Genomic DNA, 72089 nt, shown 5'->3' on the forward strand with positions numbered 1-72089 from the left:
ACTCTGACAGTTCCTGGATACCAGCTCATGGGAGAGTCTTCTCCTCACCTTGTTAACAGTCTTCACTAGTTAAAAAGAGATCTCAACCTATTCTTTAGCCAGTAGCTAAACTTTTGTTTACAGTTGTTGCCATAACAACTGATGTCAAAGTTAGCCATTTGGTTGATTTCTCTGGATATCCCCAGGTAAAGAGAAAATGAATGTGTCTAGACTTAACGCATGTGGACTACCACGTTTATTAACCATTTGAGTCACCAGGATGTCCCATCTCTTAACAGTATAGAGTTTACTGGAGGTTTCCATATCTGAGTTATAGAGCTGAAAAGATGGATGTGTGGTTTTCACTGGCAATTGCTCTGTGCAGAGTTTGATTCATTTCAAGACTTATAAACTGTGCATAATTCAGCTCAACATTTCTGAACAGCTCTTGACTGCAAAAGGGCCTCTCCTCATGTAACAGGTGTTTGTGGCCATGTGTTTCTGATTAATACCGAACTTTGGCAAAACTTTGGGAAAGAGTCTTTTGTGTTTATTCACCAGATTTATGCTAATCTTTACAATCATTGTAGCTTATATCTCTGGGGATGAAAAGACATATCGACAAAACAAGTTGATAAAGAATGGCAGTATGCTTTTTGGTTTTGTTTTGTCTGAGTTAGTTCTACTTTGAAAGCATCAATTTTAGCATCTTGCAGATTTTGAAAAAGACATGCCATGTTGGTAATTTAATTTAGGGGGTTGTAGAGCAATATCTTAAAGTAGGATGGCATAGAATATAATAGATTAAGATATCATGGAATAATGTAACTGAATAGGATGGAATAAAATAGAAAATATAGAGAATATGGTGTCCAATTGGAGAAGGAAATGGCAACCTACTCCAGTATTCTTGCCTGGAGAATCCCATGGACATAGGACACTGGTGGGCAATAGTCCATGGGGCCACAAAAATAGGGCATGACTGAAGCAACTTAGCATGCTTGCATGGCTTCCAATAAGGGTGAGGAAATTTATATGAAAGTATGTGGGCAGTCCATGTTCTAAGTGGCTGAGGACCAGGATGCAGGCTGGAGGGAGCAGCTTTATGTCATCTTCATGTTCCTGCTATATATGGTAACTTGGAGATTTTCTTCCTTCATTCTCTTCTACTTTTATTGTATATTCCAGTCAAAACAACAACAACAACAAAATGATGAAAAGGCTCCAGCGTAGACCACTCAAATGTTAGATACAGACAGGAGAGTAACAATCATATTTGGAATTTTATCTTCCAAATCTAAAGAAGTTATGTAATCTATTAAAAGAAGGGAAGAGTAGCTTTGAGTAAAACTTCTTTCATTTAATTAAAAAGGATACATTTATAAACCTTAAAGTTCTTGTTTACACAGATTTCTACCACCTTTGTAGAAACCTAAGCCTTTTTAAAAAGTCCCCAAATCAATATGACTTCCTTTTCACATCACTAAGAATGAGTGTTTAAATCAAATGTACTGATCCACAAGGTGAACTAGGTTAAGGACTAGATCTGAAAGGCTAAGACAACCCCTCCTCAAACCATCATTAACAAATACATTTCAGCATCTGTGTACCAGGAGGGTGGCAGAGATCAATTAGAATAAAAGGAGGCAAAATTCCTGTCTGTATGGCGCTTACCATGGAGAAGACACTCAGCGGTTGAAGTTCAGGAATTTTTTTTGAAAGAATTCTTTGGCTTCTTTATGGAATACAGAGTGGAGAGAGGCAGAAAGTTTGGCCATGAAGAGAAGGAAAGACCCTGACCATCATGAAGGAGGAGAGACGGGGTGGGCGGGGGGGGGGGGTGTCTCCCTGCAGAGACCCACTGAGTGGGACCCTCACCCTTCCTCTTCTGACTCTGGGTCCTCAGGGAGGGACAGAGATGTTCTCCATCTCAGGTTGCTCATCTGTAAAGTCAGGATGTTGCCCAAGGTGCCTGCTTTGGTTGGCTGTGAAGGATAAATCAGGTAACAGATAAAAAGTGCTTGCATGGTGCATGGCTCCTGGCAAGGGTTCGTGTTGTAAGTCTGACTGTAACATCTTGTTATCTGCCTGTAACATCTTCCACACTGAGTGTTGACTATGCAGGGCTTTCATTCCTCAGTATCCTGAATGAGGAAGGCAACTCAGGAAATAAACACACAGGGAACTTTGCATAAAAATTGCATGAAATTGTGCTCTGAGTTAAAAAAAACCCATTAGAAAAACATCTTAAATGCTGAAAGCCCCTTCAGCAGTTAAGGAGTGGTTCTGCACATTTAACCTGCATTTGGACTCTCTGTAAAACAAATTGGTTTATCATTTCTTCATCTGGTGCTGGTTACTGTAGTCATGGCTGGTGCTGTTGCTCAGAGGATAAAATTAAACATCTTTTTTTGCAGAAAAAGTTTCCCGCTGATTTTTCTCTCAAATAATACAGGGTGAATTTTAAAACACACAAAGCGCTATCTCTTTTTAAGGCTTTAGGAGGGGGAGCTTCTGAACAAATGAACCAAACACACAATAAAAGAATCTTTTCTTTCTCTTTTTCCTTAAAAAAAAATATCGCAAGCACATCGTCTACACATGAACCCCACCAGGCTGGTGGGGTATCTTTCTGATTAGATGACCAACTCCTATTTTTGGATTCCCCCTTTTGCTGGATCCATTTATATTTCTTAAAAGAGAAAAAGTGCTAGCTGCCTGCCAGGCCTTAGCGTTCTGGTTTGAACAGAGACATCTGAAATCTAGGCCAGGCAGGAAGGGCTCCTTTCATCCCTGCGGTCGCTCACCACGGGGAGCGCTCGGTGTCACGTCTGCAGCTCCCCCTGAAGCCTGCTCTGCCCCGAGCCCCCAGCCCCCGCGGGGCTGCGACATCTCATTAGCTGTGCAGCCGTCTCTGAACTGCCCTGAATGTGGTCCCGCATGAGCTTGCCTGCCCCAGCTTTTGAATTCTGACAGGAAGCGAAAGGTGAGGCTTTCACAAATCCTGGAGGGCAAGGGATGGAGTCTGGCAAGATCAAGAAATCCAGGTGGGGAAGAGAGACAGTGAGTCAGATGGGGGAAGGCAAAGCCTCCCGCTTCTCCTTTTACAGACTTTGAAAGTGACTTTCTGCGCTTATATTTTGGGAACTTGGAAACAAAAGGGAGAGGACAAACTTTTACAAACGGAAGGAATGAAAATGCAGCTTTACCATGAAACCCGGCTTTACCATGAACTCCCCACCATCCAACTAACTGTACCCTGTCCCACTCCCACCCCAGCAGGGATTGAAGTTGTTTACTAGAAGATACCTAGAAAAGGGCATGCAGGGGGGCCTTCACTTCTGGTATGTTGAAGCGTTTCAGGATTTTACAAAAATGCTTCTCCAGGCCCTTGTGGCATCTACCTGCTGCTGTCCCAAAGCCAATGCCCATTTTTAGGCATTTGTTAGGGCAGCACTCTGTGGCCAGGTCCCCAGATCTGCCCTGGTTACCTACGACTGAAGAACAAATCACCCTCACACCTAATGGCTCAGATCAGGAACAGGAACTTATTTGGGGAAGTGACCCTGGAGAGCCCACTGTTAAGATGGTGCACCAACATGGCCAGCTGGAGTGCAGTGTTAGCTGGGAGCTTGGCTAGACTGAGGGCTCAGGGCTTTGCTTACCTTTCCGGGGGGCCTCAGGGTTTCTTGGAGGAAGAGATAGTTCCTCCAGGCATGGACAGAGAACCTGCAGTGTCCCCTCCACCACATTCCACCAGGCAGTTGCAGAGTCCACGTTCAAGGGCAGTGGACAGCCCCCTAAGTCTTGATGGAAGCAGAGTTAGAGGCTGGGAGCTCTGTTTAAAACCAACGTCATCTTAGAAAAATGCACACACTTAAAAAAGTTTTGTTTTCTAAATGTGAGAACCTGACACGCTCAAGATGAAGGAAATTGTTAAATGTTTTAAAATAAAAGTGACTTAAGTCATATTAGTCCTTTCAAAGTAAGGAGTATGTATCAAAAACTTGAAAATTAAATCAACTAAACCATCTATTAGCCCCTGTATTTCTGATTCTGAGACAGTGGTTCACTTTATAGACATGTAAATTTGAAAGATTTCATCCCAGTTACGGGCCCACTCCATGACTTTATTGCCTCATATTTAAAGTCAAATTCCAGTAGATCTTCCAACATGACCTTTGACACCTTGACAGTAAGTAACTCACTTTCTTCCCAAGGTTTCCTGTCTTGTCACTTAACCCACTGAGCTTAAATTGTAAAATTTTAAAGTGTACAACCAATAATTTATAAATAACTGTAGCTTTAAAGAAATTTATATACTCTCAAAATGAGTGTGCCCTCCAGGTTCAAATACCCAAGGCACAGATTTTCAGAGGGTCTGGCAGAATGACATTACATTTAATTTTAAATTTGCATGTAATTTGCTGTTTCATTTGCAACCATCTATTCTCTGGCAATGGCCTTTTTCTCTGTAGTCCTTAATCCTCTGATGTACTGCTCCATAAAGACGCCAGTGGGTCTCTTCACCTTTCTACCAGGGGTCTTTCAGTAGTTTTAGAAGCATGCTTTATTTCTGACATTATGAATGCAGAAATGGAGACAAATGCGTCTCATTCGCCTGCTCAAGGACACGTAGAGAAAAGCCTTCCTCCCTGCCGCCTTCCAACCAGAGCTGCCTCATCGCGCTCTGCTTTTAGAAAGCACTTGGTGCCTGAACTGGGACAGACCGAACAATGACCCTGTAATACATGAAACATATTTTCCCAGAGATGTAGTGTCAGATTTCCCCCGAGTTAAAGATATTTCAGACAGTTAATACTACTTTCTTCATTTTTCATGTCCAAACCAGGTGGCTTCATCTTCCCTTAGAAATTAAGTAGTTTTTAGAAACTTTTAGAAACTTCACAGAAATAAAGAGCAGGGTGAACACTTAGTCAGTAGTATTGCACTGGAGCCTAGAATTGCTCAAATTAATGTCACTTTAATATTACAATAGCATTTGTACCACTTCTTTAACTATTTGTCATAACTATCTTTATGAATTTTTTTTCTTCTCAGAAATCCACTTCAGATGCCATTTTCTTTTCAGTTCAGTTCAGTTCAGTCGCTCAGTCGTGTCCAACTCTTTGCCCATGAATCGCAGCACGCCAGGCCTCCCTGTCCATCACCAACTCCCGGAGTTCACTCAGACTCACATCCATCAAGTCAGTGATGCCATCCAGCCATCTCATCCTCTGTCGTCCCCTTCTGCTCCTGCCCCCAATCCCTCCCAGCATCACAGTTTTTTCCAGTGAGTCAACTCTTCGCATGAGGTGGTCAAAGTACTGGAGTTTCAGCTTCAGCATCATTCCCTCCAAAGAAATCCCAGGGCTGATCTCCTTCAGAATGGACTGGTTGGATCTCCTTGCAGTCCAAGGGACTCTCAGAGTCTTCTCCAACACCACAGTTCAAAAGCATCAATTCTTCGGCACTCAGCCTTCTTCACAGTCCAACTCTCACATCCATACATGACCACAGGAAAAACCATAGCCTTGACTAGATGGACCTTTGTTGGCAAAGTAATGTCTCTGCTTTTGAATATGCTATCTAGGTTGGTCATAACTTTCCTTCCAAGGAGTAAGCGTCTTTTAATTTCATGGCTGCAGTCACCATCTGCAGTGATTTTGAAGCCCCAAAAAATAAAGTCTGACACTGTTTCCACTGTTTCCCCATCTATTTCCCATGAAGTGATGGGACCGGATGCCATGATCTTTGTTTTCTGAATGTTGAGCTTTAAGCCAACTTTTTCACTCTCCTCTTTCACTTTCTCATTTTCCTTGTCCAAAAGTTATCAGTGATGTTTTTCAACATGGTGGCACTGTTTCTCCTTTAACATCACCAACAAACAGATAAGTAAGGACTACAGTACATAGTTTTCATGACACATCCTTTAAAAGAATAATCATGTACAAAAGTAATGGGTATACAATTTTTAAAAAGCCCTAGAAATATGAAAACTTGGTTTGCAGAAGGAAAGTGTTTTTGTGGAATTTTAATTGCTTATTGAGTATACTTAATAGGACAGAGGATGAGATGGCTGGATGGCATCACTGACTTGATGGACGTGAGTCTGAGTGAACTCCAGGAGTTGGTAATGGACAGGGAGGCCTGACGTGCTGCGATTCATGGGGTCGCAAAGAGTCGGACACGACTGAGCAACTGAACTGAACTGAACTGAACTGAATAGGAAAAACCATGAGGAAGATTGTAAGAGTGAGTGGTTCTGTTTGTCCCCCTCGAAACTATGAAAATAAACAAGAGTGAGAACATTCATCAAACTGTCACACTGTAGTCAAGTGGGAACTCTGTTGAGCCCAGGAGGTTCTCAGGTGAGGAAGCTCGGTTCTCAGGGCTGCATTTCAGGAGTTGGACAGAGGTCCCTGGTGGAGAGAAACATATAATCCCCTCAGAGATCCTGCAAGAACAAGAGGAGGGAGTCATCACCACCTGCCATCAAAGTAATCAAAAGTGTGGGTGATGATCAGATCAGATCAGTAAGTGATGATGCAGTACATCAAATTCCCCTTCTGTGCAGACCACCTCCTATTGCAGTTCACAACATGAAGAACTACAGGAGTCTTAGGGGTGCTCTGGCTTATTGTGACTCTGGAGTTCAGAAAGCAGAGGTAAGAGAGAGGACGACCCCTCACAGTCTGCTGGTCAATGGCCTTGGTGACAGCGTCACCGGGAGCGTGATGGTGACAGCCTCTCTCCTGCCTCCAGGAAAAGGCAGACCCCACCCCATCCCCTGGAAATATATGTTCATCTTCCCCAAAAGTAAACATGATGCTTTATAATTGACATGAGGCTGGAAGGAAATGGCAATTCACTCCATTGTCCTTGCCTGGAAAATCCCATGGGCAGAGGAGCCTGGTAGGCTACAGCCCATGAGGTCACAGAGAGTTGGACACAACTGTGTCCACTAAAGTTGTCATTTAGTGACTAAACGACAAGCCGGTACTGCTCAAATTCTAGGACCACACCATTTTATTGCCACATATACTTTCTGCTGAGACAGATTAAGAAAACACACACTGAGGCATGTTTTTTTTGTGGGGCTGATCTCTACATGTTTAGTTAATAGACTGCTTCTGCAAAAGATTTGTGGTGTATAATTAAGCCATAGGGAAGAAACCAAAACAGCAAGATAATTTGACTATAGTCTAATCGTTTATGAAATCATAGTCCTTTTCAGCTTCAGGGGCTATCTTCGGGAAGTTGTTGATATTTTACTTGTAAGAAAAAAACACATGTAATGCAGACTAAAATGTAAATAAGTTGAGAACAGAGAGCTTGTCTATGATGCTCTTTCCTAAGCCAATGATGCCAGAGCTAAAAATCTCACTGCCGTCTAAATCTGATGAGCAAAGCTGCTGATCTTTGTCCTAATTAAAAAACCATAAATAACACTCACAGTCCAAATTCTTGAACCCAAAACAATTAGCAAGTTCATTGTTACTGGCAGCACTTATCTTTTTTTTTAATCAAAGATATTAGATATTTAGATGCTCAGGGATGTTTACGGAATTATATTGTTAGGTATCTTAGGTCTTAAAGAAACTTGCAAGGAGATTTCAGAAATATTTATTTGGCCGTGCTGAGTCTTCATTGCTACACGAGGGCTTTCTCTAGTTGCAGCAAGTGGGGGCTACTCTTTAGTTGCGATGTGAGGGCTTCTCATCGCAGTGGCTTCTCTTGTGCATGGGCTCTAGGGTACGAGGGCTTCAGTCATTTCTCCAGAGCATGGTCTTAGCAGTTGTGGCATATTGACTCAGTTGCCCAGCGAAAGTTATGTGGAATCTTCCCAGAGCAGGGATCAAATCCATATCTTCTGCATTGGCAGGCAGATTCTTAACCACTGGACCACCAGGGAAGCCCAGAAAATTTTATTTTCTTAATTTTTGCACCAAATACTAAGCATCTAACTTACATGTTGTGTGAAGAAGAGAAAGGTTGTGTTTGAAGGCAGCACATTGTTCTCAGGCCTTGTTCATCTGGTACAGGGCGCCCCAAAGGTGGACACATACTCTGCCTCCCACAATGCTGCTGGGTTTTGGGGAATATAGCGGCACTTGAGATGGCGACCGGAAACCAAAGAAAAATAATGATGAACTCTCTTTCTCATACTTTTATCTCCATTTCCATCTCCTCTGTATCTTTAACACACACACACACACACACACACACACACACACAAGCAACAAACAGCACCTGGAGGACAGATGTCCCCAGGGAAGGAGAGAGGAGCAATGTTAAGATGTGAGGTTTCCCTGTAGATGGAGGGAGGTCCCCACACTGCTCTGACCAGATGTTGGCCCGGGCTCTGCTACTGGGTGTGTGTGCAGTGAACCTATGTGGCCTCTGAAAGGAACATGGATAGGTGTTTGCTTTCCAAGTGGCACAATGGTAAAGAATCTGCCCACCAATGCAGGAGACTCAGGAGATTCAGGTTCAATTCCTGGGTCAGGAAGATCCCTTGGAAAAGGGCATGGCAACCCACTCCAGTATTCTTGCCTGGAGAATCCCATGGACAGAGGAGCCTGGTGGGCTACAGTCCACGGAGCTGAAAAGAGTTGGATACGACTGAGTGACTCATCCACGACATTCCTCTCCTTAGAGAAGTGACTTGCATTTTCCTAAAGCAGAGCAGACCTAGAGCAGAAGCCTGAGGTTGTGGGCCCCTGCCCCAGCATGGGCACTCCTATCCTGATCCCCCCACCCCACCCCCGCCTTGTCAGAGACCTTCCAGATTCATGTGGGGATCATCTCCTTCCAGATGCTACCCTGTGAACCCGAGGTCATCTGGAATTCCACAGAATCCCATCCCTGGGCTGAAAGGTTCAGCATCCCCTTTTATATCACTAAGGTTTACAGATGGCATTTGGTTAGCTTGCATCTGGTTTCCATTTCTTAAACATTAACTCTAGCTTTATCGTTGTAGATTTCATTTTCATTTGACAATGGGTTTAACTTTTCTTAATAATGTTCTGCTACAGATTTAAACTCCTTTTAAGAAGACATCTCTGGCTTCTGTGACTAAGCAAATCTTGCCTCTGGAGAGAGAACTAAAAAGAAATCAAAACATACAACTGACATTTCTTTTTTTTTTTAATACTGTTTTCATTTCTGTCCTTAAATTAAACACTAGCTCCTGAACGTTGATATAAAAATAGCTGTGGTTACCTAAAATTATTTCTAGGAGATTCTCAGTCTTTTTCTTCCACCTCAAGAAAAGGATCTAAGAATATCTCCTGCTCCAGACAAGGGTCAGGAACAGATCAAAAACTCATAGCCTGTCTGCTCTCCCCCAGCTCCCCGCCCCACATCCTGAGTTTCTGCCCTCCTCCACACCTATACATCCATTTTCCTGTATGACTTTACTGAGGATTGGTCAAAATAGAAGAAAAATCATGGAAAGTGAAAGTGAAAAAGTCATTCAGTCGTGTCCAACTCTTTGTGACCCCATGGACAATACAGTCCATGGAATTCTCCAGGCCAGAATACTGGTGGGAAGCCTTTGCCTTCTCCAGGGGATCTTCCCAACCCAGGGATCGAAGCCAGGTCTCCTGCATTGCAGGCGGATTCTTTACCAGCTGAGCCACGAGGGAAGCCCATGAGCTTTTATTTTGCTTCCTGGAGTGGAAGTTATTTGCTGTAGCTGAAACATTCAGAGTTGGTTGCTACTCTTTAGTGACATGATCTTGCTTACAAGGGGGGCATCCTGATGGGAATTCTCTCCATGTGGTTCAAAGGAGGCTGGCTGGGATTCCCCCCCATCCTGACCCCCCATCTGAGAGACTTCTGCCTTCTGATGGCTTTCTGATTGAGTTAAACTTTTGAGGGCACATCTAGGACTTACCACGGCATACTTCAACACTTACTAACAACAGACATTGTTATGATTGGTCATGTGTCTTACCTTTTAGAAATTTGAATCAATGGTTTTAAAAAGCATGTATGGAACACTGATTGATTTCTTTATCCACCACAGATGCCTTAAGGACACCTAACGGTGACTGTTGTTGTTTAATCTCTAAGTCATGTTCATATCTTTGCAGTGTCATGGACTATAGCCCACCAGGCTCCTCTTTCCATGGAATTATCCAGGCAAGAATACTGGAGTGGGTTGCTGTTTCCTCCTCCAGGGGATCTTCCCGATTCTGGGATCAGCTTGCATTTTCTGCATTGCAGGCAGATTCTTTACTGCAGAGCCTCCAGGGAAGCCCAATAAAAGATGAACACATATCTACTTTAATCCCTACAGTGGTACGGAGAGGTATTTGATACGACTGTCCCTGTTAGAAAATCAAGACACGGAGTTTAGGAAGCTTGGCCGGGAGCCAGGCACAAAGGCCTGGGAAGTAGCCATGCTGATTGATCCCAGAGCTACGGCCTCCGTGCCACGCTGGCCTCTCAAACAAAGGGTATTCCAGAGATTTGGAACCTGTGCTTTTTTGAGTGCTCAGATTTTACAGAGAAATCTGATCACTCTTGCATATATTTCATAGAAGATCAGTTAAATTGGGAGAAAGGTAGTGGTCGACCACTCTGTGGCTGTTGATGAATGTTGTTTACTTCTTTAAGTGGGTTGTTAGTTTTTTAATACAACAGTTCTCTTGGAACCATAAGTGGATTTATGAATGATAAATGTCAGAAGGATTCTAAGTCTCTCCTGGAGACTGAGGTGGGCACTGCCAGGACATGGTAGAAGGACTGAAAACTGGATTCAAGTTTCCTCGATTTGAACCTGTGCCCTGATGTTAGTCTCCTACAGTATTCAGGTCTCATTTCTTTTGTCTCTCAATCATGTCTGTCTCTTCATCTATGAGAGGAAGCCGCACTGGGAACATGACGCATATGCTGTGGTCAGCAGGGTCCAGGAAGGACCAGGCTCCTGGAAGCACTCTGAGACGGAGATTTTGGGGGTGAGTGCACTCTCAAGATCACAGATGGGAGGCAGTGAGGAGCAGGACTGGGCTGCCAGAAAAGCTGGACTCTAAAGCCTTCCAGTCCTTGGTAGTAACCCTGGGAGGAGCTGGGGGCTGAGGCCCCGCAGGGTCTCATGAGTTGAAGCCGGGTGCCAGGCCTTTGCATCCCCTTTGGAACAGTCGTCAGATCCAGCTGTCCCCAGGCAGAGACAGGAACCTTGGGTGAGATGAGTCCTGGGGGTCAGAGCCATTCTGGCTCAGCTGCCTATGCTCCTGGAGGACAGGGGGAAAAGTGTGTACATCCAGAGGGGCCACCTGGCCCACACCACACACCCATCCCCCAGGAGTTACCCAAGTGGGATTAGTGTCTTATTGTCAGTCACCACTGTCACCATCACATCAGGAACAGCGGCAGCAGGCAAGCTCCCGGCCAGAGCCATCTCAGCTCATGGCAGCGGGAAACAGAGTCATCTCACCTTAGAACGAGACATGACCTAACCCACCACTATTATCACTGACACAGGAGGAGAAATTTGGAGGAAATGAAATTCCCTCTGAACCTAGCAAGCATTTTCAGCTGCTTATCTGATACTCTGATGTGCAGCTTAACACAAGCTCAATCCCGTGGATTTGGGAACAATTTTGGAAATGATTGAATTCTCATGTTTGGAAATAGGAGTTGTACAAAACTGTCACAAGTTAAGTATTTTCATCAGGATGTTGTAAACTCTAGACAGACTTCAGACTCGTATCTGTTTCTGAACTGACATCTGACCGGAATTGAGGAGATAAAAATAAATGAAAAATGGAAGAAAATACAATAATGAGATCATGATGATGGACTCTGCAAAGAGCTCCATCCTGCAAAGCACCTGTTGTTTGCGATGATACCTTCGGCAGAGGCCCCTCTGTCCATGGGATTCCCCAGGCAAGAATGCTGGAAAGGGTTGCCTTTTCCTTCATCATGGGATCTTCACAACCAAGGATCGAACCCAGGTCTCTCTCATGCAGGTGGATTCTTTACCACTGAGCCACCAGGGAAGCCTATTAATACTTATGTAACTATTAATAAAACCTTATAATTCACGATTGTCATTCAACCTGTTCAACGGGGAAAGGATGTCAAACTCAGGTATGCAGTCCAAATTATTTCAGGACATATAGGAGATGAATAAGAATGTCTAGGATGAGAAGACGTGGCTGGTGCTGATCATGTCCCCACAGAAAACAACCTTGAAACATGAAAGCCCCTACATTTTCTGACTTCAGTTGGTATGACAAGCCAGTTAGGATGAACCTGGATTTTCAAAGTTGCGAAGGACAGTGTACAAAAACAATGCTGATGAGCTGGTGTGTTTTGACTGGTTTGACCATGGTCTTAAGGCTCCAAATTTAACTTGTCTTAGAAGACATTGTGTTCCATCAACAGCTCAAAGTTCTGATCTTAAGAGAAGGGTGGAGTGAAGCAGTCACAAAAATAATGAGAGTGTGAAGATTCTGACTTTGGCAGCAAACGGAAGAAGCTATTTCAGAAAAAAATACAGACATCAGATGAGCTCTTCAGCTCCCAGCAGAGGCCTGGGCGAGGGCACTGGTGCCCTGCCCTGGCCTGTGTTCCTTGCTGAACTTACTGTATGTGAAGGAGCGGAGAAGAAGCGGAGGCTGTATGTGAAGCCTCCGCTGGTGGGACCAGCTGGCCCATGTGGTTCAAGAGGCCACTGGTGGCAGCTGGTGACCAGGAATTTCCAGCCACAGGTTCATGTGACCAGACCTCAGAACTCTGCCCCTCAATGTGTCAGAAATGCTGCTTTACCCACTTAAAACCAAATGGGCTGTGTATCAGTAGGAGCAGATATTTTTTCCTCATTATTTTAATTGAGTGCTAAGTGATTCGGAGAGGGCGATGGCACCCCACTCCAGTACTCTTGCCTGGAGAATCCCACGGACGGAGGAGCCTGGTAGGCTGCAGTCCATGGGGTTGCTAGGAGTTGGGCACAACTGAGCGACTTCACTTTCACTTTTCACTTTCATGCATTGGAGAAGGAAATGGCAACCCACTCCAGTGTTCTTGCCTGGAGAATCCCAGGGACGGGGGAGCCTGGTGGGCTGCCGTCTATGGGGTTGCACAGAGTCGGACACGACTGAAGCGACTTAGCAGCAGCAGCAAGTAATTCGATACAGCTTCAGTACCTACTCCAGTCTTAAATCTTTGAGCTATTCAAAGACAAAATTACTCACTTTGCCTTTCCTTTCTCTTTTTCCTTACCTTTTTGAGACATCAAACCCAATTAAAAGTAGTGTTCTTCTTTCTGGTCATTATTTACCAATTTTGTTAACCTTCATGGTCTCCTTGCTTTTCACCATAATCTTCAGCTTCTGGAAAGCCAAGCTGCTGATGCCTAGGACTGTAATACCGTAAGGGATGCAGAGGGGAAGACCAAGGATGAAGGACATGCTGATCGGGACACCTCTGAGCTGGAAGCCCCACACAGCAGGAAGTGTGTGCTCTTTGCAGAGATCCTCATTGTTCTGAAGACAGAAGAGGCAAGTTCAAGGTGTGTTCAGTGCGTGGAGAGTCAGTAGAAATGAGGAAAGTTCTCTAGTGTAGGATTAAGTATGAGTGTTTTCCCTGTGCGGTCCGTCCGTGATTTTATTTCCTTACTCCTGTTTTTCAACAGTGAAAACAACAAACACAACTGCTGGCCGTTCTTCACAGACTAGCCCACATCTCAGTTCTCACAGGTTTTACATGTGGGTTGTTGGGGCCCTAAGTGTTTGCAGGTAAAGCTCTCACTTCATACATGTATACACATTAAGTACCAACTGTATACATAAATCTACACTAAGCATGCCTGGTTATACACATTTTTTAAATACCAACTGTATATCTGCATAGATACTAAGCACCGGCTGTGTGTGTGTGTGTATGTGTGTGTATGGACTAACTGTATACACTCCATCCTGTGTTCTCTTCAGAGGCTGATTAGAAATGTGCTTCCTCTTTGATGTATTTCTTTCATCTGCCTTCTCACTTGGCCCCAGCGACGTGCCTGGAATGTTGCATCTTTCTTTCATTTTTCATGTTGGAACTGCAAGGGTGTGTGTTGGCACATATTACAGTGAATAAATTAACTACAAAAAAAATAGCACTTCAAAAATGTTCATGGCCTGCTTTAAGTTAGCAGATTTCAACAGCGCTGCTCATGGAACATACCAGGTCCTTTAATCTTGGTGGCTGAAGTCCATCTGAAGTTATTTTTGACAATGAAACCAAAAAGAAAGTCATGGCAGTGTTCCAGATCATGTATTCCATAACATATCACTTGGAAACACTGAATGTGTTCAATCAGATGATGGCAGGGTGTCCCTTCCATTCTGGAGATGCCATCTTCAATTTCTACTTCAGTCCTTTGACGATGTATGACCCAAGCCTGAACTACAGGGGGATGACAATCAACACATCAAATAACTGTGATCCAGTATTATTTTATGTTTGTTGGCTCAAAGGGAGAGTTTCTATATTTATTTAAGTTACTGATGATTATCAGCAAGTGATGATGAGGATGAATGTTTCAAAAATGTTGGGATTTCCCTTCTGTCAATGAGACCTGTAGAGCAGGAGGCAGATGTGGTCAGGGGCTGAGGGGTGGGTGATGGGTGGGAGGGCAGAGGTTTCTCCAGGACCGAGACTTGATCACTGATGCTGCGTGCAACGCCAGCTCCTGGCAGATGGAGGACTGACTCCTAGACTGACTCTTAGCTGGTTTCCTTACTGTTTTCAGTTCTCCAGAGATGATGCATCCCCCACTGCCTGTACTCAGGCCATATTTCGCCCTCCATCTGCAGCATCCTTGGTCCACCCCCAGCATCCAGACATTTGGTCTACCAGTTTGAAATTAGCCTCCAAACTTTGTGATGCTTGTTGGCAGTTTTATAAGCTAGGAAAAAAAACACCGGGCTGCCCTTAACTTGCATTTTGTGTCCGACCTCAGCTAGGGTTAAAAGGCCCTAGTGAATTTTATGTCTTGCATTATTTCTTTAAGGTGACTAGATCATATTTTCAGCATTTTCTAATGACCAAAGGAACAGGACACATTTATGTGTGCACATCTTTCCTCTGGACTTATTTAATATGACTTTGATCCCGAGATGGTTTTATTATCATCCATCTAGGATTCCACATCTTCTGTCGTCTGTTCAGCTGTGGAAGAAGAATACAAACGGTAAATTGAAGATTAAAAAAATTTTTTTTGGTCAATAAGTATTCGACAATTGATGATGGCTATGACTTTGAAAGTTTTAAGTTTGTGATGGAAGAATATGGCTGCTCTCGATTTTAGCACTGTTTTCCCTGGGTAATCACAAGACGGCATTATCAGTGTTTTAATGACAGTGTTTTTTTTTTTTTTTGGTAACAATTTAAACACAAACAGTCCCTTTCTACCCTCTGGGATCTGCCACACAGCGGGACCAAGCTTCTGTTCCCTCACGTGCTCACGAGCCCCCACAGCGCCTCCCGCAGGGTGACGGTAAAAGTGCGCTGGTCACATCAAACCCACGGCTGCTTCTGTGGGTTACGCAGACTTCATGCCAGGCCTCATTTCAGTAAATGACTGTTTTTGCTCCTGGTGGAATATATTACAAATTGCAGATGAGCACACACAAAAGCACTGCACCTCCCCAGATGAATATTTGTTGAAAATGAAAGTGTAGTTACTCAGTCGTGTCTGATTCTTTGCAACCATGTGGACGGTAACCCACCAGTCTCCTCTGTCCATGGGATTCTCCAGGCAAGAATACAGGAATGGGTTGCCATTCCCTTCTCCAGGGATCTTCCTGACCTAGGGATTGAACCTGGGTCTCCTGCATTGACGGGTGGATTCTTTACTGTCTGAGCTACCAGGGAAGGCCCTGAATATTTGTTACCTAGAAGTAAAATAAAAAGTCAGTGAGGAAGCCGTCCTGGAGAAATTGGGCCTGGCTGTGACTCAGGGACCCACCACCCATGTCACCCTCAGGGGGAGACGAGGGGTAGGTCTAATTAGGCTGTAATCCAGTCATTAGAGTCTGCTTTGTCTTAGAAAAATTAATGCAAATAAACTAATTTGAACCAGTCTGAAATAACTGATCAAAGAAAATCCAAATGATCTCTTCATTAGATGCTTTTTCATCCTAGGATATAGAGGGCCATTAAGTTACAATGGAAAAGATAAACTTTTTTATTTTTTTAACCTAATTTGAATTTTCTTTTTTTTTTTTTAAAGAAAGACTAGACGATATGTTTGGTATTTGTCACCAGTTTCAGGTGTAGCTTTGCTCAGTTGTGAATCACGGACTCTGTGATATTGGCAGAGAAGGGGTTGGAAATAGGTAGTGGTGTTAAGGTTAACCAGTCTTCCCAAATGACTAAACGTCTCTTTCAAATGAGACCTTTATTATGCACCTGCTGATTTTATACAGTTTGGAAATGTGGTTTACTTAAAGCTCAAGTTATACTAAGAAAAAGAGAGAGAAATCAGGGATCAGGAAACCCCTTCCTCTGGGCACAGTGTGAGTCACAAGGCCTTGCTCCAAGCTGCCCAGGAGCGCCGAGTCCCAGGGACTACGTCTGCAGAGTGTCCTGGAACTTTCACTCTTGGTGGCTTATTGCGTAATAGATCATGAAGGGAAATTTCCAAAAGTTCAGTACCAGCATGTTCTATTTCAGTGAAAGGAAGAAAACTCTGTCTTAAAAGTTTCATTTACTTTCTTCTTTATGAAAAGCAACGCAAAACAAAACAGAAATAAAACAAAGCCAAACCCATGGAGAGAACTGTCTGATATACAGGAGTCCTAATTACTCCTTCAATAAATAAAGAAAAAAAAAAAAAGAAAGAAAATCCATGGAAACAAAATACTAGTAAAGCAATCAGCATAATCATGCCTTTTGCAGTTGCAGACACGTATGATGTCTGTGGCTTTCTCAAACACAGGAAAATCTTATTCTGCTAAAAAAAATTTCCAGTTGCTAGAGTTCTAAGAAATCAAATAGCATTGACTAAATATGTTCTGTATGACTCACAGATATACAAAACAAACTTGTGCTTACTAAAGAGAAGAGGGAAGGGGACTGGGCAAGTTAAGAGTATGGAATTAACAGGTACAAACTACTGTGTATAAAATAGGTAAGCAATAAGGATTGACTGTACAGCACAGGGAACCATAGACATTATCTTGTACTATGCTGCTGCTGCTGCTGCTGCTAAGTCACTTCAGTTTTGTCTGACTCTGTGCTACCCCATAGACAGCAGCATACCAGGCTCCTCCGTCCCTGGGATTCTCCAGGCAAGAACACCGGAGTGGGTTGCCATTTCCTTCTCCGTAATCAGTACTGCCGTGAATGCTGCTTGTGCAATGGCTGCTGTAGCGCCTACGAGTACTGTGTCTCCTGCTGCTGTAGCCCAACAAGCAACTCCTCCTGGAGCGCTTCCTCAACTGGGCAGCTGTGGCATTCCAGAACCTCTTCATGGCAGTCGAAGATCACTTTGAATTGTGTTTGGCTAAACGCAGGACCTCATCCCAGGTCAGAAGCCATGATGTCTCGGGTGGCGGGGTGGGCCGGTGGGAATCAATGTCTGGAAGAAAACTTGAAAATCTGCACTGGGGGCCCTTTGGTGGGGTGATAATGGAGAAGAGATTTAAATGGAACTTTGAGGGATTGATTGTACAGTCATCCCTTGGTATCTGAGGATATTTGGTTCCAGGACCCCAAATTCCTAAATGCTCATATAAAATGGCATAATGTTTGCATATTATCTCCCTCCATCCTCCCGTATGCTTTAAAGCATTTCTAGATTACTTATAATAACTAATACAGTGTAAAGGCCGTGTTTTGCTTTTTGGAAAAAAAAAAATCACCTATAAGGGAGTATAATCTTCAAAAATGCTGTATAGCTGAAGTTAACATAATGTTATAAATCAACTATACTTCAATACGAAATACATTCTGTATTATTTTAGTAAAAATATAAGTTGAAATAGAAAAAAAAAACCCTTGTAATTATGATGTGAATTTTGAATCTCATTTATCATTTAATTCTCAGCTTCTAAAATGTAGCCATTATTAAAAAAAAAAAAACTCATGTCAGAGTTTTTGGCCCACAAATATATTTATTTATAGTAATATCAGGTAATTTTTATCAGAATATATTTAAGCCATTACTGAGGGCTAGTCAGGTAGTCGGAAAGACAGACAGGAATGTTATGTGTTGAGAAAAACATAGAAAGCTGCATATGGTAGTCTTAATCAATTATCTTGGAAAATGGCTGCCTTAGTATCTAAGGGAATCAGGACATGGTCCTTCCATTTTATGCTAAAATTAATTAAATTTAATCTTTCTTATCTAGTTATTAAAGTCACAAATTTCTGCAGCTAAAAGTAATTTCACTGCAAGTCTTTCCATTGGTTAACAGATGCTTATCGAGGCAGTGATGGGTGTTCAGACAGAGTTGGTACCTGAATAATTACATTGGCCTTGATTTGGGTTCTGTTAATGAGCACACTTTTCCCTTGTATCATCGGAGTTCCTTTATAAAGCAAGGCTGATTTAGAAAAAGGACTCCCTTTTGAATAATAACATGTTTTTGATCAGGAAACCTTCTCATTGAATTTTTTTTTTTTTTTTCCAGTTGCAATTTGCTTACTGACCTATATAATTGAGTGACTTTTCAGTTGTTTGTGTTTATTTAGCCAACCTTTTGGGGGATGTTTTATTTGAAAAAAATGGTATTTTTCCAGAGAAATTTCTAAGGACCACTATTTAAAAATTTTAAAGGAGACACAGTGTGGCAGAGTGAGATTGGAGGTGAGCAGGTTCTGTTCGTGGGGGTGATAGGAAATGGTGGGTGTGGCTGAGGCTAAGTCACGTGAGGAGATCCAGGAACCAAGCTGGTTATCATGTGAAGGGAAGGCAGCACCACTTGTAGCTGCAGGGATGCCGAAGTTGGGGTATGTTACGTGGCAGTATAATATCTTTCAAGACACAAACTAGTGATTTGTTCCTTTGTGTCCCCATTCTTCCTCACGAAAGACTGAGGCTGCCTGTATTCATGGGTTCCTGTTGAGGAAATAAGAATAGTAGGGACATAGGTAAACACAGATGAAAGTTTTGAATCTTGAAACCATCAACATTGGTTTCCCAAGCCCTAAATGTCAGAAGCTCACTATGCCATGCACCCCGGAGGGAAAGCTTGGAGAGAGGATGTCTCTGAGTCGCTGGATGGAGGGGTGAGAGGGTTGCCTGTGGGCTGGGGTGGTGGGCTGGCCTGGACGGTTGGGACGAGGGTCTTCTGTGATGGGCTTTGGGCCAGTAGACCAGCCAACTGGCCGCTTATGTCCCGCAAACATTGGGCTGTGATCCTGGGAGCTCCTGTCAGGATGAGGAGGACGGAGTTCTCCTGGGTTCCAGAGCCAGTGGGAAAGCCCCTCGTGGGTAAGGTACCTATTACTAGATGATTCTTCATGGCACCAAATCCAATCATTCTTTCCCAACCCCTGTGAAAGTAGAACTCTCATGAGGAATGAAAGTTATTCATGGACACTTGAATGGCCTGAAGTGTATCACAAGGTATTTTGTTCCCTGCTTCCCACACCTGATTCTTCTTTGCTTTACTTCCTTAGCCTCTGTTGGAGGAACACCAGTGTAACACCTGACGTCAGTTTCCAGGTGCTTTCCGTCTCACGGCTTTATGATCTTCCAGGAGGAGAACAGCTTCTCCTTTATCAGAAGGAAGGTGGGTCTGCCTTCTGGAGGGGTTGTCAGGCTGCTGGAAGCCCCAGAAGCTCTTCTGCCACCCCACCATTCCCTCTGCAACCCCCGCCACGTTCCCCCCTCCCACCCTCAACCCAGCTCACCTAGGTGATGCTGGCATGGCCTGTGGAAGGGCTCCCAGCTGTGTCCTGGGGCAGGTGATGGTTCTTTCTCAGTAACAAGTCATAGTGGAGGATCACTTCTTGCCTCCTGCACCTTGGCTTGAATTTGCCTAAATAACCTCTTGGACTCTTGCAGTTTTTTGGTCTGGGTCCTGAATTAGCTCTCTGATGAAAGCTTATCTTTACCCCTTGGCTTCTTTTATTTCTCTGCTTCTATCCTTGGCCACTAGGCCTCTTCTCATGGATCTCTCCCTTCTTCCCAGTAAGTCTTTTCCTCACTGGTCCTACCTACACTCATGGACTTGAGTATCTTCTGTGTCATTATATGCAGCCTAATCGTTTCCTTGAAAATTTTGTCCTTATCAGACATACCACTTGGGCATGGAACCATTACTTCAAATAGCTCTTGCCTATTAGGACACTAGGCATCATTCTCTCTCTAATCCAGTGCTTTCTCCTGAGGCATGGGTGAATAAGCAATGGATGGATGATGGATGGGTGGGTAGGTGGTTGGGTAGGTGGGTGGATGGTTGGATGGATGATGGATGGACAGGTAGGTGATTGTATAAGTGGGTGAATGGATAGATGGATGGATGATGGATGGATGGGTAAGTAGATAGATGAGTGGGTGGGTGGATAGATGGATGGATAGATGGACGGATAAATAAGTGGATGATGGATAAATAGAAATATCATGACTTCACCTTCTTTTCCACATCTTAAGTTGAGCACTTAACCATGCTGGAGGCTTCTGTTTCTATGATTCCACAGGGAACTGCTTTCTCAAGGTCAACAACATTCTGTACATTGCAAAATCCAATGTTTGCTTCTCTGGAATTATTTTATTTGAACTTTCAGTAGTCTTTGACACAGTTTACCATATATTTCCATGATTATTTCCAAATTTTTCTTCTCCTTTATTGGCCTCTTCTTCTTAGTCTATCTTGCTGGCTCTTTCTCATCTTCTCAAAGCTGATATTCGGGAAGATAGATTCCTGATTCCCTTTTTCTCTCTAGCAGTTTTCCCTCCCAGGTTACCTCATTCAGATGTATGGCTCTGAAAATTGTCATTCTGCAAGGGAATTGCTGTTGGAATTTCTAGTTATGACTTCTCTTATGAGCTCCAGGCTTGTGAATCTCTGCTGGGTTAATATATTGCACAGGTTTAGTTTGGACAAAAGAGGAACTCTCGAGCAAATAAATAAACGTAAATAAATAAAGAGAAGAGCAGTGCTTCTCTGGTTCTACTTACCCGTCTATCACTCTAGTCGTTCAAACTCCAAACTTACAGGCTAGTCTTAATTTCTCACTTCCCTTTATTCTCTATGACTGATCGATTACTCTTTCCTATTAATTTTACCACCTCTACCCACCTGGTCATGGAGAGTGATGGTTCTGTGAATAATGGGTCCAAATACATGAAAGGAGAGGAACCACACACAGCACAACACAAATCAACATCTCTGTTTTGCCAACTTGTTTGTCTGGGACATTTACTTCTCTCCTGTCTTCCATGATTCTTAGGCTTCCATGGTGGCTCATCTGATAAATAATCTGCCTGCAATGTGGGAGACCTGGATTCGATACCTGGGTTGAGAAGATCCCCTGGAGAAGGAAATTGCTACCCACTCCAGCATTCTGGCCTGGAGAATTCCATGGACTGTATAGTTCATGGGGTCGCAAAGAGTCAGATACGACTATTTAAAACTCATGGCAGACGTTTGGAGCTTCCTAAGGCCTGTAGTTCCTATCCCAGATTCTTCCTACTATACAATCTGCCATTCTTAAGCAGGTGTGGACCAGAGAGGATACAAGCTTTGGAATTACAGTTTTCCTGCAGGATTTGGGAAAATCAGCTGCTTGACCAACTCTTTCAGTCTCCTGTTAATGATCTGTGCTTGTATCCTATCCATGTGTTTTTAAGTCAAGCCCACATCTTACTTTGGAAGCAAACATGGTACAGCTAGGTAATAAGAAGATATTTGAGGCCACACAAGTAATGTGGGCTTCCCTGGTGGCTCAGAGGGTAAAGCGTCTGCCTACAATGCTTGAGACCCAGGTTCAATCCCTGGGTTGGGAAGATCCCCTGGAGAAGGCAATGGGCAACCCACTCCAGTACTCTTGCCTGGAAAACCCTATGTACTGAGAAGCCTGGTAGGCTACAGTCCATAGGGTTGCAAAGAGTTGGACACGACTGAGCGACTTCACTTTCCTTTTTAAGTAATGTGTAAACTCTTTTTATTAGGGTTTAATTGTAGTTTTTTTCTACCTAAACCAATGTTCTACCTAAAGTAACATTCCATACAAAATCTCTTCCTGCAAATTGACAAACACTTTTCAGGGACCACCGAAGCACAAGAGATGCACTTTCAGAAAAAAACGAGATGTTAGGAGAGAGTCTTTAGCAACTTTGCCCAGATGTGTTTTGCAATGAGCAGCAGGCTTTCCTTCATCATGCATTTTTAAAGGAAGTGGTTTTGTTCAAGTGATTTCAGAAAAGAAACACAAAACAAAAACCCTAAAACTCCTGCTCTAAATAATCACCAGCATTTTTTGTGGTAGAAAATGGAAACTAGAAATATTTTAATGAGTGTCTTTGAGTAATATTATCGGTTTCTTTGTGCCATGAATGTATATTAAAGAGCCAAGATAGCATGTGCTATTATGGGAAACATATGAATTATTTATATGTAACTTAAAATAGATAATCTTCCCCTGCCCATAATCACCATTTACGATATATATATTTTTCCGTACATCTCTCATTTTAATGGGGGGATTATAAGGCTATAAACACCCACAGTTTTCTTTAATTACTATCCTATATTTTGAACGATCTCTTATTAAGAAAAAGCTTCTTTTTTTTGTCTGCTAAAATATTGATGACCATCGTTAAACCATTAAGTGCAGGAGTGGGGAATAATAGTAGGTGGCTAGTCTGGGTGAGGTGGGTTTTCTTTCTTTCTTGGAGTGTAATTGCTTTACAATGTTGTGTTAGTTTCTGCTATACAACTCTAATCAGCCATGTGTATACATATAGCCCCTCCTTCTTGAGCTTCCCTCCTGCCCCCTACCCCAATCCTACCCCTCTAGGTCATCACAGAGCACCCAGCTGGCCTCTCTGTGTTAAACAGCAGCTTCCCACTAGCTATCTGTGATGTCAATGCTACTCTCAATTTGTCCCATCCTCTCCTTCTTCCCCAAGTGGGTTTTAGCATTCCATTTCCTTTTTGCTTTCCTAATTGCAATTTTTTTTTTAGTTTTGTTTAAGTGAACATTGGGCAGTGAGCATGCTGAGACGTTCAGTTTGGATGGTGAACTTCAAGCCTTCTGTGTGGTGGGCTATCTTTTCCTAACCTAGTTAAAGGCTGGGAGAGACCCTGGGGAAGTGCTCTGGCCACAGAGGCTTGGGCTGTGTGTGTCCCTCACAAGCAAACCTCATGGTCAATACTGGAGAGGAACAGGAGGGGCCAGGAACTTGATGGCTGTGAAAGTAGAGGTCTGTTTAATGTTTCAAGGGAATTCTGCCTGGGAAACTGTGCATGTGTGTGTGCCTAGTTGTGTCTGACCCTGTGACCCCTATGGATGGGGGTCTGTGGTCTGCAAGGCTCCTCTGTCTATGGGATTATACAGGCGAGAATACTGGAGTGGGTTGCCATGCCCTCTTCCAAGGGATCATCCTGACCCAGGGATTGAACCTGTGCCTCCTGCATTGGCAGGTGGATTCTTTACCACTGAGCCATTGGGGAAGCCCAGGAAACCAGATGCAGCTAAATGAATCCCCAAGAACCACAGCAGAGGTTGGAAACTGTTCTTGCCAGTGGCAGAGTTGTTTTACTTCTTTCTCAACTCCCAAGGTTTAGAAAAGAGCCAACAGTTGGCAGAAGCCTCCTGTCAACTGTCCATGGACAGACAAGTGATGGACAAGGAAGTGGCAGGTGGGGAGCAGTGGTGATTGGAAAACAGCTACTGCAACAAATTATTGTCTCCACATCCTCAAACTTGGAGTTGGGAGGGACTGATGATGTAAGAGGTGATGGTCAGCTGGGGGTCCACCTGGACAGGAGCCTGAGGCAGGCTTCCTGCTTGGACCAGCCTCTTTGCCCATGGGGCCAGCTGATGGCTTTCAGAGGATTTAGAGAAGGAAGTATCTGTTCTTTATCTATTTACCTTAATTAACGATCTGTTTTCACTGTTTGGGATTCTAATATTAGTATGTTTGCTCCTTTTGACAATGATGTTCAGAGCCAATAGTTTTATGGACAAAATATCTCTAATAGAAATAAGAACCAACAAAATGGGCTTCCAAGTGGTGCTAGTGGTAAAGAATCTGTCTGCCAATGCAGGAAACGTAAGGGATGTGAGTTTGATCCCGGGGTCAGGAAGATCCCCTGGAGAAGGGCATGGCAACCCACTCCAATATTCTTGCCTGGAGAATCCCTTGGACAGAGGAGCTTGGCAGGCTACAGTCCATAGGGTGGCAAAGAGTTGGACGCGACTAAAACAACTTAGCATGAAAGCAAGTTTCTATCAAATCACTCTGTGATGTTGAAGTCTAATGCATTGCTGGCTAACCTGTGTCCAGTCTCTGTGGTGTGGACCTGAAACAAGGTCGAAAGAGTCTCTAATTCATGGTGGACTCACCAAGAAGCCCTTGTTTCCTTTTTCTCTCCTTATCAAAAAAATTTTTAATAGAATTACGTTCTATATACTCCAGTTATACATTCTTTTTTTTCTTTCAGTTTTACTTAAAATCTAGTGTTTCTGATAGAGTTTCTTGAGATTTTAGGGAGGCAGGTTGGTGAGAATAGAATTTTTTTTTATAAATGTTATAAAATGTGTAGAATTTAGTTCATTGCCATCAGTAAGAATGTCCTTATATAGACACAGCCTCAAGACATAAGCAGACCATTCAAAAGTAGGGAAATACATTTTTTTTTTGGTCATTAGCTTAGCTTTAATGTTCTCCCAGCCATACTGCTATTAAAATAGTGATACTTAGTAATGCCAGAAACTTCTTTCTAAATCTCATGGACTGTCCTCCAGAGGAGATGGAACAATGAATCTGTAATGAATGAAAAGTGCTCTGACAAGTCAAAGGCTCATCCACTTGGGAAAGAAAAAAGAATTAGAAAAGCTAATTCTGGAATCAAAATTATTCTCCTTCAAAAATATGTACTGAATTTAGTTCTATGATTATTTAGACCCAGTTCTGCCAACTCTTGAGAGTTCCTTGGAAAGCAAGGAGATCAAACCAGTCAATCCTAAATGAAATAAACCTTGAATACTCTTTGGAAGGTCTGAAGCTGAATCTGAAGCTCCAATACTTTGGCCACCTGATGTGAACAGCTGACTCATTGGAAAAGACCCTGATGCTGGGAAAGATTGAAGGCAGAAGGAGAAGAGGGCAACAGAAGATGAGATGGTTGGGTGGCACCACCAATTCAATGGACATGAACTTGGACAAACTCTGGGGGATGGTGAGGGACAGGGGAGTGTAGTGTCTTGCAGTCCATGGGGTCACTAAGAGTTGGACATGACTTGGCAACTGAACAACAGCAACAACACCTCACAGCTGCCTTTGACAAGTTCTAGATTAATGCTGGGTGGCCACTGCCATGATATAGATCCACTGCTTGGGTGGTTCCATCTTCTCCCCACTTAAAGCATCACCCACAAAAGTATAAGACCAACCTGTGGAGGCAAGTGAGACATGAGATGATTAGAATGTAGAATCATAACAGTATTAGTAGCAGAGCATGCAGAAATGTGTGCTAAGTTGCTTCAGTGGTGTCCAACACTTTGTGACCCCATGGACTGTAGCCTGCCAGGTTCTTCTGTCCATGGGATTCTCCAGGCAAGAATACTGAGTGAATTGGATGCCCTACTCCAGGGAGTCTTCCCAACCCTGGGGTTGGACTTGCATCTCGTATGCCTCCTGCATTGGCAGGCAGGTTCTTTACCACTAACCCTGTAGTTTAGTCACTCAGTCATGTCCGACTCCTTGCGACCCCATGGACTGCAGCATGCCAGGCTTCCCTGCCCCTCACCATCTCCCAGAGCTTGCTCAAACTCAAGCCTATCGAGTCAGTGATGCCATCCAGCCATCTCATCCTCTGTCGTCCCCTTCTCCTCCTGCCCCCAATCCCTCCCAGCATCAGTCTTTTCTGATGAGTCAGCACTTTGCATCAGGTGGCCAAGGTATTATAGCTTCAGCTTCAGTATCAGTCCTTCCAACGAATATTCAGGACTAATTTCCTTTAGGATGGATTTGTTGGATCTCCTTGCAGTCCAAGGGACTCTCAAGAGTCTTCTCTAACACCACAGTTCAAAAGCATCAATTCTTCGGCACTCAGCTTTCTTTATGGTCCAACTCTCATATCCATACAGGACTACTGGAAAAACCATAGCTTTGACTAAATGCACCATTTTCAGCAAAGTAATGTCTAGTCCAGTAATCTCATGTAACTCATTTGGAGCTTGAGATTAACACATGAAGCTGAGAGACTGGACCATAGTCTCGTTGAAAGTTGTTACAGTAGGCAGCTCCACCCACTTCCTTTTCCTGCTCCTTTTAGACACAATTGCCTTTGCTTTTTCTCCCCAGTCATTCAGTATTTATTCAAATTTCAAGCTTGATATCTACTGACTTGTGTGCACATAATAAGCCTTAGCACGGTAACAGAGTGGAAGTCACCTCCTTATTCTAAGTTTCACATGACACGCATTTCCACAGAAAAGATCTTCAACACCTTGAAATTCATCTGATATGACTATCCCACAATAGGAGAGATGGATGTGTATATATATGAATGTTTCAAGAATCTTCATGCAGTGTCTACTGTGATAGCTGTTGCAAACAAAAGCAGTGTGTGTGTGTGTTTGGTGGGGCTTCACTTTGGGAAGGTGAGATAGTTCTGGGGATGAATGGTGCTGATGGTTCCACCACAAGTGAATGTATTTAACAGTACTGAACTGAAAATATTAAAAATCACTATTAAGAATCATTAAAATGATAAATTTTACAAGATGCATATTTTACCAAAACAAAAATGTAAGAAAAATGGACTAGTGTATTTTGGCTTTCAATTACCTTTTGAAACTGGGAAATCTGTAGCATATACATATATATTTTTGTAAATTGGTATATATCTCTTCAGCATTTTTTTTCCCACAAAACCGTATTTATGCTTTCATTCTGCATTGAATGACCATCCAAGATTTATTACAGGCTCCAGTAGACAGTGCAGTATAAAAAGTACAGTCCTTACCTCTTGCTAAGGACATTTTTTAGATACAGTGTCTTTTTAGACATGAGACTGCCTGCACACCAGAGATTCCTGGGACCCATTCTGGGTTCCCAAAGAACCTGGGCAGAAACCATGGAAGTCTGAACCATCCATGGCAGCAGCTTCAAACTCCAAACTTATATGAAACACTCCTGCAAACACTGACTTCTCCATGAGATAGCATGCCAATTACAGCATAAGACTAGTGTTTTCACTCATTTAACAATTGGATTAAAGCCAAGATCCCTAAATATACGCCAGCTTTCTGCCTTTGATTTCATATGCCTTGAGCATGTTCCAAGAACCTCTGAGGTCAGTGCATCTCAGTTCATGAAGGGGAGCCCTGAGTGGATTCTGAGGGTCTAGATTCTAGAACATCCACTTTCAGTTGTAGGGAACCTAACATCAACGACAGAAAACTCCTGGGGGCAGGCCTCCCTCTGCAGCTATCTTTATACGAATACCCTTAATGATACATTAAAACTGTGACAGAAAAGAGGAGCAAAACAGTGATTATGCCTTCTAAAATTGGATTTGTATTTCCAGACCTCTGTTGCTATGGCAACAAAAGCAGCATCCTTGCAACACATCAAGAAACATCTTTCATTCATAGAGTGCTTACGTTTCAGGGCTGTGAGCAGAGATTAAATGAGTCTGAGTATGTAGAACACTTAGCACGGGGCCCAGCACAAAGAAAATACATCATAAATGCTAATACTATTAACATGAAAATCTCCTTAATTCACCCCGGATTTACTGAACACTTCTGTGTGCTGCGGGTAGTTTAGACAATGTGAACATAAAAGGCTAAACTATAGAATATAGATGTTGGAACTTGTTGTCTTTGGTTAGATATCAGATTCAGAGCCTGAAAAGTAGGACAGCAAAATAAGACAGGATAACACAAAATGAGGAAGTTGCCAGGAGGTGGTGGAGGTTTTAATGACCAAATAGTCACTATTTCCTGAGGAGTATGCTGTTTCTGATGCCATGCTGAGCTCGTGTGCCTGATTTTGTTGATCTTCTGTAAAGCTCCTTTACCCAGAGGGAGACTCAGTTTGTGAAGGGGAGCCCTATGTGGACTGAATAGAGAGATTTGGGTGCATCACTGACACTAAGTCAGTTACTCCTGGACTGTATTTCCTGGTGCCCACGCTCCCTCGCTTTCACTCTGGTTCTGGGGGGCCCTGGGTGGGGACCTTCTCACCCCAGCTCAAAGCCTTTGACTAATGATACTGTGATGACACAATTCACAACAAGAGGTACATACTTGGTATGTATGGAGGGTTCCATACTTTGACCACCCGATTCAAAGAGCTGAATCATTAGAAAAGACCCCAATGTTGGGAAAGATTGAGGGCAGGAGGAAGAGGGGATGGAAGAGGACGAGACGGTTGGATGGCATCACTGGCTCCATGGACATGAGTTTGAGCAAGCTCCAGGAGTTGGTGGTGGACAGGGAAGCCTGGGGCGCTGCAGCCCATGGGGTTGCAAAGAGTCGGACATGACTGAGTGACTGAACAACAACGTAGGGGTCCATTGGCACAGAGTCCCTAAAGCCCTTGGGAGACCCTAAGGGATGTGAGCAACAAATGTGTACATTAATGTGTTACTCAGGTGACTTTTGGGAAGCCCCTAGGTCCCCTAAGTATGACGGCTGGTCCTTATGGGAACCAACCGCTTACTGAAAGGGCTAGAACTTTCAGGTGGATCCCTGCCCGCCAGGCAGAGGAGAGGGGCTGGGACTGAGTTCACTCGTCTATGGCCAGAGCCTTCATCTACCACCCTAAGGGGTTATGCTGAAGTTTCTGGAGGATGCCCTCGTTCCATGATTCCCCTCCTGGAACAAGTATCAATTTTCCATTTCCATCCAAAAGTATTACATTCAGCTTCAAATTCTATTTTATCCATTTATTGGATGACTAAACTTTCCTGAGTCTCAGTTGGCAGAAATGTGGAGATAATAGCACCCGATTTTCAGCGAGGATTAGGAGATGTGAGATATAAAATTCCTATCTAAGTGTCTGACTTTACACGCAGTCTGCCTTATACATAATGACTCTGCTGCCTGTGGCTTTGGTTATGACGCCACTGCAGTGACAAGAGCACGCTGGTCCCACCTCCATCACCCACATGGCTGCTTCCTGGGGGAGAGATGGCTCCATTTGCTGAGAAGCATTTCTTCAGCATATGCATGTATTCTGAGCACTTTACTTCAGTGATCTCATTTACTCTCCAACATAAACCACGACGACAGCCCTGGGACAAATACTGTTATCTCTCTTCTTACACAAGGTCCCCCAGTCAGGAGTCCAGGAGCAGATGTGAAAGCAGGGTTAGCCTTGCTCCAGGGCACATGTTTTCAGTCATGACCTTGGCCTTGCCTCTCAGAGAATTGTATGTTTATTTTTACGTAATTGTTTCTGTTTTATTTGACCCCAATGTGTAGGTCTCTCATGATGCGTTTAAATTCTAAATCGGTCCTTCTATTTGTGTACCTAATATCGCTACTTTCCTGAAATCATTAGCAAAATCAAATCCACATGCCGTTCAGTGTTTATAGTAACTGGTAATTAAAGGTTGAAAAAAAACTTACTGAGACAAAAATAACCACCCCTTTATTTCCCAGACTTGACGTCCCAGATGATTCAATAATATTTGAAAATAAAGATTCACTGACATTCTCTATAATTTTTGTTCAATTCCACAAGGTATCCTTTAAAAATGAATGCAGTGATGGCACTTCCCAGGTGGTCCAGCGACTAAGACTTTGCCTCCCAGTGCAAAGGGCGCAGGTTCGATCCCTGGTCAGGGAGTTAAGATCCCACATGCCTTGGGGCCCCAAAACCGAGACATAAAACAGAAACAATACTGTAACAAATTCAATAAAGACTTAAAAAATGGTCCACATCAAAAAATCTTAAAAAAAAAAGAATGCAAGAAAATCATTATAAAATGAAATCTGAGTCTCAGATCCCAGGTGTTTCATAGTCCTTGCTCCTCCGCAGACTCTTCTGTGGGGGTGTCATTCCCCCTTCCATACCCCCGAAGGGCTGCAGGGTGTGGAGCTGAGGGCTCTGAAATTCTTTTTCCTGAGGCCAGATACAGATATCCCTGCCCCCTTGGTGGGGCCACTGCCGGCTGACCTCCACCCCAGAGCCCCTTGGGGTCAGGCTGCAGCCTGGTGGACACGAGAGGGGCTGTGCTCTGTTACCTCCGTCCCCGTCCCTCCCATCCAAGCCCCCTTCTGCCATAGGTTGCCAATGACTTGGTGTTTAGGATATACCAAATGCATTCTGTATTGTCAGATTTTGGTCATTCTAATAAGAATGTGATATAAATTTTAATATAATCCAAATGATCATCAATTCCCCAGTCTGAGACATCATTCTTACTTGACGTCCAGATAAGACGGCCCTTGACTCCATCTCAGGATTTGCAAGAAATTCACCATCTTTACTAATTAAAGCTGAATACAGGCATTGACATGTTTAAAAATCTTGTTGCCCTCTGTAGTGGGTGCTGCTGTTTCTCTTGCTGTCTCTCTCTCTCTAGAACTTTCTCCCACCTCTTCCCCTCTAAGCTTCCAAACTCCTCCCCCTAGAAACCAGCGAATAAACTGCGCACAAGCAGCCCACCCCCCAGCCTCTCTTCCTCTCTCTCTCCCACTGGACTGACCTTTGCCTGGGGCGGCAGGTGAAGACACCTGTGAGGAAGGAGGTTACTCCATAGGTTACAAGGAAAGCTCAGCAGAGGGTCGTGGGGACGCCCTGGAGACCAGGTCACAGCCGGATGGCCACAGGTCTCCTGCCCTCGCTGAGGAAGTGCCCACAGGTCCCAGGGGAAGCTGTGACCTCAGTCTTCCCACCGCCTGGACTAGGCTTCCTGGCCTCTCTCCCCTCCAATCCTTGCTCTGCTAAGGATGGGTGGTCTTCCATGGTTTTGATGCCTGCAGGGCTCCTGTGCTTGGAGCCCTGCAGCCAATCAGTCTGACCCCAGAGGAAAAGGTGAGCACGTTTCTGTAAATAAGAGACCAATCACAGGAGTGACCAGCTGAAAAGTGGGGCTGAGGCCCCAAGGGCCGCCAGCCTCTCAGGTGGTCCTGCACCCTCTCTAGGCCGGCAGGTGGTTCCCTGTCTTGAGAGCCCTGGCCGAGCTGGCTTCACACCCCCATCCCTGTCTCTCACACGGGGCCTCCAGGCTTGTTCTCAGGGCTGTGTGTCACAGGGCCTGCTGTAAACTGTTGTATCCCCACACGGTTCAGTTGTAGACTCCTAATCCCAGTGGGATGGTGTCAGGAGTGGAGCCTCTGGTCACGAAACCATGAAGGTGGAGCCCCCAGGACGGATCAGCGTCCTGATAGAAGAGATCTAGAGAGCCCTCAGCCCCTTCCTCCAGGCGGGGACAGATGGAAGAAGACGCCATCCTCACCAGATGCTGAATCTGCCTGCAACTTGACCTTCGACAGCCAGTCTCCAGAGTTGGAAGAAATGCAGGTCTGCTGTTCAACTGCTCAGTCTGTGGCATATTACCATAACAGCCCAGAGGGACTAAGACATGCCCCCAGCAGTAGAGACACTGGTTACGATGTGCGTTTCAGTGAACGGAGCACAGGTCCCCACCCTCGCAGGAGGAAGACAGGACATTCCGGCCGAGGCACCCAGGTGGCTCCCTCAGCACCGGGAGTTGTTGGCACCGAGCCACTTCCTCCATGTTCACACTACTGAGGAGACAGTGGAATGAAGAATCCCCCCATGTTGTTCAGCTTTCTCTGCAAGGTGGCTTCTTGGTGGCTGCTTGGAGCCAAACCCAGGGTTGCTAGGACTCCCTCCTCTGCGAAGCCATCCTGCTCGAGCCCCCTTGTCGCTCATAGTCCCGGCACCTTGAGCAAAGCTGCCGGGAGCTCTCTTGCCTCCTAAGTTTATTCTGTCCTTCTTTCAAGGGATAGAGAATTTCAGCTTCTAACCCCCAATCCCACATAGGCCACAGGAACCAGAAAAGTAAGAGAACAAGCAGAGTAAAGTGAAGGAAAATAAACAATCCAGTTACCACTTCTGCTTAGTTATTTTCAGAAAGCACTGGAAGATAATACCTCTGTGGATAATCAAGAGCCAATTTATAATCATAACACCTGCTTAAGCAAATTAAAGTAAGTGCGTAAAGTATGGCAATCAAGAAAAAAATGTATCTGGGGAATGATCATTGATGGATGCTTTTAGAAGAAACGTCATTATGATGGGAGCGTTTCTGAATTTTGGCTGGTGTCGCATCATCACGGTCTTTGATAGTCAGATGAGTTTGTCTTCAGAACCACAGAGACTTTCCCTCCACCCTGTTAGGTTCTGTACCTGGGCCTGAAAATTAAACTGAGTAAAGGACAGATTAATAGGAGAAGAACATTCACATTTTATTCAATGTTAATTTTCTGTATGTATACAGAGTCCTTCCTACGGAAGAAATAAAAACTCAGAGAAGCAGATAAGCATGACAAATTAGATACCATTTTAACAAAGAATGATAAATTTTAGAGATTGAAGGGACAAAGGAAAAAAGTTTGGACTGGAGGTGGTAAATTGTGGGTCAGGGACTAGGAGATATGCGGACCCGGGTCTAACCGATGATTAGGGCTATTTAGCAGGTTGTTTGTATAGGTTCATTCTGACAACAGTAAGAGTCTTCTGTCCTCCTGGTCCAGGGAGGATATCCTTCTCATGGAATTTGGCTTTTGGATGGTAAATGGGAGATTAGAAAACCCTTCCTGTATGTGCAAATACCCTCAGTTCCAAATAACTAGTGTGCCCACTCTACATATTTTGGGGTGGAACCTCTTCACCCCTGAATCATCACCCCATAACTATAAATCAGTAGGGAGCCTTGAATTTATCAGGGAAGTGCAATTTTCAGAAAGTGACTCATTGCCAATCTGGGTGACAGGTTCAGTTTCCCAGCTCTGCCTCCATAAAAAGCCTGTAAAAGCCCCAAAGAATGGGGTTTCAAGAGCTTTGAGACTGGTGAACATGTGAAGATTTGGGAAGAGTGGGATCTGGAGAGGGCACAGACACTCTCATCCTTTCTATACCCCCTGCCTTGTGTCTCCTCGATCTAGGGGTTCCTAAGTTACTATCTTTCAGACACTCTATTGGAAAAAAGTAAAAGTATTGAGTATCACAAGATACCCTTAGGAAAACTGGAAAGACTTTCCAAGCCCGTGAAGTCACGTGGTTGCAATGTGAGTGTGTGTTTTCTTTGCGGAGAACTTAACCCTGTAAGTGAAGCTATTAGGATGGAGATGGTGAGGATGGTGGGGAGGCCTGTGTCAGTGCGGCTTCCTGGTTTGCAGAAGGTAGTCTGAGAAACCAGAGCGTTGCAGAATTTTAGGAGTGGCCATGAGCGAAACTCTCCTGAGATCAGATCTGAGACTGGAATGGCATGCCAACCAGGTTTCCCTGAGCAGTGCTGGGTCCTGAGTTCAAATGGCAGGAAGACTGAAGGCTGACTTCACACCAGCAGGGAGCTTGGCAGGTTCCTTTGGGGATGAGACCAGTGGGAACAGGGTGAAGATGTCGGGTGGAGATCTGGGTTAGAGATAAAAGTGCATTGCGAGACACTAAGTCAGTCTTTAGGGAGCTGTATTCCCTTATCCGGAGCAGCCTATCCTGGCACTCCCCCCAGCCCCCCATTTTCTGAAACCCCCTGGCACTTTCTGTATGTATTGCTGTTTTGAGCACTCAATCATAGATTAGGTTTTATCTGACACATGTGTATTTTAGTGTCTGTCTTCTACCATCACATAAAATCATTTGGCATGCCTGGAGAGTAATTTTTTTTTTTTTGAACCTAATCATCTATTCCATTCTCTGTGAAGTAAGCAGAGCAGGTATTTTGACTCCAACTTTCAGATAAAAATATGCATATTGGATGGAAGCAGGTGGTGATAAACAGGGTGGGGCCTCTAGCAGGCCCTGCCCATTGGAACTCAACACTGAATCCAGATAAATGTGCAGTAAACACTCACGACAGAATAAATGGGTCGATAAGATAAGGCTCTTTCTTAAGGCAGATTTTATGAATGAAGATGTTAGTTTTTTGTTAACCTGATTGGTCTGTAATATTTCATTTGTGATGTGAGAACCAAAATTTCTAAAATCATGCATATTTTCTCAAGGATACCTGTCACTTCTTTCCCAATTTTTAGCTCTCTTTAAAGTTCAGAAGATGGTAGTTAAATATATATACACATATAACATAGAGAATAAAAATAAGAACTTCATCTGGTCCTATGAAATTAGAACTGGAAACATTCTGTCGAGTTGATATCGTTGCCAATGAATTATAGCTCCTGGTGGAATTTTAAAAAAATCACTTCACCAGCACAATTAATTCTAAATGTCTCGGTCGATGTGCTTGTCCCTCTTCCTAGGAGAGATATTTGTTTAAGGTAAAGGCGCTCACCTGAGTTCTTGGGAAGAGGATATGAATGTCCCTTTCAAATGTGATTGTTGTGCTTCCAGGCACTTACTCTCCAGTCCCACAGGCATTTCTTCCCTAGTCAGTATTGTCATTTTTACTTCTTTACCTCTCTTTGCCCATCACCGTCAATGTTCCTTTCTTGACTCTCAACTCTTATCTCATGCAGCTTTGAGCCCAAAGAGCCATGTGCTGATGTGTGTGGTCGTCCTGCACCAAGGGCTCAGTGCAGAAGCAGAAGCCATGGCTCCATCCTCTGGGGGATTTGGTCCACGGAGGGAAGCACAGTTTAGGGGGCTTCCACACTGACCAGTCTGCTCAGAGGGGGGCCTCTCATTTGGGGAGGGGTGATGGATGGGGGTAGCAAACCTCAGGGCAGGGCTGGGATGGGGGGCCTGAGATGGAGCCGACAGGATGGAATCAGTGTGGTCCAGCCTCACACCCTGACTTAGACTATCCCACAAAACTACTGTCATCACAACAGCATGGTACTGGCATGAAACAGACATATAGATAAGTGGAACAGGAAAGAAAGCCCAGAAATAAACCCATTAATTGGTGGTCCTTTAATTAATTGATGACAAGAAGGCAAGAATATACAATGGAGAGAAGACAGAGAAGCAGCGCTTGGAAAACTCAACAACGAATTGTCAAAGAATGAAATTAGAATGCTGTCTGAAACCATACACAGCTATAAACTCAAAATGGATTAAAGACAAATGTAAGACTGGAAACCACGAAACTCCTAGAGGAAAACGTAGGTGGAACACCATGACAGAAATTGATTCTGTCTCCTCAGGCAAAGGAAAGAAAAGCAAAAATACACAAATGGGACCTAATTAAACTTAAAAATACTTGCTCGGCAAAGAAAACCATTGACAAAATTAAAAGACAAGCTACCGAATAGTGTTACATTTATTGGGTAGATCAGTATAAACTCGGTCTACAGTGCTCTTCACATTCTTTTCTACAATTTATTTTTCCAAAGCTTTCATTAAAAAGTCCTTCTTCCTTTATTGAAAGCCCTACATTCATTCCCAAGTGAAAGTCATAAAAAATACTGGATTATATTGTTAGAACCCATGCATGACTGTCATTTTGATAAAAGTAGGAACTAAAATAACAACTAAAGAAGAATCATTTTTGCTTTGGCTATTCCAAAAGCGAGCCATAATTACTGCTATGGATGAGAGCCATAAGCTGTGCACTGGGGATTCGGTGAACTTGATGAAAATGGCCCTTGTCCACATAGTGCCTTGGACCAGTGAGACACAGACTTTCTACAGAGATCGCACAGTGATGTGAGGAAAGGATGCTGTGCCCGCAGTCATTGCCATCAGATACTCCTGCTGTCAGATGGCTCCATGAACTTGTTGCTGCTTTAATACCACAGTAGATATTTTTAGGGATGAAAGTGGGCTTCCCTGGTGGCTCAGATGGTAAAGAACTTGCCTGGAATGCAGGAGACTTGGGTTTGATCCCTGGATCAGGAAGATCCCCTGGAGAATTCCCTCTCCAGTATTCTTGTCTGGAGAATCCCATGGACAGAGGAACCTGGCGGGCTACAGTCCAAAGGGTTGCAAAGAGTCAGACATGACTGAGTGATTCACACACACACACACACACACAGGGATGAAAATAAACAGAAATCTATTATGGAATCATCTTTTCTTACAAGTGACAAAATGGAGAAATACCTTGAGACCAATGAAATTCAAGTTGTGAATGAAAGCTGAAGTACACGTCCACAGACACACAGACACACACACTCATCACTCAATTAATCTTGATAGAAAGAAGGAACCTAAACCCCTCTAGCCCAGCAGATGGGATGTAAACTGAGGCAATTAGAAGAATTAGCAAGGCATCACAAATTCAAGACCAGCATCAATTCCTCCATACAGTCATGCCCACAATTCTCTGTGATAAGGATTCCTCTCACTGATTCAGGGAATGGAAGTGATGGATAAAAACCCTAACAAAGCAGAAAAGAGTTCTGCTTGGGGGCTCAGCAAATTACAGCTTCTGAGGGTGATATCCAGAGAAGAATCTGTCCCAGATCTTCAGGAAGGGGCTTTGAATAATGGATGCAACCATTCTTTGAAAGTTAAAAATAAGTGTGATGCAGATAGGGGAAGGTGGGACTTAACATACCTTCTCCAGTAGGACTGGAAGGTCAGAAGGAATCCCTCACTTCACAGGAGTGACGACTGATTGTGTAAGATACAGATCTTGACTAATGTGAGTGCTGGTTGAAGAGAATTATTTAAATCTGCAGGTCACGAAGCAACAGTTAGAACTGGACATGGAACAACAGACTAGTTCCAAATAGGAAAAGGAGTACGTCAAGGCTGTATATTGTCACCCTGCTTATTTAACTTCTATGCAGAGTACATCATGAGAAACGCTGGGCTGGAAGAAACGCAAGCTGGAATCAAGATTGCCAGGAGAAATATCAATAACCTCAGATATGCAGATGACACCACCCTTATGGCAGAAAGTGAAGAGGAACTAAAAAGCCTCTTGCTGAAAGTGAAAGTGGAGAGTGGAAAAGTTGGCTTAAAGCTCAACATTCAGAAAACGAAGATCATGCATCCGGTCCCATGACTTCATGGGAAATAGATGGGGAAACAGTGGAAACAGTGTCAGACTTCATTTTTTTGGGCTCCAAAATCACTGCGGATGGTGACTGCAGCAATGAAATTAAAAGATGCTTACTCCTTGGAAGGAAAGTTATGACCAACCGAGCAGAGACATTACTTTGCCAACAAAGGTCCATCTAGTCAAGGCTATGGTTTTTCCTGTGGTCATGTATGGATGTGAGAGTTGGACTGTGAAGAAGGCTGAGCGCCGAAGAATTGATGCTTTTGAACTGTGGTGTTGGAGAAGACTCTTGGACTGCAAGGAGATCCAACCAGTCCATTCTAAAGGAGATCAGCCCTGGGATTTCTTTGGAAGGAATGATGCTAAAGCTGGAACTCCAGTACTTTGGCTGCCTCATGCGAAGAGTTGACTCATTGGAAAAGACTCTGATGCTGGGAGGGATTGGGGGCAGGAGGAGAAGGGGACGACAGAGGATGAGATGGCTGGATGGCATCACTGACTCAATGGACATGAGTCTGAGTGAACTCCAGGAGTTGGTGATGGACAGGGAGGCCTGGCGTGCTGTGATTCATGGGGTCGCAAAGAGTCGGACACAACTGAGCGACTGAACTGAACTGAACTGAACAGGTGGGATTCACCATAGATCCTGCCCCAACTCAAAGATCCCAGAATCTTTAGTATGACTTTTGTGATCTGGAACTTACCCCCAGGGGCTCAGAAAGTACTATCTCTGAAATGCAAGCAAGCCAGCAAATCCCAGACTCCAACAGATCAATAAACCAATTAACCACGAGGAGTTGGGAGTGAGGTGAGGTCAGGATCTTCTGGATAGCAACCCACTCAGGTGTTCTGTCCTGTTCTCAGGGGAGGGGAGCTCTGACTGCATCCTGATGCCTTGCAGGGCTGCATCTTCACTTATCCTAAAACAGCACCACGTCTGTCATCTTGATAGAAGCAGGAGCTAAAATAACAAATGTAAGGGAGACAAGTTATACACACACACAAAAGTTGACCTTCTGCAAGAAGGAGGGAGAATGCAAAGCTGGACAGCACTGTGGTGGCCCCGAGGGCACAGGGGATCCAGGTGGTCAGTGTTGGGACAGGGGCATCCCAGGGAAACTTCATGATGGTGCAACTTCCTTTGCTAGGCCTGGGGAGGCAGTTGGGAGCCTCGTGCCACCCTTCACCTGTCGTCAATGAACTGAACGCTGACTTCTACTTAATTTCTAATTTTTTGAATATCAGTAGCCACATAGAGCTGGCCGCTGCTACCCTGGACAGCTGTGACACAGAAAAGTCTATTGCTAATCATTTATACATGATGTTCCAATCATCATTCATCATTGATCACTGCTGGTGCTGCACAGACCTGATGTCAGACACGTCTCTGCTCTGCCCAGTGAGCAAACCTTCTGAATACGAGGGGGCCAAACCTTCGTGAAGTGTCTCTTGTCTCAGCCATCGTGGTCAATGTCTAGGACCTTGGGCTGCTGGTGATACACGTGTGTGTGGCTTGGTCTGGTTTACCTCTGGGCAGACTGGCAGGCAACAGAAAGAATGTTTGCAGAGCTCTCTTGACCAAAATTTAAGAAGAATGTGGAGGGAGCTGAAAAATGTGCCCACAGGTGTTAAGAGATCGTGAACTGTTTGCACGTGTTAGAGTGAGCCACAGCAATGGGTGTCACACCTCAAGCATTTCCTTACAGTCACTTTTGTATTTTCTATTTGTATAGTGCCAGTTATTTTTTCTCTTTCCTTTCTTTGTTCTTTTCTTTCTTTTCTCCCTCCCTCCTGCTCTTCCTCCATCCCTCTTTCTGTGTTGGCAGAAGGGATGTAGGTGTATCCTCTGGCATGGCACTCAGGTGTCACAGTAGTTACCTGCTGAGGGTGCTGGAGTCACAGCTGAACGTCTGTGACTGACTAGAGCATCTATTTTTGTTTTTGGGAAGCAGTAATGGGAACTGGCTCCCAGCGTAGCCTCTCTGGAGCAGTGGCTCAGCGCCTGCTCTTTGCACTCTGCTCTGCTCTTGGAAACCAGTCTCTGCAGTGAGAGATGGGGCATCTGATGGAGCAACAGGAACCTGCTCCAAGGGGCCAACGCTTGCGGGGTTTCCCCTCAGTTTCCCCGGCAGCTTCTGTTCATTCTGTCTTGAGCTGGCAGAGGCAGAAACTGCTTGGCAAAAAGCACGTTTTATGGCACATGTGAGGCTGGAAATGAGGCCTGACTCTGGCCCTTTCTGTCCACAGTGGGGCATCGCCAGGTCCACACCACTGGCCTGTTCCTAGTTCAGGTCATAGCAGGAGAGGCTGTTTGAGCAGCAGCTCTCTGGAGCCCCTGCTTCATCTTCAGCTCACCTTGCAGCTGTTTTCAGCCACCAGAGCCAAATTTATAGCCATGTGTGGATTTAGCAAATGTGGAAACAAAACGTTTCTTACAAGTAGGGAAGTGAGCCAGAGAAGTGATGGGGAAAATGGTTAAATGAGGCAATGGGTTGGGTCCAGGAGACCCAAGGGAGAACTAGGGGTGGTTCTGAGTCAGCTCAGGAGGAAGATGGGGAGAGACCACAACAGAACGCATGGCTGGCTACGTGATTTCATTTTCAGTGGTTTTGAAGAGAGGAAACTTCTATAGAGCAGACATTTGTTGAAAACAGTGTCAAAATTGGCAGAAATGGGATTTATCTCATTCAGAGAAAATCGACTCATCTAAAAATAACAAAAAAGAAAAAAAGAAAAGAAAAAGTTCATTCTGATTTTTCGGAAATTTTGACAAATATGGGTCTGTGCTGACAACTTAAAGATTTGTGTGGTATAGAAAATAATGCTATCCATTAAATTTGATAATTTCTTTAATGTGATGAAATATGTAACATATGAATAATCGATTAACCACTGTGCTCCAGCAGATCTATCTGTGTGTGTTTAACTTTAACATATAAATTAATATAGGCTTTTTGATTTTGTGTGGCCCAGTTCAGTTCAGTCGCTCAGTTGTGTCTGACTCTTTGTGACCCCATGAATCACAGCATGCCAGGCCTCCCTGTCCATCACCAACTCCTGGAGCCTACTCAAACTCATGTCCATTGAGTCAGTGATGCCATATAGCCATCTCATCCTCTATCGTCCCCTTCTCCTCCCACCTTCAATCTTTCCCAGCATCAGGGTCTTTCCCAATGAGTCGGGTCTTCGCATCAGGTGGCCAAAGTGTTGGAGTTCAGCTTAGTATCAGTCCTTCTAATGAATATTCAGGACTGATTTCCTTTAGGATGGACTGGTTGGATCTCCTTGCAGTCCAAGGGACTCTCAAGAATCTTCTCCAACACCACAGTTCAAAAGCATCAATTCTTTGATGCTTAGCTTTCTTTATAGTCCAACTCTCACATCCATACATGACTACTGGAAAAATCATAGCCTTGACTAGATGGACCTTTGTTGGCAAAGTAATGTCTCTGCTTTTGAATATGCTATCTAGGTTGGTCATAACTTTTCTTTCAAGGAGCAAGCATCTTTTAATTTCATGGCTGCAGTCACAACCTGCAGTGATTTCGGAGCCCCCCAAAATAAACTCTCTCATTGCTTCCATTGTTTCCCCATTTATTTGCTATGGAGTGATGGAACCAGATGCCATGATCTTGGTTTTCTAAATGTTGAGTTTTACGTTAACTTTTTCACTATCCTCTTTCACTTTCATCAAGAGGCTCTTTAGTTTTTCTTCCTTTTCTTTTAGTCTTTCTATTCTTTTAGCTTTCTGCCGTAAGTGTGGTGTCATCAGCATGCCTGAGTTTATTGATATTTCTCCCAGCAAACTTGATTCCAGCTTGTGTTTCATCCAGTCCAGCATTTCTCAAGATGTACTCTGCATAGAAGTTAAATAAACAGGGTGACAATATACAGCCTTGATGTACTGCTTTCCTGATTTAGAATCAGTCTGTTGTTCCATGTCTGGTTCTAACTATTATTTCTTGACCTGCATACAGATTTCTCAGGAGACAGGTCAGGTATTCCCATCTCTTTCAGAATTTTCCACAATTTGTCATGATCCACACAGTCAAAGGCTTTGGCATAGTCAATAAAGCAGAAGCAGATGTTTTTCTGGAACTCTCTTCCTTTTTTGATAATCCAGCGGATGTTGGCAATTTGATCTCTGGCTCCTCTGCCTTTTCTAAATCCAATTTGAACATCTGGAAGTTCATGATTCAGGAACTGTTGAAGCCTGGCTTGGAGAATTTTGAGCATTACTTTGCTAGCATGTGAGATGAGTGCAATTGTGCGGTAGTTTGAGCATTCTTCGGCATTGCCTTTCTTTGGGCTTAGCTCAAAGTGAGCACACAGATATCAGTTACATGATTAAGTGTTCTAATTTGTTATAGTTACCACTTCAAAATAAACCACTCATCTCAATTTCTAGTTCTCATAGGTATATGTCTTTCTTTGGAGTTTGTTTCTTAATTCATAAAAGTACAGTTTCTCTAATGTTTCAACACTTCCAAGGGCTGTTGTTATTATTTAGTCACTCAGTTGTGTCCAACTATTTGTGACCCCATGGACTGCAGCACGTCAGGCTTCTCTGTCCTTCACCAACTCCCAGAGTTTGCTCATGTCCATTGAGTCAGTGATGTTTCCAACCACCTCATCCTTTGTCGCCTCCTTCTTCTCCTGCCCTCAGTCTTTCCCAGCATCAGGGTAAGAGATCAAAATAAGATTCAATGAAGACCAGTGTGTTCATGATTTCTACAATCACTGACATCTTCCCCACAATAATTATGTGAGTACAGGAGTCAGGCATAATGATGCCTATTAGCCAGGGCAGGCAGAAAATGGTTTGGTGAGTCTCTAAAGCTGTGTAACTTACTTGTGGCAAAAGCACAGACCCACATAACCCATGTCTTCAGGTCGATAGCCCAGGGCTGATGCATATCAATAGTGGGAGTGGTCAGTGCCAGCAGACCTCTGCAGCTCAGACAGGAAGGTTAGCACCTCATCTCACCCAATGCCCATGATCCCAGAGGAGAACTCAGCAGGGTCCACATCCTGAAGACTCACATTTCTCCAGGAGCAAAGAATCCTCCTGTCTGGTCCAAGTCTTTATTCTTAAAAATCACTATTCCATATTTAGTGTTATCTGAAGGCCTGGGTAGAATGATGGTGACAAGATTTTAGCAAAACAGACTCATCTCCTATTTTCTAAAACCCATGAAACGGCTCTGTCAATTCGGAGGGCTGGCATGTTACTGAAGCTGCACTTTTTATCAACCTGGGGCTAACGAGTGCATTTCATCTCATCAGCCTATGGCAGGAATCATGACTCATGTCAGTTCTGATCATTGTGCGTTTTGGTCTTAGATGAAAGGGTGCAATGAATTTCCCATCAGTGTTGCAGGAAGAGTGAAATTTACATTTTCCTGGCATATGTGACTTTCACAATCTTAATTTTTTTCTGAAGAAAATGGTTTCTCTTTTAGTAGGGCAGAATCTGATCCCGGTGCCATTGTCACTGTGTTTGTAGAGTGAGTGTCAAATCAGCTCAGAGTTGATATGTAGGTTTTTATACTTGGAACTGTCAGTAGGCATTGTAACTACTGCACACAACACACACACTCACACACACAAGTGCAGGGCCTTTTTAACTGAAGCAGAATGTGGTCTCTAGTGAGCAGGCAAAGGCTGTGTGTGTGTATGTGAGTGTGTGTGTGTCTGTGTATCAAGCTAGAGACTAGCAGTGAAATGAAGACAGATGAGTAGTTGGACATCTGTGCACATTTTCCAAATTCGAAGTAAATGAAGCTATGGAGAAAGGCATTGCAATGCCGGCTTTGAAGAAATCACGGACTTTATGGCAAATGAAAGGATCCTCAGTGCACAATGTTCTGCTTCCTTGCAGAAGGCAATGGGTCAGACCAAAGGATGGTTCACCGACTGGGGACACAGTGAATCCACACTTGGACCCGAAAGAAGCAGGGTCTGATGGGCAGCCTTCCAGGCCTTGGAGTGACCACAGTCCCCTGCCCCGGCTCCTCACGTGTCACCTGAGGACAGGACCCAGAGGGCCCACTCTGTTGGACTGAAGGCCAGATTCACCCACAGACATGATTTTCTTGGAGTGGGGTAAAGAATTCTGAATCAATGGCTAAACACGGAGAAATCCCACGTGGGACTAGAAGGGGTGGCAGAGGGGCCTTTGGGAGCATTGGACTTTGGAGCTATTACCTGAGGCTGAGACCGCTGAGTGATGGTGGCCAGATACCATGTGGCAGCCACGCTGACGTGCCACATGAGTTAGCATCACCTGTCAGCTGCCCATTCATGTTTGCTCCCGTGGAACTATTTTCCTGATGTCTGTCTGTCCAAGCTGGGAAAATGAAATCTAGATTAAAAGATGTTTGAGATTTCTCGTACTAACTTACCTTGTCAGGCCTTGGAAGGCAATGGGGTTTGGGATAAGCACAGCAGTCTCCTGGGAAAAGCCAGGTCAACTCCAGTTCCCCCAAATTCCCCTTGGCCGCCTCATGGCCTTCACTTTGGGCTCCCTGGGCTCTGAGCACAGGGGTCTCCCTCTCTGTGCAGCTCCCCAGACCCGTCCAGGACTCCCACCTACAGGGCACAGTTACCAGCAACCTCATCTGACAGGAGCACGGCCTGCCTCCCACCTCAGGTCATGGACTGTTTAACTGTATGGACATGTTTTGTTAGCCATACCCTACTTATTTCCAGAATAAACTTGGTCTTTCGTTTCCTCTCACTTTTGGCCGATGTCACTTCTTAGAGCTTTGGAGCTCAACGATGTTATTGATAAATGACCCAAGATGTTGTGCTTGGTTATTTTTTGTTTATTTATTTTTAGACACTAGAATATCAGTCTTGTTTGGCAGTCCTGAAAATCACAGCCTTTGAATAGTTATTGGTTGGAATGAGACTTCGACTTTGGGGGAACTTGGTTGTGGATAAGTCCAAAGTCAGCTCTGCTGAGATTTTTTGTGATGAGACTGGACCTTGACTGTTTCTGCACCGCTTAGGTGGACATCAGGGGGGTGGAAGTCATTCACGAGACCATTGGATCGATTGAGCTCTACCTCACGGGGAGCATGCTCCCAGGCAGTGACCAAGCCAGAGGGGAGATGAAGAAATAGCCAGCGATGTCCACGGGGGCCTGTGGAGGAGGGTGCCTGCTGTGGTCCACCTCCCTGGGGTCCAGTTGCTCCCTGCAGGCACCCCTGACCTGACAGCCCCCACACCAGGGCTTAGTCAACATTCATCCCACTGGCTTGGCCAACTGCGGGGATGGGAACCACGTGGCTCTGTGATATTTAAAAATCAGTCACAAGTCTCTTGATTGAGGTGGTGTTTTCTATCTTCATCTCCAGACACGAGTGAAGTGGTCCACTAATAAACAGAGTCACAAGACAGTCATGTTTATTCGGCAAAGCTCCAAAAATAGTTGGAAGGAAATCTGAAGATAAATGGTAGAACTATATTCCTTTTTTTTTTCTATTTGGAGTGCTTTGTTTTATGGAAATATGGATCAAACAGTGATTTCAGAATTGGGAAGATCTGATTGACATGTCAACTGTGGTATGGTGTGGTCTGTACAGAATGAGACGGCAAAGTGGTTTTTAGATCTACTTTCTTTGTTATTCTTCAAATGCTGGTTCAGTGATGGAAATCAAAGAATGATTTCATTTATTTTTAAGATACAAAGCATTTTTTTACATTTTATGTATATTTCTTGAAAAAAGAAAACAGTGTATATATCAGTAACTCTCAATCAGGGGATTTTGTCTGCCCTAACCCGGGAGATAATGACTAGAAATGTTTTCTGTTGTCGGAAGGTGGGGAGGGGAGGGATAGGGGTGGGGAGGGCTATGGGCATCTAGTGGGCAGAGCCTGGGGAGGTTGCTAAGGGTACTACAGTGTCAGGATGGTCCCCTCAGCAGATAATAACTCAGCACATAATAACATCACTGGCCCCAAGTGATGTCAAAGTGCTGAGGTGGAAAAACCCTGAGGTGTGTGTATTTGTATAAAATTACATGATTGTGTATGTATATGTATGTAGATATATATGTATCTATGAATATATATAAATATATGCATATACCTATAAGAGAGGATGGGGAGAGGCTGGGTATTACCTTTCAGTCGTCTGTGGATCCACAGCAAGAGCTACATTTTATTTCCTGCATAACCAACATACTGCAATGTTCAAAAAAGCAGAAATTAAGACTAGAAGAAATACAAGATTTTTGTTTTTGGCTGAATAGCCATTGGATGAATCACAGTTTATGTACCCATTCACCTTCTGAAGGACGTCTTGGTTGATGTCATGTTTTGACAATAATGAATAAGCTAGCATTTTTTAATGACTTCCCTGGTTACTCAGACAGTGAAGAACCCGCCTGCCAATGCAGGAGACATGGTTTAATCCCTGGGTTGGGAAGATCCACTGGAGAAGGAACTGGCAACCTACTCCAACATTCTTGCCTGGAGAATCACATGGACAGAGGAGCCTGGCGGGCTACAGTCCATGGGGTTGCAAAAAGGCAGACATTACTGTGTGACTGAGCACACGACCATGACAAATTTTACCTTCCCTAAAGATTCTCAGAGGGAAAGATATTTCTTTCTTTCCCAGAGTTAGTTTTTCAGATAGAATTTTGTTTCACCTTGATATTCCGAAATGATCACGGGTAAATCAAAGCATAAAAGTACTCAAGATGTCAAGTGAATATGTATATACTATCCCCAACCAACAAAATAAAACCCCTAAAATAGTCAAGTCAAGCTTTCCTGTTCTAAAAGGAAAGCTTCAGGGCATCCATTCCGTTATGAATTTTAGTTGACTTGACTCTAATGGACATTCTTCTGAATGAGGACATTGGCCAATGATGAGTCAGTGTTTCATGCAATTAATTGAAAGCTATGGAGCATAAAAACAATGTCTGGCAATCACTGTGCTGATCCAAACTCAGAACCATGCAGAGAGCCAGTCCCAGGAGCAGAAGTCAGCAGCCCCTCACGTTACTGCTCCCTAATCACAACTTAATTAGATCAGGGATAATCACCTCAATTTCTATTATTACCACTCAGGCCACCTTGGAATCTTGGACTCATAATGTGACCAGGGAATCTAGAGCTGGTCACTTTTTCCCAATTCTGAGGAGCAAGAGAAACCAGGCTTCGTCCAAGAGTCCAAGACAAAGACCACACAGATAGCTGTTTGCACAATAGAAGTTAATTGCATCACTCAATAATTAATATGCTTCATTAGGCGCCAGTCCCTGGAGTGTGGACTATCCATGTGTGGCTACTTTTAGAGGAAGAATGGGGCTTGTCCGGTTTCCCTGGCATGCTGTGTCCTTGTACCTTCCAGCCACCTCCTCAAGTCATTACTTGTGCACTTTTCTTGCTTTGTCTGCTCTACCACCAAGTCTCTCACTTCTTTTTTTTTTTTTTTAATTTTTATTGGAGTACAGTTAATTTACAATGTTGTGTTTCAGGTGTACAGCACAGCGACTCAGTTATACATATATGTGTACCTACTTTTCTCCCATGTAGGTTATTATTGAGTAGTGAGTAGACTTACCTGTTCTGTACAGTAGGTCCTTGTTGATTATCTATTTTATATATGAAGTGAAGTAAACGTGTTAGAGGCTCAGTTGTGTCCAACTCTTTCTGACGCCAGGACAGTAGCCAGTAAGGCTCCTCTGTCCATGTATTTCTCCGGGCAAGAATAGTGGAGTGGGTATCCATTCCCTTCTCCAGGGAATCTTCCCAACAAAGGGATTGAACCTGAGCCTTCTGCACTGCAAGCAGATTTTTACCATCTGAGCCACCAGGGAAGCCCCCATTTTGTATATACTAATGTGTATATGTCAACCCCAATCTCCCAATTTATCCCTCCCATTCCCTTACCCCCTGGTTACCATGAGTTTGTTTTCCATATTTGTGACTCTGTTTCTGTTTTGTAAATAAGTTCATCTCTGAAGCCCCTGCCATACGTCTGATGGGAATTTAAGAACTAGGAGCCAAATGAATATTAAAAGCTCATGTTTCTGAAGCAAGTCCTGTCCAGAGCTCTGCACCACCCTCTTTACATGAGGCCCATTGACCTGGCTGGTCCCTGACCCGCCCCCTGTGCCCACAGATGAGTTTACAGCTTGTGGGTCGGAGTCCATGGCCAGAAGCATGGGCCAATCACTCCCTGGTGTTGTCCAGTCACAGTCACATCAGGAGGCTGGGGTTGGTCATCCCTTCCGCGTGGCCCTTCTCCATCTAAGGTTAAAGGCTGCAGAGCTCAGAAACAGGGCATCCAAGAGCTGGGCTTCCTCCTTCCTTCTACTTCATAAAAGTGTCTAAAACACTTTCTCTAGGAAGCTGGGACCAGGGTGGGATGGCAGGAATTCTCAAGAGCAACCTGATGAGGGAAGTGCAGAATTCAGGGATCAGGAGAAGAAGCTGGGTGACTCGGGTTCAGGGAGAGAAACACTGCAATTAGATGTCAAAGTGTGGGGCCCCCATGGGCCAGTGGCCTGGGACCCCTGTACCCTTGGGGTCCTGGGTTCCCCGGGAACTGGAGAGCCCAACAGGAAAGTGCACTTCCCCGTAGGGACCTGGGTTTCTTGGGTGCATGGCATCTTCTTGCTCTGGATCTGAGACTTTATTTCAAAGGCAGCCCACTTGCTGTTTCTCAGGCAGGGCCTCCCCCAAGGCTGAGAAATATAGTAATTTTTACAAATATGTCAGCCACTTCAATGGAATGTTAACAGCCTGTGAGGGAGGTTTAAATGAAGAGGGAATGTCTGGTTGTTATTTTAGAGCTGTCTTCCTCCAGGCTCTGCTCCTCGCTGGTGGAGTTAGCCTGAACCCCCCTCCCCAGCCCACTTCTTAGCAAGAATGTGTGGAGAGGCATTCTTTTTGATGATTGGTCCCCCTCTTCACATAAGTTCCGTATCAAGGGTAAGATTTTTGGACACATTTAAGAGAAGAATAAGACATCTGAATTACAAGCTTAGATGCTTTAGGTAAGATTCTTCATCTTTTTCAGCAGAGAAGAGTTTCTCCCAAATGTGTTATTTTAAGTGAAACCTTTTCTCAGGGCCAGAATCCTGGGTGGGGCTAGTACTGCCCTGGATTGGTCACCTAGGACAGAGGACCAGAGGGGTCGTCCCGGCTGGGCAGTGAGGACTGGCAGGTGAGAGATGCGGGCTCTGGATCTTTCCCCTGAGCGTGTTCACGCTCATGACTTCAGTCTCCTATTTCACATCTCATTAGGTTTACTGAGACATTCACGTTCACTTTTGCCAGTAGGCGAACATGATTGGGTACAGTTCAGACCTTGATTATTGAAAACATATTCATTTTTCAAATATTGAGGTTTTCATGGTTCTTAGGATTTGACTCATTAAGCTAGCACTAGCTGGACAGTCTTTCTGGATTGCCTGACTGAAGAGTGACCTGTAGGTACAAGGGTAGGATGAGTGGCAATGTGGGGACTGCATGGCCAGTTGGTATTGGGTGGATATCAGCCTGAACATATACAGCCAGATTTTCAACCTTAGTTGAACCTGCTCTGCGTTGAGACAAGAGCTACTGTGAGGCTGTAAAACAAATCAGACCACAGGACTCAGGCTGGCTGGGAGGGATGGGGTGCAGCAATTCATCTGGGGGTGCAGGGAGAGACCTACACAGCAAGTAGGGCAGCCAGTAACCTTGGCAGGAGAGAGATGGGCTCCAGGGCAGTGACCAAGATCATCTGCTTCACAGGGATGGTCACTGTTATATAACATGCTATAATAGTGGACAATTACACATAACTACTGTATATTATATATAATATAAATAGTACAGTATATATACATATATAGTACAATTTATATTATATACATGATATATAAATTATATAGCATATATAATATTCAATATTATAAATTATATAGCATGTTATATAGTATAGTATTTGTATTATAATGATATAATCACAATAAACAGAATATATATAATTATATATCAAATAATGTATCTACTATATAGAAATATGCAATAATATGTAATATACTTTATCTAATATATAACATATCATATATATTATACAATACTTATATTTTTATTTTATGGACTATAATCTATACAGTGCATAAATATCTATATTATCTAGAGCACAGGGAACGCTTCTCAGTACTCTGTAATGATCTATATGGGAATAGAATTTAACAAAGAGTGAATGTATGTATATGTATAACTGATTAACTGTGCTATACAGCAGAAAGTAACACAACATTGTAACTCCACTCTACTCCAATAAAAAGTAAGAGAAAATAAAACTTAGGAAAAGCCTTCCCGATCCTCAAAGTCACTGCCCATTATGATCCCACAGTCTGACACAGACTGTCCTCTCACAACACATAAACCTCTGTGACTGCCCCACCCCCGTGGATATGTACAGTGGGTGTTGTTTTGGGAGAATCCTTTAATCCAAAGTGTTCTGCAGCTTGCTAGCTGGGTGCCACTGGGCAAACTTCTTTGTCTTCACAGCTCACAAGGTGCTGCTGCTGCTGCTGGAACAATGTAACATCTATAATATATGAACCGTGGACTTCCAGATGTTCAAGCTGGATTTAGAAAAGGAAGAGGAACCAGAGATCAAATTGCCAACATCTGTTGGATTATTGAAAAAGCAAGAGAGTTCCAGAAAAACATCTGCTTCTGCTTTATTGACTATGCCAAAACCTTTGACTGTGTGGACCACAACAAACTCTGGAAAATTCTTCAAGAGAAAGGAATACCAGATCACTGACCTGTCTCCTGAGAAATCTGTATGTAGGTCAAGAAGCAATAGTTAGAACTGGACATGGAATGACAGACTGGTTCCAAATCGGGAAAGGAGTACATCAAGTCTGTATATTGTCACCCTGCTTATTTAACTTATATGCAAAGTACATCATGTGAAATGACAGGTTGGATGAAGCACAAGCTGGAATCAAGATTGCCGGGAGAAATATCAATAACCTCAGATATGCAGATGACACCACCCTTATGGCAGAAAGCAAAGAACGAAAGAGCCTCTTGATGAAAGTGAAAGAGGATAGTGAAAAAGTTGGCTTAAAACTCAACATTCAGGAAACTAAGATCATGGTATCTGGTCCCAACACTTCATGGGAGATAGATGGGGAAACAATGGAAACAGTGACAACTTTCTTTTCTTGGGCTCCAAAATAATGGTGTGACTGCAGCCATGAAATTAAAAGACACTTGCTCCTTGGAAGAAAAGCTATGACCAACCTAGACAACATATTAAAAAGCAGAGACATTACTTTGCTAGCAAAGGTCCATCTAGTCAAAGCTAAGGTTTTTCCAGTAATCATGTATGGATGTGAGAATTGAACTATAAAGAAAGCTGAGCATGAAAGAATTGATGCTTTTGAACTGTGGTGTTGGAGAAGATTCTTGGGAGTCCCTTGGACTGCAAGGAGATCCAACCAGTCCATCCTAAAGGAAATCAGTCCTGAGTATTCATTGGAAGGACTGATGCTGAAGCTGAACTCTAGTACTTTGGCCACTTGATGCGAAGAACTGACTCATTGGAAAAGACCCTGATGCTGGAAAAGATAGAAGGCGGGAGGAGAAGGGGACAACAGAGGATGAGATGGTTGGATGGCATCACCGATTCAATGGACATGAATGTGAGCAAGCTCTGGGAGTTGGTGATGCACAGGGAAGCCTGGCATGCTGCAGTCCATGGGGTCGCAAAGAGTTGGACACGACTGAGTGACTGAACTGAAGTGAAATTCTCTAATAGGACTGCTCTACTTTAATAATAAGTATTATATAATAAGTTCAATAAGTGTGAACTGGGCATTATCTATTCCACATTATCACAGTGTCCAGTGTCTCATACACTGCTTGCTGTGAAGGAGGTTTAGTGTCTATTGAGCTGGATGCTCGAGCATTGAATGATGTGTCTCATAGACATGCATCTAAGTAGAAAATGACCAGAAAACCTTCAGTTATGTTGATATTGGGCTTCCCTCATAGCTCAGTTGGTAAAGAATCTGCCTGCAATGCAGGAGACCTGGGTTCGATTCCTGGGTTGGGAAGATCCCCTGGAGAAGGAAATGGCAACCCCCTCCAGTATTCTTGCCTGGAGAATCCCATGGACAGAGGAGCCTGGTGGGCTACGGTCCATAGGGTTGCAAGAGTCTGACATGACTGAGCAACTAAACCATCAGACCATGTTGATACTGGAGATATATATATATATATATATACACATACATACATACCTCTCAATATCCGTTTCAACTTAGGGCTTATTACTGAAGAATTACATTTTTTTCCTAAAGAGAGAAGTACAATTTTCTCTTTGTTTTTTCTTTTTTCATGTTTTCCTAAAAAAACCCCAACTGTATTGCACTGTATCACTCTGAAGAGGCAAATTGTGCACAGTCAGCAAATAACTTCAGATAAATTCTTTTTCACTTTAAGATGAGCAGTTTAGTCAACTCCAAATACAAGAAAAGCTGACCCATAATGGCTTGTCAGCCCCACAGACTGAGTCCCACCTCTGCTGCGTTTTCCATGTGAAGAACTAATGGGTTGACAGATATTTACTTCACAAATATTTAAGGAGATTCTGCCATGTGCTTGGCAGAATGGACAACGTCTTTCAAGGTTTACTCATGTCTTATTTAGATGTCAGAGGAGAGGCTTTTCCCAGGAAAGTTCCCAACCCAACCCCATCACTGAGCCCTGCGGTCATCCTTTTAGAAAAACAAGCTTCAGAAGTGTGTGAGGGAGAAGGACTCCTCTGAAGGAGCATTAAAACAAGGTGAGCTCATAGAAGAGGAAAACCTCCCTTGCACACTCTTAGACTCACCACTGACCCATGGATCACACGGACGCAAGACAGATGAACAGGAGAAAAGCATTCAAATTGTGTTGAATACTTTTATGTGCCCAGGGAAGTGTTCAGAAGAAAAATGAAGATCTGAAGAAGCTCTGCGTTTCCAAAGCTGATATGCCTGTTATATAAAGAATGAGGAACGGTAGGGAGGTGACAAGGAGAAGAGGCTTGGATTGGGGGCGATACATTGTGGGACAGGGACTGGGAGATATTTTGGGGGAGTCTAATGGATGATTCAGTTCATTTTAGCAGGTGGCTTATATGGGTTCGTTTAGGCATCAATAAGAACATTCTGATCTTCCTGGTCCAGGGAGGGCACCCTTCTCATGGGAATTTGATGACTTGCTTTTGGATAGCAAATGGGAGGTCAGACAGCTCTTCCTGTGTCTGCTGGTTCTCCAGACCTCCAGCTCAGAAATGCTCAATATGCCTAAGTGGTGCGCGGGGCGGCGTTTCTGAAGCCCCTTAAGCATTAGGTCCTTGTATGTCCTTAATAACCATAAAAGGATGTTCAGGAACGCAGAGCATCTCACATAACTCACTGAGGTTGATAAACACCAAGGAGGGCCTCTCTTGTCCGTCAGCATCTGTGCTGGTCTCTGACGGTTGAAAGCAGATCACAGTGTCTGGCATGGGTAAGAAAGGCAAGAAGGTTGTTAGAGAAATCTATGTCCCAGCACATCAGGCTCATGGGATTTATGGCCTCAGGACAGACTGACACCCAGATTCTTGTAGGGGAGCCTGCTGGCTGTTTCTGGTAAAGTCCAAGCTTAACTCTGCAGGCTTTGGAGTTTTAGATAACCAGTTATTTGTTTACAGTTCTAGCCCCATGTCTGTGCTCTGGTTTGCTTCCCAAATATTTGGCCAGACAATGAAATACGGCTCGAGGTTGTGTCTCAGCACCCTGGAAACCTCCTTTATTTCAGTTGATTCCCACATTCTGCACATGCAGGAGTGCAATAGAGAGATTTCTTCTTCAAGGGAAAATTGAAAAGCTTAGAATTAATTTTATATAACTTTCAGTTCACTTTACTCTGGTAAGAAACCGTATATTACTCAAAGCCATAAAGGTATTCTTTAGAGAGTCCAGTTACAAAATATTCCCTCTTGTTGTCAAGCAAATTACATTATGTACGAGGAGATTCCTTTTCAAAGTTTAACTCCAAGAACCGAGCTGTCTGGTTATTGAGTTTATGTCAGTTCTTTGCTATCTGCCTCTAACCCTAAATCATAATTGACACCAACAGGTAAGGGAGTTAACAAAAATAAGCAATAAACTTTGCAATTTAGTTTGGTTTTACTCATCTGTTGGAAATTAATAACACAGACTTCCTAATTTGAGGGAAAAATCTAATTTAATCCTAGTAGGCACTGGGGACAGCATTCTGAAATAGAGAGAAACAAGAATATTAGAATCATTGAAAGGAAATGATTCTTTGTTGTTGTTGTTTAGTAGTTAAGTTGTGTCTGACTTTTTTGCAGCTCCATGAACTGTAGCTCCCCAGTCTCCTCCGTCTATGGGATTTCCCAGGCAAGAATACTAGAGTGAGTTGCCTTTCCCTTTTCCAGGAAATTTCCCTGACCCAGAAACAAGAGCAGCATCTCCTGCATTGACAGGTGGATTCTTTACCACTGAGCCACTTGAGAAACCTGCTTTAAAAGGACACCATTTACACTTATTTCCAGTTTTGTGTAAAAACAGACTTTCTTATGTCAATTGTTAATCTCATCAGAAAAATTATAAAACGTTCAGACAAATACTTCCCATGTTGACTTCTTACCTTGACGTTTTATTTAGTCTTGTATATTTTATCCCATATTAATTAAAGCATCCACAACTTATTATGTCAAATTTGAATATATTAGAAGTTGATATATAACTTCTTTGGATTCCTCTCACTTCTTCATAAAGACAAATACCTGCTTTTGGTAATCTGCTTGTATGTTCAGGGTGAAATCACCATTTTGTCCCAGTCCCCTTTACTTCATTCCTGCCTTAGGGAGCATGCCCCCCCACCCCCCAAAAAAAAACCACATGTAAAACAAATGCAAATCGTTATTTGTGATCATTTTTCTCCTCCTCTTCTTTCCCCATCTTACGGATTCCTCTCTGATTTTTGCTTTTACGCAATGCTATGCTAAGTCACTTCAGTCATGTCCGACTCTGTGTGACCCTATAGACGACAGCCCACCAGGCTCCCCCATCCCTGGGATTCTCTGGGCAAGAACACTGGAGTGGGTTGCCATTTCCTTCTCCAGTGCATGAAAGTGAAAAGTGAAAGTGAAGTCACTCAGTCACATCCAACTCTTAGCGACCCCATGGACTGCAGCCTACCAGGCTCCTCCGTCCATGGGATTTTCCAGGCAAGAATACTGGAGTGGGGTGCCATTGCCTTCTCCGGGTTTTACGCAATAGGGGTAGCACTTACAGACAAGATGCTGGATGGTTGGTTGTCACACTTAAACAGGCAAGAGCTGGTCATTGCACGTTAAAGGGTAGGATGATGGCATGTAAACGGTGGGATCGCTTTTCAGTTCAGGAGTGTGACGAGAACAGAATGCCTCTCAATAGGGAAAATGTTATTCTTAGATTTCAGCTGAGAAGGAATGTTGAAACTTACTGCCAGGGAGGATTTTCTCATGTGTGAAATAATTTTAATACACACACAAACACATTCACAAATACCCATCCTTTTGCCTTATTTGCAGGATTTATACATCTTTGTTAACATGATTGTGAGTGTGGCTGCACTTATACATATTTGTTGGGTACCTCTCAATGAGGGTGCATTATGACCCTCTCCCCTATAAAACACTTCTGATGTTCTATCTCGATTAGTTTTAGCAAATAGCAGTTTGTTGCTAGCAATTCTAATGTTACCCCTGGAACTGGTGTGTTATTTTCAGAGACACATCCTCCATGTGGGTTTGGAAACATCTGTTCAGACCAGAACATATCAGTTAAAGCTATATTCTGCTCCTCTCCACAGGCATCCAGATGGTTACATCTATGGACTGTACACTGTACAGTTTTACCACCTACTGTAACTTAATTCATTTTCTTTTGTATGTTTGCTGAAATTATTTAAGACAATAAGAACTCCAAATTCATTCTAAAGTCCTAGAAGTTAAAATCTCTAAGTACATGTGCATATGTGTGTTTCTATCAAAATGCTTTATGTTTCTGTTAAAACATGTGTATGTGTGTGTTAGTTACTCAGTCGTGTCCACACTTAGCAATTCCATGGATTGTAGCTCGCCAGGCTCCTCTGTCCATGGGATTCTCCAGGCAAGAATATTGGAGTGAGTAGCCATTGCCTTCTCCAAGGGACCTTCCAGATCCAGGGATTGAAACTGGGTCCCCTGAATTGCAGTCAGACTCTTTAGCCTCTGAGCCACAAGGGAAGATCTAAAACGTGTATGAACCACACTACTTAAAAAATATTAAAACATTTATTCTGAGGGGATTTTTAAAAAATCCAACAAAATAAATATCATCAGAGGTATAGCTTCAGGAAAGATCATCACTGGAAATTATGATGCAATTATTAGTTAATTAAACCAAATAATACATACTTCACCACTGAAACATGAAAGGTATTTGTCATTGATCACTCTTTTGAGAAAAATGACAAAGATATTAAAATAAATTTTAAAATGCCAAATTTCAGATAACTTTGCTTTGGAATGGATGTTTTGTGATGCTTTCTAAATCAATAATCTTCAAATGTTTTTCATTGTTATATTCTGTTATTTTGAAAATTGCAACCTCGTAATCCTTATTAAACCAACATATAAAATTTTTCCTCACGATTTTAAATAATTGCAAGAGAAGTAAATTTCAGTAAGCTGTAACATGGATAGATAAAAAATGAAATGATTCAGTTACTCTTCCATGTGGTCAGTGATTTGACACTGACCACTGTCCGTTGGAGAAGGAAATGGCAATCCACTCCAGTATTCTTGCCTGGAGACTTCCGTGGACAGAAGAGTCTGGTCGGCTACATTCCGTGGGGTCACAAAGAGTCGGACATGACTGTGTGACTAACATGAACACTATCCAGTAAAAGAAAATACACAATTGTCTAACTGTAGGAAGTGGACATTATCCTTACAGTATGGTTTGAGCAGTACCCTGGCAATGATTGTTTGGATTTCTCTAAGGTTTGCTAACCAATCCCATGATTCATCTTTGTTATTTCCCTCATGGTGATGAAATGGCTGCAAAATTCCCAAGAATTGAGTTTGCATCCCATACTGCTTCCAAAGGAAGAGAAAGAACTTCTCTCCAAGGGGTCCTAAACAGCACCAGAGACACAGAACTCACCCAGGGGATGGAATGCAGCCCAATCATTAAGGGTCTAGCTACACGTACTACTCCTTGAGTGAGAAAAACACATCCTGTTTATTCTGTCATCATTCAGGGGTTCTTAGGAGGTCAAATGTGGGAGACAGTGGAGAACAAAGGAGCCTGGCAGGCCACGTCTACAGGGTTGCAGAGTCGGACACAACTTAGTCATTGAACAACAATGAAGGCAAAACATAACTCAAATCTTAATTGTAACCTAAAAATGCAGGAAATCGGATTATTATATTCTGTTTCCTAAGGTGACAGCTTCAAGATGCTAATAACAGGTTGCAAGGACAGATGTTAATATTTTTGTCTTTTTAGCTCACGGCCGCGATTCTGGAGTCTACCGCAGTGCCTGACATGCAGTCGATTCAGTCTGATGAGCTGCTGAAACAAGCAATGAAGAACATCAACCAAGTGATAAGAAACAGCTTCGAGTGAGGACAGGAACAGCACCTCTGATAGGCGTTGTTGACTGTTGACGGCCATCAGCCAGTCGAGAGCTGTGACCCAAGACACACCAAGTGTTAGCTGCTCCCGTCTTGTCATCCGTGTTGATTCCATTGACCCCACTTCCCAGCACTCACCTCCCACCTTCTCCCCACCCCACCACTGTCCTCCCTGCATCTAATCTTCCTGGAGCCACGTGGATTGACACTTCCTCTCCTGTAGTGGAAGGAATTGACTGCATGTGTGGAGACACAGCCATCCAGTGCCAAGAAATTCTATTTCTGTTCCCCTCCATTCATCAGAAGGAAACACCAACAGCTGTAGCACCACATCAGCACTTTCTAGACAACACAACTAGTTAGTGTCCGCTGATGAGGTCGTGTTGATTTACTGCTGTTTCATAAATAAATTATTGAGACGTTTACACTCATAGAAATACATTGGCTGAGAGTGTATCAGTGATTGAGAGAGATCTGGGATTCTTTGCACCATAAACAATATGTTTCTTTCTCATCTTTATCTTAAAATGTGAAGCCTTTGGTTTTAAAGAAAATGAAGAAATAGGGAAAGTTTAAAACAGGCTCAAAGGAAAAGCAACGCATTGTCCAGATGAACATGGAAAAAGAGACAGAAAGTGAAATTTTCATCTTCTGATTACTGCCATGGAACACTGATTGTGAACAAGGACACATTTGATTTCAGAACTGAAACCCATCCTGGTGTGAGGATGTGACAGTTAAATTCTATTTTTAAGAATGAAAAACTATCAAATCTGTTCCCAAGGTTTTTGTCTCAGGGACAGAAATTTCTGTTATTCTATGAATCAAGTTCAATCTTTTCTTTCGTGTCTGAATTCTGATCAACCAGTTTGATCCCGTTTTCCCCACATCACAGCATCTATATTAAGGTACGTTGCTTGGAGGAACCAGCTCTCCCAGGCAGGGTGTGTGGTCCTGCAGAGGGTTTGCTTGATGCTCTTCCGCTCAGGCCTTCATCTTGGCTGGATCTTCCCATACCTGTGGCCTCTGCACATCCCAGCAGGAAGGTAGAGGAAGTTGGACTCTGATGACTTGTGGGTCTGCTGTCTATAGCTCTGCCAGGGTCCTGTCATACCACCTGCCACTTATCAGGCCTGGGATGATGGAAAAGCTTGAGTTGGCAGGAGGAGCGAGGTCGAACTGGGCACACACTCACACCAGGTGTGTTGAGCTACCATAACCAACACTACCAGTGGGGCGGCTTCAACAATAGGAACTTATTTCTCATAGTCCTGGAGGCTGGGAGTGCAAGAGCAAGGTGAGGACAGGCTGTTTTCTCTGTGGCCTCTCTCCTGGGCATGTCGACATCTTCTCCCATGTCCTCAGGTGACCCTTCCTCTGTCCTGAACACTTCTTCTAAGGACACTGGTCAGATATGACCAGGGCCACCTTGATGACCTCATTCTTATTTAATTACCTCTTTACAGACACCGGAGGTGGGGGTGAGGGATGAGTTTATAAAGTTTTTAATTGAGATATAGTTTAGGTACAATATTATGTAAGTTTAACATGTATGACAGTGATTCACAATCTTTAAAAATTATACTTTTCATAGTAATTATAAAATACCAGGAGTACTGTACCGTATATCCTGTTGCCTATTTTATACATAGTGGTTGGTATCTCATAATCCCCTACCCCTGCTTGCCCCTGCCTTCTTCCCTCTCCCCACTGGTAACCAACTAGTGTGTTCTCTATATCTGTGAGTCTGTTTCTTTTTTTTATTACATTGACTAGTTTGTTTTATTTTTTTAGATGCCACATTATAAGTGAGAAGTACAGTATTTTTCTTTCTCTGGTTTATTTCACTAAGCAAAATAATAAGTCCATCTGTATTATTGCAAACAGCAAAATTTCATTCTTTCCTATGGCTGAGCAGTTATATATATATATGGGGCTTCTCCTCTGGCTCAGCTGGTAAAGAATTTGCCTGCAATGTGGGAGACCTGGGTTCCATCCCTGGGTTGGGAAGATGCCCTGGAGAAGGGAAAGGCTACCCACTCCAGTACTCTGGCCTAGAGAATTCCATGGGCTGTATAGTATGTGGGGCTGCAAAGAGTTGGACATGACTGAGTGACTTTCACTTTCGGTGGTTATATATATATATATGATGGATGGAGAAGATGTGACTATGTAGATACATAGTTGTTGAGTTGCTAAGTTGTGTCCAACTCTTTGCAACCCCATGGACTATAGCCCACTATGCACCTCTGTCCCTGGGATTTCTCAGGCAAAAATACTGGAGTGGGTTACTGTTTCCTTTTCTAGGGGATATTCTGGACCTAGGAATTGAACCCACGTCTTCTGCATCTCCTGCCTTGGCAGGCAATAGAAAACATTCATCAGCTGATGGACACTTCTTTTGCTACCATATTTGGGCTGTTAACATTGCTGCTATGAACACTGAGGTGCATGCAAACGCAATCACTTTCTGAGGCACAGAAGTGAGGATGTCAATGTGAGTTCAGCCCATGACACCAAGAGTCTTTTTTAAACCAGGGTTCCTTGAAAGACTCCCTCTTGCCTGGGCCCCCTGTCTGTGGCCCCGCATCCTCAGTAGATTCTACGTAAGCTACACTCCCCAGTGGCCCCCCCACTTGACGGGAGAGGACCGCTGGGCTTGGGGAGGACAAGAGAAGTTGTGTTCTCTGAAGGTCAGCATGCGGAGGGCGTGGGGATCCAGAGGAGGAGCAGACGGGCTGCAGGAGGAAGCAGCCTGGCTTCTGATGCTGCCTGGGGGTGGGGCAGCCCAGAAAAGCCCCAGAAAAGATTATAGGATATTTAAGTTTTCAAACTGGTGACTAAATTCTAAATACCATCGTTTCCCTACACATGGCAACTATCCTTTGCTTTTTAAAAATATGCCCTTTTAGAAAGTAGCGATTCATTTAAATTTGAACTCATGTGACAGGTTTCAAATACAGGTTTTCAGAACAATACAGACATTTTGACTTAGAAAATGGGCCATTTCTTTCACTGATATTTAAGTCTGTGTAATGAGTCTTTCCAAATAAACTGGCTCAGAAAATGACAGTTTCATCTGAATTTTCTTTCTAAAGATTTTCATACTACATTTTAGAGGATTTTTTTTTTTTACTGTTTTTAAAAGAAACAGGCAAAACCCAATACAACATTGTAAAGCAATTATCTTCTAATTAAAAACAAATACATTAAAAATATAGTCTATAAGATAATTGGGCTCAGGGAAAGAAAAAAATTTGAAAAAAAGAAATAAATCAGCATAAACATTACATAAGAGTTCACCAAATGGAGAACTTATAGGGAGAGCTGACAGATAAAAAACCTCCAACATTTGTCTGCCAAACAAGAATAGCCAGAAAACCAGAATTACAAGTATAACTGCTTTCCTTTTTTTTTTTTTGTCTAGGTCTCTACCTTTGATTTCATGCCTCCTTCTTAATTATGGGAGGTGCAGCTGGATAATTTATCTTTGGTGTCATGTACTGTATTAACCGTCTCTTCATTGCTTACAAGGCCTTATGACAGTATCACAGCGTTTGGTTTTGGGGCGTAACTCATGTTCCCAGGATTCAGAGATTGGAAGTGGACTTCAGGAGTGTTGTGTCCTTACTAGAAACTCTGCAGTCCTGGGCATGACTTAGCCAGGTGAACACAATGAAGGCCCCAAATTTGCCAAATCTAAACGGCCTTTGACAGCCAAAATCAATTTATCATCGCTTTCATTAGAATGGTGTTTTAGACACATGAGTGGTCAAGGTTGTTAGTGCTATCCTGCACTGTGAAAAGTAGTAAAGAAAAAAGTTGTTTTCAGTAGTTGGGAGGATGCTTTGAAAAGAAACCTTTAAATGTGCTTCATTACAAAGGATATTTTGGATACTGTGCTCCGTGAGAAGAATACCAGGTCTGCTTTGTTAAGGGTTGCAACCCGACCCATGGGAGACTGGCTGACCTGCAGTTGGACCTGCTCACCAAGGGTGCTGAAGGCGTCCTGACGGAACCCGGTTCTGTGGCCACACCCAGGCCATCAGTCGTTCCGGCCTGATGAGGGGCTCGGGGTCCGCAGCTCTGGGATCAAGCCTCCAGAGAAGGCGGGAAGTTATTCCTGTAAGATTTGTAGAGTGGCTGAGGCTCACATAATGATAAGGAAGTATGTTCCATTTAACAGTGGAATGGCAGGGTTGTGGGTGAGGAGCACCCCATAAAGGAAGCGTGTTGGTCCTTTAGGAAGCCTGTGCAGGGTCTCCTTCAAAGCCGTTGCTTCCTTTAGTCTTGAGTGCAGCTCCCGAAGCTGACTCAAAGTCATTGGTTTTTCTGGAAAACAGGGAGAACCACATATTCCAAGCCCCAAAGATACCTTCAATATTCCTCAGATCACCAAGTCCTGTTATTTCCCCTCAATTTTTTTCTAAGAGTGTCTTTTTAGGAGAGGTTGCGACCATTACCCCAGAATCACTGAGACAGCCTCACAGACGAATGGCCAGACTATTCTCCCCATTTCCCCCTACATTTTGTGCACTACAGCCAGATTAACCTTCCTCAAAGGTTACTTTCATCTGTCTCTTTGCTCATTCATTTTCCGTCACCACATGTATCGCAAGGCATGAGGTCCTCCACCACTGCCTCTTGAGGTCCTCCAGGGACTGACCCTGATGCTCACCTGTCATAGTCCAGAGCCAGCTCATGGTCTGTCTTCTCTTATCATGGGAGGGTTCTGACCAGCAGGAACACCTCCCCAGGAAGTTCTCCCTGATTGTGCCAGCTCTCAGGGATGTTCTTCATTCAGAAACCCACCATCATGCAGTCCCTGATTGTCCGGCCTTCTCTAGTTGTTCCACAGTGGTTGATCCCACTGCCTTCTTTGGATGATAAACTCTTGGAAGACAAGGATCACTGCATTTAGCTACTTCTGCATCAGTGATAGGAATGGAAAACAAATCCCCAAACCATATGAAGCCAACAAAAAAGAGGCATTCCCAAAGCATTTGGTGTGACACTTAGAAATGATATCTAACCATTCTTTGCTTAATTGTCTCAGTAACCTGAAACATTCCAAATTCAATAACTGGGAGGAAAAGAAAAAAGAAATGTCCATTTTACAGCCTTGTTTAAGATTTTTGTGACTGTGGCAGTAACAGAGTATGACGTTATGGTTTCCTGATAGCTCAGTTGGTAAAGAATCTGCCTGCAATGCAGAAGACCCTGGTTCGATTCCTAGGTTGGGAAGATCTGCTGGAGAAGGGATAGGCTACTCACTCCAGTATTCTGGCCTGGAGAATTCCATGGACTTTATAGCCCATGGGTTGCAAAGAGTCAGACATGACTGAGCGACTTTCACTTTCAGCAGGTGTTTAGGGACTGATATGAGCCACTAGTTAGGCTGAAAGACGAGCTTTATCCAATCACATGGCTTATTAAACAGCTGTCAGTTAACAGTAGGGATGGCTCATGGCTTGTCATTCACAGCAGAGAGGAAGACACATTCTCTCTTATTTTCAGATGCCAGGATCTAATGATTAGAACAATGGCATTTAACTTGACAGAAATCTTACTTTATTTTCTAGTGATTAGGAACATTTGACCTGGTATTAACAGAGTGACATTTATAAAGTCTTGTTTTCACGGGTTGGAGCATCTTTGATGGGCTGAGTAAGATCTGTGTGCTCATTTTGGCCTCATCTATCCATCTTCTCTTTTTAAAGGTTTTGCAGAAAAGCATGAGGGGCTTTAGAAATGAACTGCCCATACATTCAAGCTGGAAAGTGCACACTTGGGGTTTTCCAGGTGGTTAGGAGCAGGACAGGTGGAGAGAGAGGCCGGAAGGGGAAGCCTGTGGACAAAGTAGGATGGGCAAATATCCTCAGTGGTCGTTTGTTGGGGTGGGAGGGTTTCAGGCACCAGAGGGGACTTCCCTGCACAGTCGGTGGAGCAGGTATGGCAAATGATGACAGCAGCTCATGAGGTCAGCATTTTAGTTCTGCCACTTCATCTGTACTAATCCTCCATTTGGTGGCAAAGACTTTGTTTTGGGCCTGACTCTGTGATGGCGCAAATCCATTACCCTGGTCCTGATCCCCAGAGGCTGCATGCATGTGGTTCCTTGGTGGCCCAGCAGAGGCAAGAGGGTTCTGGGTTCCTGTATCTTTGGGAAGGCAAAAGGTTTTATTGTCAGTCTTGTGTGAGATAGATTTGTATCCATTACTTGCTTCTCTAAAAAAAGGAAAAAAAAATTTTTAATTGAAGGATAATACTTTACAGAATTTTGTTGTTTTCTCTCAAATATCAGCATGAATGAGCCATAGGTGTATATATGTTCCCTCTGCTTCTCTTTAATGGGATGTGTGATGTGGGAGGCAGTGCATCACAGGGTGATTTTGGCCTCATCACCAACAAACACTTGTAAAATCACAAAGTGTAACACTGTGGAAAGTTAAGGAACACTTTGCCTAACAGTCCTGACCAGGCTCCAAGTCTTCACACAGTCCCATCTGGTAATGGCCATCCTTTTTACAATTTTATTTATTTATTTAAGGCTGTGCTGGGTCTTCATTGCTGCAAGCAGGGGCTACTCTCTAGTTGCAGTGCACAGGCTTCTCACCGTACTGGCTTCCCTGGTTGTGGTGCACATGTTCTCAGGCGCACAGGCTTCAGTAGTTGAGGCTCTCAGGCTCTAGAGCAGGGGCTCAGAAGTTGTGGCCCACGGGCTTAGTTGCTCCACAGCATGTGGGATATTCCTGGACCCATGTCTGCTGCATTGGCAAGCAGACTCTTTACCACTGAACTACTAGGAAAGCCCCATGTTCATCCTTTAAAGGCAGCCTTTAATTATTACTCCCATGTTACAGATGGGAAGGCTGAGGTTGGGAGCTGTTGATGAACATACAACAGCTAGTACTCCCTGAGCAGTTATTATGTTCCAGGCTTTGTTCTGCTCACTCATGAGTATCAACTAATTTCATCCTCAGTCAAACCTGGGAAGTAGGGACTACTATTATTTCTCTTCTACAGATGAAGCAGTGAAACACAGAGAAGTTAAACAAGTTGGCCAAGGTCGCACAGCTAACAACTGGAACCTGGTTATTCCTCAGCTCCTCCGATCCTAACTGCTCTGCTGAGCTGTTTGTCATTACACGCCACTACCTGAGGCTGAATTGCACTTGTATGTTTACACATCTGCACGTCTTTACAGAGTTTGGGCTGCTTCTTGACTGAAATCGTTTGTTTCATTCACATCCTTAAAATTCCTGGTGCCCAAACAGCTCTGTGACCTGGTGTGGAGCTGATGTTCAGAACATGTTTGCTCGAGAATTCTCAAGGCTTCTGGATGGTAAGTATTCATGCTCCCATTTGAAATCAGACTTTGGACTCTTCTTTGAAATGTGGTTCACGGTTTACTTTTTGTCAAAAATAGGTCAACTTGTTTTCCGAATGATACATTCCTTGTTGTCCCAATTCCAACTGGGAGTATGGATTAGACTGCTAGAATGTTCAAGAATAGCCAAGACAAGGAAGCAACCTAAGTGTCCATCAACTGAAGAATGGATAAAAAAGATGTGGTATATATACATCGTGGAATATTGTTCAGTTGTAAAAAAGAATGAAATAATGCTGTTTGCATCACTGTGGATGGACTTACAGGGCATTAAGCTAAGTGAACCAGGTCAGACAGAGAAACACAAAAGACTGTATGATATCACTTATATGAGAAATCTAAAAAGATACAACTAACAAAACAGTAGCAGACTCATAGAGAACATACTAGTGGTTACCAGGGTAATATAAGGATAAGAGAGAAAGAGGTACAAACTACTAAGTATAGAATAAATAAGCTACAAGGACATATTGCACAGCACAGGGTATTTAGCCAATGTTTGATAACTACTATACATGGAATATGATCTTTAAAAGTTGTGAATGGCTGTTTTGTACACCTGAAACTTCCATAATATTGTATATCAACTATACTTCGATAAAATAAAAAAAAAAAAGAGAGAGTACTCTGACCACAGGCATTCTCCTTGCTCCAAAGCCCTTCTTTCTCGGGGCCACCTGTGGAATGACTGAGTCCTCTCCCCTACCCATCCCTGCAACCCCAGCTCACATTCTGCAGCTTCTAATCCCCAAAGAAGTTGAGGTTCCTAGGCTCCCTTAGGAATCCCTGAATGCTTTAAAAGGTTTCTAAATGTGTTAAAATGTTTTTATTGCTTAACCTATTTAAAAATTGATTGGTGAGAGCAGAAGTCAACAAAAAGTCTTCACAAACCAGAAGTTGCTTCACTTTGCATTTCCATTTCTCTCCCCCAGGTCTTTCCCTTCCCTGATGTTTCCAGTGTTCACAACAATGTTAACATCACCAGCGTATAAACAGCTCTTTCCTGTTCCAAGAGCCAGAGAAGCAGTCCAGGAAAAATGGATGGAGGCTATAAATAGGACAATTTTGGAGCATGAATTCTACAAGGCCAGCAATCATGTGAAATTTTCTTTCAATGACACTGGGTATGTTTCCCCAGCTTGGTTTTTCTTTCTTTCCCAGCAAATTGCTCCAATGTCGACATGCTCTCATCTGCAGAGTCTATGGAACACCATTTCCACCCTCTTGAGACTTCCTTTTAATTATCCAGAGATCCTGGGGCTTATGTGGCCCCAAAGGCTGCCATCCTACTCCAAATATCAGGCAAAGAGAAGGAGAACAGGGATGCGGGGGTCAGGCTTGTGCTCTGTAGATGGATGTGTTTGTTGCTGGGAATGCTTCTCCTGGTCTGGGTACTGGACTGCTGCCCTCAGGTCTGTAACCTTTGTGGTTCACAGTCATTGCTCGACACTAAAGGGGGTCCCGAGGTGGCTCCCAGATAGGCTGTTCCAGCTTCGCCTACACCCTCCGTGGGCTTGAGCCCTCCCAGTGTCATAAATCCATTCACCCCCAAGGTGTCTTCCAGCATGAGTACGTTGTCCTCCCTTAGAACCGTGGGTTGGAAGAGCCTTGTCAGAGCTTGTCTCTTGAAGACACGCCAGATGCTCTTGGTCATCTACAGGGCCCCAGCCTCCCCTTGTGTCCAGAGAACGTGCAGTCCTCTCCATGTGTCATTGTGGTTTGCTGTCTCCCACTTTCTACAGCAACCTCGTGGCTTAATTTCATGAATGTCACCTCACCACATCTTTTTATACTAACAATCAAAACTAAATGCATTATCACAATGAAAAGATAATTTTGGGCTATAAAATTAGCAAAGGCTGAAAAGCTGTGGGAAAGTAGGTACCCTCATGTATTGTTTGTGGGGGTGTACATTGTCATGATAGTTTTGGGGGCAACTTGTCAGCCTGGACACAAAATCTTAGCAACGTGGACTCTTTGAGTGTCCAGTTTCACTTTCTGGAATTCATCCAATAAGAGGTCACGTTCACAAAAACTGAAAAGTAAGCATCATCATTACAGAAAAGGCAAAAAGGAAGTAAGAGCCATGAAGGCTGTCAGTGGGAGACTGGTCAGGTAGGTCCTGTGGACTAGCAGGCGCCCATGAATGACAACGAGCTGATCCATGTCTATGTTTACATTTCGCAACATCCCGAGCATAGCACTGCTTGGCTGAAGGAGGTGATGAATCTCAGGGAGCCTGTCCTATTTCTGTAGCAAAAACCACACACAGAGATGGGACCAGAGAGGGAGGTATTGGCACGGCAAGAAGCCAGTATGCAGTTAGACAGGAACTCCTCTCCATTGTGGAATTACTGGTGGTTTCATGCGTTTATGGCGTTTTAAAACCTGACTTCACATTTTTTAACAAAGATTACTTTTAATTTTTCATTGCCACTTGTGTGGTTGAAGTTCCTTATTGCTTGCCCCAGAGTAAATTTTATGAACTCTTCCAATCGAATTTTCACGAAACCTCCTGAGGTGGGCATCACTGCGATCCCACATATCAATAAAGCAAAGTGAATTGGAGTGATTTTCCAAGTTCATAAAACTAGTGACCCCTGCAGCTAGGATTTGATGTGGCCCTCTTGTCTACCCACAAATTATCCTTCATAATAAAAGAGTAGGATGATAACTATACATGTATGTATGCATATATATATTTAAAAAGAAGAAGTCAGTTAGTCAGTCAGTTCAGTCGCTCAGTCGTGTCCGACTCTTTGAGACCCCATGAATCGCAGCACGCCAGGCCTCCCTGTCCATCACCAACTCCTGGAGTTCACCCAGACTCACGTCCATCGAACCAGTGATGCCATCCAGCCATCTCATCCTCCGTCGTCCCCTTCTCCTCCTGCCCCCAATCCCTCCCAGCATCAGAGTCTTTTCCAATGAGTCAACTCTTCGCATGAGGCAGCCAAAGTACTGGAGTTTCAGCTTTAGCATCATTCCTTCCAAAGAAATCCCAGGGCTGATCTCCTTCAGAATGGACTGGTTGGATCTCCTTGCAGTCCAAGGGACTCTCAAGAGTCTTCTCCAACACCACAGTTCAAAAGCATCAATTCTTCGGCACTCAGCCTTCTTCACAGCCCAACTCTCACATCCATGCATGACCACAGGAAAAACCATAGCCTTGACTAGACGAACCTTTGTTGGCAAAGTAATGTCTTATTCTCTAATCTTCATGAGTATTGGACAATATTTAACGTCTTTATTCCTAACATTTCGAAGACAAACACATGCAGAGTGAAGCAAGGGGTTGCTGCGTTGTTCGCTTTTTGTTTTCCCTTCCTAGTGGCAGTTAAACATGTTAGAGTTAAGTCTCTGGTTATTAAAGATACAATCAAACTGAACAGTCTTCCCTTACAAGGAGTAAGCAACTCAATTCTCTGTTTTCTTGCTCACAGAAACTATCTTTCCAAATATACTGATGAACGTATTAAAAAGAGGGCTTACTCCCCTTATGCCTGAGTGGGTATAGGCTGCCTGTATTGGGAAGGCAGGCGAGGCTGGGATGAAGGCCCTGTGGTCCCTGGGTCCCCCAGGTCCTGCCCAGAGGGAAGCGTGGATTTGCTCTTCTGCAGAGCGTTTACGGTGAGAACCAGGTGTTTAGTGCCTCTCCAAGGACCCAGAAAACATTGACAGATGCGGGGGGAAAAATGTGCTTCCTGCTATTCATGGGCTTTCCCACTTCTTGAAAGAAATACTCCACGTGCGTGTGCACACACCAACACACAGATGTGCACAAATATGATCTCATCTTCCTCCCAGGGATGAGAAGGACCACAGCCCTCCCACCCCCATTTACAATCAGGCCGGAAATGCAAGACACACGGTTTCCTAACAATGGAGCTGGAATTAAAAATGAGGTATACCTCCTGCCAGCTCATCACAGGGAGCCCTTCATGTGAAGGGCATGAGATGACCCCCAAACACAGCATTAAAATAGGGGCTGGACATGCTCAGGGGTGGGAGCTGTCCTGAAACCATGGAGAGGATTGCACAGGGAGCCACTAGCTGGGGAGTCTGTGCAGAGTGCCCCCAGCAGTGATCAACAGAGCACCAGAGAGAAAGGCCACCTGGCGACCCCATCAGCTGTCCCTTCTCATCCTCAGATGGTCATGACATGACTGGGACCCTGCCCAGAGATTGGTCATTTGAAAACTTGGCGTGTCCTGTGTGAAAGAGCCTCAGACTTGTATGTGCTTCATACTTAGTTATAAGATTCAAATAACCAGACACTATAGCAAATTTAGCTCATCTAATTTACATCTATGGAATTATATATGTATAAATAAATAAGTAAATATTTACATATGTATTTGATATGATTTCTAGCTAAGCTTGGGGCTTCCCCTGTGGCTCAGCAATAAAGAATCTGACTGCAGTGCAGGAGATGCAGGAGACCCCAGTTCGATCCTGAGTCGGGAAGATCTCCTGCAGGAGGGCATGACAATGCACTCCAGTATTCTTGCCTGGAGAATCCCATGGACAGAGGACCCTGGTGGACTACAGTCCACGGGGTCGCAAACAGACATGACTGAAGCAACTGGCCATGCACAAACAGCTAAGCTTAGGTGCACCGAACAGTGAACTACTGAGAGGAAACATTGTCAGAGCTACAGTGAGAAAGTGACAGCTTTCAACATTCTATTAGCAGGGACTTCTTTGGTAGCGCAGTGGTAAAAGAATCCGTCTGCCAGTATAGGATACGGGGGTTGGATTCCTGGGTTGGGAAGATGCCCTGGAGGAGGAAACAGAAACCCACTCCAGTATTCTTGCCTGGGAAATCCCATGGGCAGAGGAGCCTGATGGGCTACAGTCCATGGGGTCGGAAATAATCAGATACCACTGAGTGACTGAGCACTTATGCACTATTGTAGAGCTGAGCTCAACTTTCTAGCTATATTTGGCTGTTACTTAAGTTGCTGATGATTCTTAATGGTAAAATGATACAATAAAATAATAAGAGCTTCCTAATGTGATACTAAATAAGCAGTGTGGATAATGTACTTAGCAAAGTGTCTAGTGGGAAGGAAATGTGCCATAAAATTAAATAATATTGTTGTTATTATTACAGTGTTCTTGAGGAAGGTGGCAACATGATAAAGCAATATTAGAGACAAACGATTCTAATTGCATTGTATAATAACTGACAGGAGATAGAAAACTCTGGAGGAAGAGTTTTTGTGGAGCCGGGGGGTGTCTGGAAGCTTTTTTCAAATAGGAAATAATAACCTTTTCATTTCAGGTTGCTGCCATGACTACAAAGATAAAAAAATAAAGAAGGCAATGATGGAAAACAAACAAAAAAGCTATGTGATGGTGGAGATTATTGCTCTATTTGCCTTGGAGGCTAAACTTATTGCCAAAAAATATAGGTGTTCAGAGAAGAGTAAAAATCCTCCAAATTCTTCGAATTTTGTCTTTAAATGTTTAAGTACTGAGAAACAGAGTGTTTCCTGCCATCTCAGTGAACAAGGATGTCACAGTCCTCAGAGATTCCAGCCCTCCAGGGCACCCAGGAAGAAGACCTGAGGCACCTGCAGCCATCAGCCTGTATGTAGCCATTCCCCGAAGGGAGCCCTGAGAAGCTCAGGGTGTGAAAAGCACAGGACACTGGCCCTAGATACAGGAATGATTTCAGTGAACCCAGACTCTTGCATCTTCCCGTAAATAGAAAAGCGCTAAATTCCTTAACTTGAGATGTTTGTGTGTGCTCAGTTATGTCCGACTCGTTTGTGGACTGTAGCCTGCCAGGCTCCTCTGTCCTTGAGATTTTCCAGGCAGTAATACTGGAGTGGGTTGCCATTTCCTTCTCTAGGAACTTGAGATATCTGGTTTTCTTTAATTCACAAAAATACTTTTGATGTTCAGACTAGTTACCTTTTGTTGCAAACTTCTATATAACCTGACTCCCCCCGCCTGCCCCACCACCACCCCTACCCCCCACCACCGCCACCCCCACCCCCCCAAACCGCCACCCTCTACCTCCTAAGAGCAGTTTTCTCAGGATTGTTTGAGATGTTGTCTTGTGGGCTTGAAGTTTAAAAAGTTCCCACCAAATAACATGTAACTCTCAACTTTTAGGGTGTGACTATTTTTTATGTTGACAGTACTTACTGCCCTGAAATCCTACTTTTCTTTTCCTGCCCAAGGAATATACTGGTAGGCAACCTTCCACCCCCAATCTCCCTCCCCCCCCCACCATCCGGCTTGATCCTGACTCATTACCCTGAAGTTTTTGAGGTTGAGGTGGAGATGTACTGAAAAGATGTGAAAACTGGAAGCATGGCATAGTGTCAGCTAAAATAAAACTCATCCTCCCTGCCCACATCGCCTATGGGATACAAAATGTGTTCCCCGATTTAGTGTGGAAGCATTTACTCTGGTCACTGGCTTCTGAATTATCGTGGAAAAGGACAATTCCACCCTGATTCCTTTGGTTACAACCGCGATCCTGCTGGCATTTCTATTTGCTTTAAACGCCTGGGCGTGACAGGTGGATACAACTCAAGCTCAGCTGACTTTGATTCAGTTCCATGCAATTGTCTGGCTGAGGAACCAGCATCATGAGTGTCACTTAACTTTGGATTGTTTCTAAGCATCTTTGCAAACCTTGGGGTGCTCAGACAGTCCAACTTCACCCCCGGGGCTGGTTGGCTCACAGCTCTACTGCTTACAAACAGAAGGTGGTTAAACAAGCATTTTTCGAAAAGGCATATTTGGTGGCTGTAAACTGGAGCAATAAAAATTGCACAACCTAAAGGAAGGAACAGTTTGTTTTGCCCTGTTTATTGTCAGTTAAATGCCAGAAGACTTTTAAAGTAACAGCAACAAGTATAAAGGAGAGGGAAAAAAAAAAATCAAATAAAATTTTTATGACCTTAAGATAAACCTATTGCTCTCTCCCCTTCCAGAGTTTTACAAAACTTCCTACACCTTTTGGCACTTGAAACTACATGTAATGTTTTACGCTGCAAATGCCGGCAAGGCATCATATAAAGTCACAGCTGTACGAGTGGAGGTGCTGTAAAACGGAACAGGAAAACCGAAAAGCGCCACACAGAGTGAAACAGCTGATGCTACGTTCTCTCCAATAAAGTGGCATTTAATCTAAGAGGAAAGGAATGGAATTGAGCATGTGCTTTATTTCCCCCTGGATAAAGCCTTTTAAAAGCAGCACTATAGGTGGTTCTATTTGCCTCTCGCATCCTGTGTCCGAGGGGACCCTTTCTGGTAGGTTTCAGCTTGGTTGCATCTATCCCTTGTGGGGCCAAGGGCACCCTGATTTAATAGCCTCCAGGATTTGTTCTTCTGAGTTTCCGAGTCTCCCTAGTTGATGCTGAAGGGCAGGCAAGGTTGAGAACCGCAGCTTTAGAGCCAGGCCAGCAGTGAGGAGTGCCCTTGGACGAGAAGGGGAGGTGCAGGTCATCTGGTCATGAGGTGGGTGGTCCCCCAGAAGCAGCCACAGCCCGCTCGGTGACGCCCACCATAAGTCCTGTGGTCCTGGTTTTAAGGAGCCCTTAAAGCTGCACCTTGGACTGCAAGGAGATTGAACCAGTCAATTCTAAAGCAAATCAGCCCTGAATATTCCTTGAAAGGACTGATGTTGAAGCTCTAATACTTAGGCCACCTGATGCGGAGAGCCGACTCACTGGAAAACACTGTGATGCTGGGAAGGATTGAGGGCAGGAGGAAAAGGGGGCAGCAGAGGATGAGATGGTTGGATGGCATCATTGACTCA

General features: G+C 43.7%; 1 long non-coding RNA gene across 3 annotated transcripts; it reads left to right on the top strand.

Annotated features, from left to right (window-relative positions):
* Window positions 1-18628: 18628 nt before the first annotated feature.
* On the top strand, window positions 18629-57355 carry LOC147360775 (uncharacterized). 3 transcript variants are annotated; one of them, XR_015138718.1, is made up of 3 exons: window positions 18629-18936; window positions 19609-19721; window positions 56789-57355. It is a non-coding gene; the product is annotated as an uncharacterized LOC147360775 (long non-coding RNA). The 3 variants fall into 3 exon arrangements; XR_015138716.1 differs by lacking the exon at window positions 56789-57355 and adding an exon at window positions 21385-22741 and having other exon boundaries at window positions 18644-18936; XR_015138717.1 differs by lacking the exons at window positions 18629-18936; window positions 56789-57355 and adding exons at window positions 18944-19215; window positions 21385-22742.
* The last annotated feature ends 14734 nt before the right edge of the window (window positions 57356-72089 follow it).

Source organism: Bos grunniens, chromosome 13, assembly GCF_055505025.1.
Source record: "Bos grunniens cultivar Pamir isolate PY7600 chromosome 13, Bosgru_T2T1.0, whole genome shotgun sequence".
Classification (NCBI taxonomy): Eukaryota; Metazoa; Chordata; class Mammalia; order Artiodactyla; family Bovidae; genus Bos; species Bos grunniens.